This window comes from Planococcus citri, chromosome 1, assembly GCF_950023065.1.
Source record: "Planococcus citri chromosome 1, ihPlaCitr1.1, whole genome shotgun sequence".
Classification (NCBI taxonomy): Eukaryota; Metazoa; Arthropoda; class Insecta; order Hemiptera; family Pseudococcidae; genus Planococcus; species Planococcus citri.
This window is the reverse complement of record NC_088677.1, coordinates 15,445,786-15,506,440: the sequence shown is the minus strand read 5'-3', so window position 1 is coordinate 15,506,440 and position 60,655 is coordinate 15,445,786. Positions and strand designations below refer to the sequence as shown.

The following is a 60,655-nucleotide window of genomic DNA, read 5'->3' as shown; positions in this document are numbered from 1 at the left end:
GTAAAGCTAAAATGTATTCTAAAAACTAATTTCAATACGCTACGAAGTACTGCAGGTGAATTTCAAGTCGTTTTGGATCCTCCAGCGACTTTTTGAAAATTCCTGAAGCCTCCAGCAGATTTTTGAAACTTTAAATTTTCACAAGATTTCATCAAATGAAGATGGAAAGCTGAAAATTGAAATTTACTCTACACTCCAATCTTAACACCCTCTAAAGATGACTTCAGGTGGGTTCAAGTTATTTTAGATCCTCCAACGACTTTTTTTGAAAATTACTGGAGCCTCCAGTAGATTTTTGAAACTTGAAATTTCCCCAAAATTTCATCAAACCAAGATGGAGAGTCGAAATTCATTCTGCAAACTAATTTAAATACGCTACGAAGTTGACTGCTGGTGAATTTCGAGTCGTTTTGGAGCCTCCAGCAACTTTTTGAAAGGTTGTATGACGTTTTTTTGTAAAATTGAAATTTCCTAAAAGTAGCTGGAAGCTTCAAAATCATTTGAAACCACCATGTAGTCTGCGAAGTAAATTTCTGCTTGACAACTCTATTTGATAAATTAATGTTGGGGAAATTTGAATTTTCAAAAATCTATTGGAGGCTCCAGTAATTTTCGAAAAAGTCACTGGAGGCCCTAAAATGACTTGAACCCACCTGAAGTCGTCTTCAGAGGGTGTTAAAATTGGAGTGTGGAGTAAATTTCAGTTTTCCATCTCCATTTGATGAAATCTTGTGAAAATTTAAAGTTTCAAAAATCTACTGGAGGCTCCAGTAATTTTCAAAAAAGTCGCTGGATGCCCTAAAACGACTTGAACCCACCTGAAATCGCATTCAGAGGGTGTTAAAATTGGAGTGTAGAGTAAATTTCAGATTTCCATCTCCATTTGATGAAATTTTGTAAAAATTTAAAGTTTCAAAAATCTGCTGGAGGCTCCAGTAATTTTCAAAAAAAGTCGCTGGAGGCCCTAAAATTACTTGTGCCCACCTGAAGTCGTCTTCAGAGGGTGTTAAAATTGGAGTGTAGAGTAAATTTCAGCTTTCCATCTCCATTTGATGAAATTTTGTGAAAATTTAAAGTTTCAAAAATCTGCTGGAGGCTTCAGGAATTTTCAAAAAGTCGCTGGAGGATCCAATACGACTTGAAATTTACCTCCAGTACTTCGTAGCGTATTGAAATTAGTTTTTAGAATACATTTTAGCTTTACAACTCCAATTTGATGGAATTTTGTAGGAATTTCGAGTTTCAAAAATCTGCTGGAGGCTCCAGAACTGCTCAAAACGGGTTGAAACCGTTTCCAATCGATTTGGCATGTCGAAAATAGGGTATATCCCAAATTTCAGCTTTCTCGGTCAATTTGGTAAGATTTTAATTTTTTCCCCCATTTTTGGCCTAAATTCGATTTTCAAAAATTCACCAAAAATCGAAAAATGCACTTTAGCACTTGAAATTTTGACAGGTGATAAATTTTTGCCTGATCTTTCGATCTACCTTTGTAAAGTTTGAAAAAGTTCGTGCAAGTCCTATGTTAAAACGCGAAATCTGCGATTTCGGCTGACCTGTCAATCAAAATGACCGCCATTTTGTAAGTAAAGCCAACTTTTTTTTTTTTGGCAAGTTTGCTTTAAAATGTTCCTTAGGATGTCCCCTTTAAGAAAAAAGTTAGCCCGGGGGATCGGCGAGGGGGGGGGGGGGTGCAATTACTCCTATTGTCATATGCCGGACCATTAGTGTAGTTACTGCGTTTTGAAGCAAAACTGCTGGTTTTTACAGCGTTTTGATGCAAATCTCAACTTTAACTCGGATTTTCGAGGTGAAGCAAGGCAGATAGATTTACGACGATGGTTCCAATCGATTCCCCGTTGAATTTCACATAGGAAAACATTCTTATCTCATTTTTCATAAAAATGGACTTACGGCGTTTTGATTTGCAGCTCCTCAATTGTACTATATTACCTATTCGAAGAGAAAATTACAGTAAGAGCCACTAAAAAAATATGTAATAAAGTGACTAGAGCCAATAAAGTAGGGATCTTGGTAATGTTCGTATTTTATGAAAAAAGTTAAACATAAAATTGTGAGAAATGGTCAAATTGAAATTACGATCTGTAAAAATGCACGGTGAATTGCAGAAGGTTGGTCTTTGACTCTGTTTTTGGATGATTTACAACTTATGTGTATTACGTTATCTTAATCGAAAAATCATGAAAAAATATAGGTTGTCATCAGCTAAAATTTTACGAGGTAATGTAATAGTAGATCGGCGACAGTTTTCGGCATCTCCGTAATACGAGTATTGTAGAACTGTTCAATATCACTCAACTTACGTTTATCTTCGGTTGTAACGAAGTTGATTACGACACTTTTACGACCAAAACGACCACCACGTACGATTCTGTACACAAAATCAACAAAAAAAAGTGTACATAAATGATATTTTGATATTAGAATTACCTACTTTCCAAGATCATCATCATTTTCTAAATAGATCAACCCTCTCACCTGCGGATATAATTTTCGTGCTTTGGGGGAAGATCGTAGTTGATAACCAACGAAAATTGTTGCACATCCATTACTCTAGCGAACGAATCTGTACAGATTAGAACACTGGATGATCCGGTTCTTAAATTCTTCATGCGTTCTTCTTTTTCTTTTTGATTCATATGGCCATGCTGCACAAAACATAAACGTCAGCTATTAGTTATCGATACGAGAAAAAGCACACAACAGAAACGTATAAACAGGCTATTGAAGGAGTCCAAAGAGCAATACATAAATGCATTTGCATTGTATTGAGAAGAAATGAACAATGCATTTTGAAATTTAATGTCAGCGATTTGTTTCCTTCACTGAAATAATGATACTTAGGTATATTTTTTCTAGCACAAAGCTGTTATTATCAAGAATGAGAACTTCACAATCTCTTAGACAATGGAGTCTTAGATGATGAAGATTTCGGACAAAAAAAAAATATTTTGTAAGGTGATTTTATTAAAAAAAAAGGTTAATTTTTCATTTCGATCCTACAAACAACATGTTGGTTTTCAAAATCATGATGAATTTAGTCTTCGTTGTGAAACAGAAGTTTTTCTCAAAGGAAACTATACTTTTGACATTGATTGCACGTAATTGAAGGAGCCAAATTCATCAGCATCATCAAATAAAGACTAGATATAGATATCATAATAAAAGCTGTACATACTAACCATAGACAATACGTTATAGTCTTTCTTTGTCATCGTATCCGCGAGCAAATCTACGTTACGTCTATTATTACAAAATATTACAGCCTGGGTGATACTCAAGGTATCGTATAAATCACACAATGCATCTAGCTTCCCTTCATTTTTCTCGACGAACAGGTAGAATTGTTTAACACCTAAAAAATACATATTAAAATGCATAGGTTAGGTACCTACGTAGAAAAGGAATACGTATTAGTGATTGAGGCAGAATACAGAAGTGATCGATTTACTTTCGTCCAGATTTAATTCTTCTTTATTTACTAGAACTTGTACGGGATTGCGCATAAATTGTTCGCTGACTTTTAGTACAACTTGTGGCAAATTAGTGGCAAAAAAAATAAATTGTACTCGTACGTCCTGAGGTAAGCGTTGGAACACTTTGTGAACTTGTTCGTTAAATCCGTCAGCAAACATCTCGTCAGCATCGTCCACTACGAATACTTTAATGTGATCAATTTCTGGAGAAAATGAAACGTAAACGTTAGTTAGGATCGGTCAATCAGGAGGCACAGATGAATAAATGAGATGACAGTCTGGTACTCACTCAAAGATTTACGAAAAATCATATCATGGACACGTCCAGGAGTTCCTACGACTACTTGAGCGCCTTCTTCGAGACAACGCATATCTTCGCGAATATTAGTACCGCCAATACAAGCATGACATTTTAAATTTTCCAAGAAATTGCCCAAAGCTAAAACCTCCTTCTGGGTCTATGATGAAATTATGAAGATATCACGTTAAATTCGTACAAATTCAACTCGTGAATAATTTTGATCATTGAGTTAGGATACTCACTCGCAGCGCAAGTTCCCGATGATGTGCCAAGATTAAAGCTTGGCATTCGTTCGAGGATGGATCAATTCGTTGCAAAATTGAAATCAAACACGTAGCCGTTTTTCCAGTTCCTATAAGAGAAGAATTTGAGGTTAGAAAATGTGAACAAACTTAGATCATCGTACTACATAAGTATATTATTCTGATCAATGATACCTGGCTGAGATTGAGCTATTACGTCGTGTCCTTTTACACATGGAATAATCGCTCGCTGTTGAATGGCAAAAGGTTTTTCGAAAACATACGTGTGGATACCTCGAAGCAATTCTTGCTTGAGCTCCATCTCATCGAAGCAATCTACTGCCTAGAAAAACACACAACATTAAATCAAAGGTACACCAAAATACCCTAAAAATGCCGTCTTTAGACGTTTTCATTCACCTTATCTGAGTTGGAGTGGATGATACCATCTCCATCCATTTCAGGAGGGAAATCAAGTATTCACTTTTAATTGAAAAAAGCACAAAAATAACGACAAAGCCAGTAGCGGAGTATATTATTTAATATTATTTTTAGAATAGAATAACCAAACTCAAAAGTAACAAGTTGCTAAAAGTGTTTAATCAAATTTTTTTATCACTGTAAACAGGTTCCTTATCACTAGTCACTAGAAGTGCTATATAGGGGAAGTATACGCATACGCCATTTTGGATCGAACCAACGGATGTAAACATTCGCATACGCCATTCTGGATCGAACCAACACGTAGGCATACAATTTTAATGCAAAAATTAAATTTTTTTGACTGTTCGCGGGTTTAGGTGAACTTTTACGTAGTTTCAAATTGAAGACAATGAAATTCCCTATCGATTGACGTTAAATTTTCATCATTTCTCAAAAAATTGACGATTTTTTTATGAATACTTCTATTACCAATTTTTCCATATGGTGCAGGAAAAATAGCATTCCAATATTGGGAAAAGTGAGGTAGAAACTAGTAGAAACTAGAAAGCTGAATTTTGGTATACTGGTCCATTTTTTTGTGCTGACCAAGGGGGGTGGAGCAGGAACCATTCAAATGTGATGTGAGGGGTTTTCTAAAAAACACAAAAGGGCTATCGGCGCATAGGAGGAGTGAAATGGGCACCGAGAGCGTTCGGGTTGATATCAGCATTGAAAGTGGGTATACCATCGATTCGAGAAACTACTAGTCCAGGAAAAATAACATTCCATAGGGAAAATTGAGGTAGCAAGCTGAATTTTGGTATACTGGTTCATTTTTGTGTGCTGAACACGAATCCGATGAGTCCCCGCGCGTCCCTGGTGAGCGTTCTCCCCTATTGTGGATCTAAGCCCCCCAAAATCAGTTTTTTGCGATTTTCTTTTCTCCGCCGCATTGCATTTTAGCGAAAATATGTGAATAGGTAAAATAATCTACGTCAAATTCCCGATTTAGTGATATATCAACTTTCCTTCTACCCCCAAGCAGGGATCGCGGAGCGGAGCGGAGGTGAAGGCCCGGAGGCCCCCGGAGGGTACCCTGTTTTTGCCTTGCTCCGGGAGCAGGAGCCGGAGCAAGAGGTACTTGAAATTTTTTTATTGGAGCCGGAGGTGGAGGCGGAGGCACTTACAAAAAAAACCGGAGCCGGAGCTGGAGACGGAGGTATTTTTTTTCAAATAGCCGGAGGGGAAGGCTCAAAACCCCCCCTCCTTGACCTCCGGAGGCGGAGCTGGAGGGCAGGAGCCCCCCGGAGGATACCCTTTTTTGGGCCTTGCTCCGGGAGCCGGAGCCGGAGCAAGAGGTACTTGAAATTTTTCAAGTGGAGCCGGAGGTGGAGGTGGAGGTACTCATGAAAAATCTCCAGAGCTGGAGCCGGAGCCGGAGGTATTTTTTTAAAAATTTTGGGAGCCGGAGCTGGAGGTGGAGGCACTAGACCCCCCCTCCGCGATCCCTGCCCCCAAGGGGGGGTGGAGCTAGGACCGTTCAAATGAGAGGGGGTTTCTAAAATGCTGTTGACGCTGGGGAGGGGTGAAATTTCCCCCGACAGCGTTCGGGTTGATACTAGCATGGAAGGTGGGTACCATCGAGAAACTTCCACTTGAAAAATTTCAGATCCCCACCCCTTCCCCTTTTTGGGGGACCTCCCCTTTTCTGAAATTTCAATAACACTTTTCTCAGCTCCATTTCAACCGATTTTGAAAATTTTTCTGGAAGTTATGTATAACCTTAGTAGGTATCCCCAAAAAATTTTTAACCCCCTCCCCCCATATTTACCCCTCAAAATGACGTTTTTTTCATTTTTTATGCCTATTAACAGTCAAGATTACGAGGTACAATTTTGGAAACACGTTTTTGGATGTATTTTCGGCCCCCAAACATCATATACTTTTTTTAAAAAAATTTTTGCATTGGTGCGCCGTGGTGAAAAATTGGAAGAATGTGTTTTGGGGGGTAGGGGGTGAAATGGGAATTTTGAGAAAAATAACTATTAATGAGAAGGGTATCGTTTTCATATGATTCGATACCGCTGAGCACGAATATAACTTCAGATTTTCTGCTACACTCACCTACCCCTCTCCAGAGCCCCTCAGCCCCCCTCAATTTTCACGATTTTTGAAATATAGTTATTTTGATGACATTGGTGTCGTTTTCATATGATTCGATACCGCTGAGCACGAATATGACCTCAGATTTTCTGCTACACTCACCTACCCCTCTGCAGAGCCCCTCAGCCTCCCTCAATTTTCACGATTTTCGAAATAAAAGTTATTTTGATGATGTTGGTTTCATTGCTATGGGAAAATTACATAAGTTCATTGTTATTGTACATAAAATTTCTCGTAGAATAAGCTACAGCACATGGCTCCCCCTTGAGGGGGGTGGACCCTTGATTTTTTTCCACGCTGAAAACGTAACAAATCTGTATGTGTACTTGACTGTATAGGTATGCTGAGCATATGTGGCATAATAATTATTCATGATAACTGTAACTTGAGTATGTATGAGTATATGCTCCTCATACCTACACAGTATCTATACACATACAGATTTGTTACGATTTCTGCATAGAAAAAATTCAAGGGTCCACCCCCCGAAGGGGAGCCATGTGCTGTAGCTCATTCTACGAGAAATTTTATATACAATGACGATGAACTTATGTAATTGTCCCATAGCAATAAAACTGAATGAGATATGACTAAAAAATCATTCAGGGGGCAGGGATCCACCAAAGGGGGAGGATAATGGTCGAGTGTGTTAATCTGTAATAGTCATAATACAAATTTATTTCCTAACACATACGATCGCCTTTTTTTCACTCGTGTACCTAATGGAAATAATGATTTTATGAAGGGGGAGGGGGAGGAGGTGAACCCCAAATCAACTCATCACTGGAGAGGGGTAGGCGAGGGTAGCAGAAAATCTGAAGCCATATTGTAGTGGTAAACACTGACTTATGCTTACTCTTCCACAAATGGGTTGGAGTAAGCTCACGTCCAACTTACCTAGTATACACTTAGACAAGGATTCACCACTAACTAACAGTAAACAAGTGAACACAATATTCCTTTCAGAGGTTTATTGCACAATACTCGATTACAACTTTGTACAAGAACAACGATGAACTTATAACTTCTGCCTAAAGCGACCATCAGAAAACTGCGAGGCGGACCTAGCCGTCCGTGTCAGTCGTCGTCAGCTCTGGTGGAACTATCCGTCCAGGGCGCGCTGCTAAGCAGTGCTGCCTCCGACTGAGGGCATAAAGTTCCCTGCTATGGCGAGTAATTGGGGTCCTCGAATACCCTCTACAATATTCGTGCTCGGCGGTATCGAATCATATGAAAACGACACCAACATCATCAAAATAACTCTGTTTCAAAAATATTAAAAATTAGGGGGACAGGGGGGGCTGTGGAGAGGGCTAGGCGATTATAGCAGAAAATCTGAAGTCATATTCGCGCTCAGCGGTATTGAATCATATGAAAACGATACCCTACTCATTAATATGTAGTTATTTTTCTCAAAATTCCCATTTCACCCCCTACCCCCCAAAACACATTCTTCCAATTTTTCACCACGGCGCACCAAAGCAAAAATTTTAAAAAAAAAGTATATGATGTTTGGGGGCCGAAAATACATCCAAAAACGTGTTTCCAAAATTGTACCTCGTAATCTTGACTGTTAATAGGCATAAAAAATGAAAAAAACATCATTTTGAGGGGTAAATATGGGGGGAGGGGGTTAAAAATTTTTTTTGGGATACCTACTAAGGTTATACATAACTTCCAGAAAAATTTTCAAAATCGGTTGAAATGGAGCTGAGAAAAGTGTTATTGAAACTTCAGAAAAGGGGGGGGGGGGTCCCCCAAAAAGGGGAAGGGGTGGGGATCTGAAATTTTTCAAGTGGAAGTTCTCGGTGGTACCCACCTTCCATGCTAGTATCAACCCGAACGCTGTCGGGGAAATTTCATCCCTCCCCAGTGTCAATAGCATTTTAGAAACCCCCTCTCATTTGAACGGTCCTAGCTCCACCCCCCTTGGGGGTAGAAGGAAAGTTGATATATCACTAAATCGGGAATTTGACGTAGATTATTTTACCTATTCACATATTTTCGCTAAAATGCAATGCGGCGGAGAAAAGAAAATCGCAAAAAACTGATTTTGGGGGGCTTAGATCCACAATAGGGGAGAACGCTCACCAGGGACGCGCGGGGACTCATCGGATTCGTGTTCAGCACACAAAAATGAACCAGTATACCAAAATTCAGCTTGCTACCTCAATTTTCCCTATGACCCCTTTTTTTGCTCTAATTTTCCTGGACTATACCCCGTGAAAAATTTCAGACTCATACCACCTCCCCTTTTTGCGGACCCCCTTTTTTAAAATTTCAATAACACTTTTCTCAGTTTTCTTTTCTCAGCTCCATTTCAACTGATTTTGAAAATTTTTCTGGAAGGTGTGTATATCCTTGATAGGTATCCCCACAAAAGTTTTCAACCCCCTCCCCTCATATTTACCCCTCAAAATGGCGTTTTTTTCATTTTTTTATGCTTATTAACAATCAAGATTGCGAGGTACAATACTTTGGAAACACGTTTTTTGGATGTATTTTTGGCCCCCAAACATCATATACCCTAGCCCCCTTCAGAGCCCCTCAGCCCCCTCAATATTCACGATTTTCGAAAAAAGATATTTTTATGACATTGGTGTCGTTTTCATATGATTCGATACCGCAGAGCACGAATATGACCTCAGATTTTCTGCTGCACTCGCCTAGCCCCCTTCAGAGCCCCTCAGCCCCCTCAATATTCACGATTTTCGAAAAAAGATATTTTTATGACATTGGTGTCGTTTTCATATGATTCGATACCGCAGAGCACGAATATGACCTCAGATTTTCGGCTACACTCAACTACCCCTCTCCAGAGCCCCTCAGCCCCTCCCCCCATTTTCACGATTTTCGAAATAAAGTTATTTTGATGACATTGGTGTCGTTTTCATATGATTCGATACCGCTGAGCACGAATATGACTTCAGATTTTCTGCTACACTCACCTAGCTCTCTCCAGAGCCCCTCAGCCCCTCCACCCATTTTCACGATTTATTGCTAAGTGAAAATTACCTAAGTTCATTGTTATTGTACATAAAATTTCTCGTAGAATGAGCTACAGCACATGGCTTCACCCACCGGGTGGACCCTTGAATTTTTTTCTACACAGAAAACGTAACAAATGTTTGCCTAACTTTAAAATTGAAGGGGCTAGAAACATTTTAAACAAAAAATTTGAGAAAAATGTGTTTTTGACTTTGGGAATGGGTAGTAGCTAGTAGGTACTTTGAAAAATAAACAAATGTTGTTATGAATTTTAGCCTAACGTTAGAATTGAAGGCATCAGAAATATTTTAAAAGAAAGTACATATTTTACTTATTAAGGAAAACAAATTTTTCTGACGCCTTCAATTCTAATGTTAGGCAAAAATTCATAACAACAAAATTTGTTTATTTTTCAAAGTACTACCCATTCCCAAAGTCAAAAACACATTTTTCTCAAATTTTTTGTTTAAAATGTTTCTACCTAATAGCAATAGCCCCTTCAATTTCAAAGTTAGGCAAAATCTCATAATAACGAAATTTGTTTATTTTCCCAGATAGGTACTACCCATTGGTGGCAATTATCCTGTTGACTGTGTAGCTTCGGCTACACACGAGCCGATTTCGTGTGTAGCATGCTACACATGGCACAAAAATTTGGAGTGCAACTAGTCAATGAAATATGTAATTTTGGACATTCTAAAAAAAATTTCTCAATTAAAAACTGTTGGTGTTTTAATGCATTTTTGAGCGTTTTTAGATAATTTTGACTGGATTTTAATATTTTTTGAAAAAAAAAATCATTTTTGCACAACTACTTTTTTTCCCCAAGAAAACCTATCTAGATACCTACTAAACTATTCGTCAAGTACTCGTATTACATATAGTTCATCCCTGAAGTGGAACCTCAATGAATTAATTTCTGAAAATGGAAGAAGTTCAACGTATCGACTTTTTACAGGCTCAAGCCGGTGGGAGGGGGGGGGGGTGGGTTATATTACAGTAATGGATTTCGGTTTTTTAACATGTGAACTATCATGATTGTGACAAAGCCACAACAAGTAATTCGGCCGAAAAGTGTGTTAAAAGCGCATTTGAAGTTTGCATCAGTTGAATAATTGGAAAATATCAAGCGCTCAAAATTTCAATTTTTACTTTCCTTTGCAAATAAGGTATCTTGAAAACTATTAAGCCTTCTAGAAAAAAAACTAACGACAATATGTCGATTGAAAATTTAATTCTCTACAATTTTCTTCCACTTCATTTTTCCGTAGAGTGCTTCGTTCCGCCTCCAGACGGCTTTAAAAGTTTTGAGCGGTTGATATTTCCATTTTTTAAAACTATTTTTTTCTCATTTTATTTCATTTTTTTACGTTTTTATGATGTAAACGGGTTCTTATCGTAAATCTAACTCATTCCATGTTATTCTACACACTTTCAAGTACCACTTTTTCTCACATTGTCAGTTTTCTTATTTATTTTATTTAAACGCGTTTTTCAATCCTGCAAGTTCAATTACAAACACCCCCCCTCCCCCCAAAAAAAATCTTCAAGAAGCGAAAAAAGGTGGATAAAAATGTGGTATGAGGCTGGGATTGGTCTCATTCAGTCATTCGACTCGGTATGATGTCTAGTTTTCAAAATGACCATAAAATCGAAAATGAAAAATGTAACTTGTGGCCCCCCCCTCTCAGAATGGGTCATATGGTTTTTTAGTGTGCGTAGCACACTATTGGTTTCGCTTTGAGAAATGAAATTTTATTGGAACTGAATGTTCTCTTAAGCTATCCAACCGTTTTTTGTACCTATTGGACACCATTTGAGAATCATTAAGGCGGAGGGAATAGATTAATTTTCATTCAATTCGGATGGGTAATTGCTGAGTAATTGCAATTTTAGTTCATTATTTTAATGCATTAAATCCTAAAAAAGGGAAAAGGGGACTTGTAGAACACCTGCCGCTCATTGTACCCTGCTATACCCCCAGTCTATTCCATCACCAGCTGTGTTTCATTGTACCCTGTTACACCCCCAGTCTGTTAGCTATAAATTCCAAGTGGGCGTGGTTTGGTGGGGCGTTTACCAAACAAATATATTATTTTAATGCCATAACCCTCGTAGCAATGAGGTGGCTGAGTGGTTAGGGCATGTAGGTAGGAATAGGAAATTTAGGGACCCAGGTTCGAATCCCCGTGAGGTAAGTAGGTAGGTGACGGATTTTTCGTAGGAAAATTGAATAGGTAAATGCTTTGGAGTTACTATGTAGTACATGGTAATGGGGCAAAAATAATGCTAAAACTGAGTTATGAATTATGATATCATTTGCTAACTAAAAATTCATTTCATTAATTTTTTGTCTATCTATAACCATAAGTAGGTACTTGACATGAATAATTTTTAACTTTTTACTTATAATTTAAAAATTACTTCAAAATGAGAAATTAAACTAATTTTTGTACAATTGAAACATGTAATTTTTATTATCATGATTTAGTAAAAATTATTAAAACAAAATGATTTTTACTATTGGTACCTATAGCAAAATTTATTAAAATGATAAGTTTTACTATACAATTACAGTAAAAATTATTGAATGGGATCTGGTACTTAATTGTGAGTATTTAGTTAAATTTTTTTGTAAAAATTACCCATATTTTTTTCGTGTAATAGACAATGCGAATTCTTAACATAGGTATTTTACAGAGCTGTGGGAACGAAACGATTTCGGGATTGGATTTCGGTTTCGGGATTGAAATTTTTTCATTTCGGGTTTGAATTCGTTTCGGGATTTGTTATTCAAATTTTTATTTCAGTTTCGGGATTCGTTTTGGGATTGAAAAATTTGTTTCGGTTCCGGGTTGAATCGGTTTCGGTTTCGGGATCTTCATTTCAACCAATTTTAAGCCCAAATTCACTAATAGACCTTGCAGGGGTCCAAAAAATGGGAGGTTTTGACGTAAAAAATCCTATGGAGTGATTATTTTAACGTTTTAAGTGCATGTTTTGCTGAATTCGTCGAGTAATTTTTATTTTAATCTGAATGATTTACAATAAATGATGTAAAATGACCATTTTTCATAATAAAATCGCGGAAAAAAGGCGAAAATTGAAATCGCGAAACCGAAACAAAATCGTTTCGGTTTCGGGATTGTTTTGGGTTCAAAATTATATCGGTTTCGGGATTTTTTCGGTTTTGGGATCAAGAAAAATAACGGTTTCGGTTTCGGGATTGGTTTTGGGATCGGATTTGAATCGGGATTCAATCGGTTCCGGTTTCGGGATCGTTTCGGTCCCACAGCTCTGGTATTTTATAAGATTTAATTCTTAATTTAGAATAAAAAGCAAGTTCTGAAAATTGGTTTGAAAATTTATAAATTTCAAGACAATGGAAATTCTAAAAAAAATAATATGAAAATTTGTATTTAGAGACGCTGAGAATTCCAAAAATTGATTAAAAGTTCTGTAAGTTGCAGATAATGTGAACTTGAAAATTATATGAAATAAGTATTGTAATATTTATGAAGAAGATGAGAATTCTGAAAAATTGGAGGCAATGTGAATTCCAAAAATTGAGTAAACGTTTTACAATTTGTGGACAATATGAACTTGAAAATTGAATTTGAAATTTTTTAATTTAAAGACAATAAGAATTCTGAAAAATTATTCAAAATTTGACTATTTAGAGGCAATGTGAATTCTAAAAATTGATTGCAAATTTCCTAACTCAGCAGCAATGCAAAATTCTGAAAATTTATTGAAAACTTTATGAAATTGTAGCGATGGGGAATTCGGGAAATCGATTTGATATTTTGTAAATTTTAAAACAATGCAAACTATGAAAAACAACTAGAAATTTCTTAATTTAGAAGCAATACAAGCTTATAAATTATTCTGAAATACCTATTGTAATTTGGAAAATATGAAAACACTGAAAAACAATTATTATTTTGAAGCAGTGAGAGTTTCAAAAATTCTCATCACTGTGACATGGTTGATTCACTTATGCACTACCTAGATGTAATAACGGTTATAGCTGTAGAAAAGGCAGCTAGCTACACACACTTTGCAGCTAAGCTTTGCTTAGCTGTCTAGTCGTTAATTGGTTTTGATCAAATATTTTTTATTTTTGGTTTTGAGTTTTGCACACAGCCGATTTTTATTTGTTTTTTTTTCATCGTTTTTGGTTTTTTAACAGTTTCAACCCCTGATGTATATATAAAAAATCTGACACACCGGGAATCGTCTAGTTTAAGCTTTTCAAAACGTCGAGAAACATCAAAATTTTTGACCCCGCACTCTTTTATCTAGAGTTGGGTCTACCGCAATAACCATAATTTTTTTAAAAAATTTTGCTAAAAAGAATGAAATTAATTAGGAAAAATAGAATACAAACTCAGAATTTTTGAATAGTGAGCGCAAAAAAAATACCCTACTTCTTTAAAGTTTCAACTTAGATATCAAAAAACATTTTTATTCAGATCATATTCGAATACATATCACTAAAGTAATGAATAAGTAATACGTCATGAACGTTAATTTTAGATTGTTATATTGAAAAATAAAAATAAAACCTACATACAAATTGAAAACAATAATCATGACACCCTTTTTATAAATTGTATAGGATAACCAATTTTACTTCCTATACCCAAATGTGTTGTCAAATGAGCTCTAGTTAATTCTTTTATATTGGTAGACAGATGATATTTATGTATTACATACACAATTTGGGTCTTGATTGACATTATTGCATACCTTTCTCCTGTAAATGAACATGATTTCTTATTGAATTATGATGTTTATTGTTCAGGATACATTTTTTGTAAAAGAATTAGCATATTGCTTACCTATGCAGGATCGTGGCCCACATCCAAAACTCATAAAACTATTTTTGGGTCTATTTTTCACAGCTTCATCGCTAAAATGCTCCGGATCCCATTTATGCGGATTTTTGTATAATTCTGGGTCTTGGTTGGCAATGTGTATAATTGACATGACTGCAATATTTGCTGGTATAATCGTATTGTCTAGGGGGAAAAGAAACTTAAAATTTCAACAAAAAAATCTACCTGTAGTCAGTTTACTTTCTAATTAAATTAATTAATACATTGCTCGAGGCGTACCTATGGTAAAATAAATGCGTTTAGGTAGGTACCTTTTAATATGCATTCTTTATGAGTTCGTCTGGTAGTAACCACCACATGAGTATACTTTCTAGATGTTTCTTTGATGCATTGTTCGAGATATTTTAATTGATGCAATAAATGATCTACTGTAAGGGTATCATTGTCTTTAAAAATTTCTGAGATTTCTTCGTAAACTTTTTGCTGTAAAATGAGCCATTAATTTAGACATCAAACTAGGCTTACAACTGATTGATTATTCATCTTCACCAAAGTAGTCTAATCATTTGATTAAATATTTCAAGAACCATTTTAATTACTTATTCAAGAATGTACACCTACTTGAATATCCTGATGCATGGCCAACATGAGAAGAGTAAATCCTACATTTATTGATGTAGTTTCACTAGCCTGAGAGTGAAATCAAAATAAATAATTTAAAAAAATTGAAGTAGCAATGGGACGAGCGGATCGCCGGAACTTTCCGGCTACCAATCAGAGACGAGTTCGCAACACAACGTTAGTTTTCACTCGTTTTGTTTTCAATTTCTTATGAATTTTTATTTTTTACAGACATCTCACGCCATTTTTTCGATTTTAATATTTTTCTTTCAAATTTTTTTTTAAAGAAACACGCGGGGTGCGCGCTCGGCTTCGCCTCGCGCGTGTCCGTATCTCCTACTTTTGCTACGCGAGTACTCCTCGTGAATCGGGCGCTTCGCGCCCTCGCGGCCCCTCAAGGGCCGCACTCGGAGCAACAGCTCGCTTCGCTCACTCTGCACTTATTCGGTCGGGCGCTTCGCGCCCTCCCTCAATATTAACATATCGGCATTTAACCTAACCTTAACCTAACCTCTCTTTAATAATTACAAAATCATGCCGAATACGAATATGCTGCTTTCTACAGCAGTCAAAAATTCATTATTCATAGTTTAAAAGCAAAAAATAATTATTAAATTGAATTTTCTGTGAAAATTGAACTCGTAAAAATAAAAATCGTGAAAAAAAATTTTGAAAAAATTGGTGCCCTGAGCTGGGTTTGAACCCAGACCATCGGCACAGGGATCCAGCACCTACACTATGTAGCTATCAAGGCCAGCTTGCCGAGATTCGTTTTTTAGCAGTATACATGTTGACAAACTACGACAAAAGCTACCCCCCCCACGCGCACGTATGTATACGCGTACGCATGCCGCGATTTCATTGGTAGCCGGAAAGTTCCGGCGATCCGCTCCTCTAAAAAACGAATCTCGGCAAGCTGGCCTCGATAGCTACATAGTGTAGGTGCTGGATCCCTGTGCCGATGGTCTGGGTTCAAACCCAGCTCAGGGCACCAATTTTTTCAAAATTTTTTTTCACGATTTTTATTTTTACGAGTTCAATTTTCACAGAAAATTCAATTTAATAATTATTTTTTGCTTTTAAACTATGAATAATGAATTTTTGACTGCTGTAGAAAGCAGCATATTCGTATTCGGCATGATTTTGTAATTATTAAAGAGAGGTTAGGTTAAGGTTAGGTTAAATGCCGATATGTTAATATTGAGGGAGGGCGCGAAGCGCCCGACCGAATAAGTGCAGAGTGAGCGAAGCGAGCTGTTGCTCCGAGTGCGGCCCTTGAGGGGCCGCGAGGGCGCGAAGCGCCCGATTCACGAGGAGTACTCGCGTAGCAAAAGTAGGAGATACGGACACGCGCGAGGCGAAGCCGAGCGCGCACCCCGCGTGTTTCTTTAAAAAAAAATTTGAAAGAAAAATATTAAAATCGAAAAAATGGCGTGAGATGTCTGTAAAAAATAAAAATTCATAAGAAATTGAAAACAAAACGAGTGAAAACTAACGTTGTGTTGCGAACTCGTCTCTGATTGGTAGCCGGAAAGTTCCGGCGATCCGCTCGTGTTTTTTAGCAGTATACATGTTGACAAACTACGACAAAAGCTACCCCCCCCCCCACGCGCACGTATGTATACGCGTACGCATGCCGCGATTTCATTGGTAGCCGGAAAGTTCCGGCGATCCGCTCCTAGCAATGGGGTACCTATAGTACATACATATATCTACATACTCGGTTTACACTCGCAGATCCAAATCATGATCAAACGAAACGAAATGGAAATTTTCACAAGATTATATCCTCTGGAATGCGGATAAGCAAAATCTTGGCCTAAACCAGCACTCAAATTGGGTGATCAAGTGTGTACTACAAAAAAAAAAACTGAGTATATTTTCCAACAAGTACTATCTGGAAGTGCGATTACTCCAGATCACTTTAGGCGAAATAATTACACTCAAATAAATCGGCGAATATAATTATTACTTTATTCTTTCGTTAATTACATCGTATATTTAGCGGCTAACGAGATGCTTCTTACGTTTTATTGGCTTTGGGGTCAGAACGCATCGCCGCAGTTGAGCCGATGTCGTTCTGGCGCGTTGTCCTCTCTCGTGTCCACGACACTCCCGAGGGAAAAAAGAAAAAAAGCGAAAAAAGAAGTATCTAGGAATACATCTTAATTTTACAGGGCTGTCGGCGCTTCGGCGACGATGTTGACGGCGAATTCCTCGAATTGGATGGCGGCATCGATGTTCGTTGCGGCGACGTTGCTGCGTTTTCTCAATGCTGGATTCAGTCACAATTTGACGCGACGGATAGCGAATTTGGATCGCGCTACGGACAGGCGAAAAGTTTGTGCCTGTGTACTGGCGGTGGTGTTGACTGCGGATTCCTGGAATCGATGGGCGGCGTCGTCGGCGGTACATAGAGTACATGATTGAGCGTGTATGTTGGATCATCAGCGTTTGATGTCGATTGGATTTGCGTCTCTTTCGGCGGATCGGCGCTCCACTGGGTTCAGACGTTCGTGTCCGTTGACGGCGTTGTATCTGGCAGATCGGCATCCGACGTGATTCTAACTTTCGAATCTGTTGTCGATGTGGTATCTGGCGGAGCAGCATTTGTTTTGTGCAACAGCGTTGCATGCGGCGGACCAGCGGTGTTTGGCACAACTTGAAGGGTGGTTTCACAGGTGGCGTGTTGAAATTGTTGCTCAATTTGCGTCTTCGTTTTTTCGGCGTTGTTCGCGGAGTTCTGCGAACATTTTTCAGGTGGTATCGTTGCGTCGTGATGCTTTCTGGCAAATTCGGCGTGATTTTGAACTCAGAGGCCGGTTTCAACAAATGCGGCTTCATGAGTACGGAGATTGATTTTAACACATTCGGTGGCTGCACAATGAGCGTTTTGAAAGCGTTTGGCGTAATTTTCGGCGCTTGTTTGGTTGGCGGATCAGTGGGCTTACTCATTTCCTGCGGAATACTAGGAATTGGTGTAAGCGTTTGCATTTTCAAATTCGTAATAGTAACTTCAATTGAAGTATTCGGCATTGTTTCGGTTACGGTTGTGCTGGACACGTTTTCCATTTTCATTTGATTGATTATATGTACAGCTAGCATTGCCTCTTGTATCACATCATCAGCGGATGAAAGAGTTGGATTTGCTGCTGTGTGGTAATCGTAATCTTCAATATTACAATTTATGAGCTTTTCTACTTTGGTGTAGTCTAGCTCCACATCGTCGATCGTCTCTTCAATGAGTGCAATGTTGATGTTGTCCGTATAAATCGCTGCTTCAAGCATCTTGGTGTTAGCTTGAAGACTTTCGAGGTAAAAATAGAATTTTACCTTTTCGTAACTATCTTTCGTTGGCGTTTGGCGGTTTGACATCTTGCTGTCGTTTGCGTATTCGTTTTCGGCACGTTTGTTTGACTTTGGCGTACCTGTTTTTGTTTTTGTTGTATTCTCTTCGTTGGTCAACTTTGGAGAATTTGGCGGCGTGTTTGTTGAGTTGAGAAGAAACGTTGGCGAATCAGTAGCGTTTAACATCTTCACTTCTGTTACATTCTCGGCGATGGTTGGTGAATTCGAACTCGTTGACGGTGGGTTTTGTGTCTCAGAGCTTGAATTCGGCGATTTGGTGAAATTCTTTGACTCTCGTTTTTGAGCTTCCAAATTTCTGGCGATTTTTGTCACCATAACACTGGGGTTTTGCGTGCATGATGGCAGAAAAGATTTGGTTGGTGGTGAGTTTTTACTCTCGGTTTGTTGGTGAATATTATGAACGCACATTTTCGCGACCTACACAATATTCGGCGGATTTGTCGATTGATTTTCGTTTTACTTTTGAGAGTAAACACGCGGCATTCGAAGCGGTTATCGAATATCACGCACTTAGCACTCGCGGAAGTGTATTTAGGATCGTAATAATGTCTCTGCTACCATATCTGGAAGTGCGATTACTCCAGATCACTTTAGGCGAAATAATTACACTCAAATAAATCGGCGAATATAATTATTACTTTATTCTTTCGTTAATTACATCGTATATTTAGCGGCTAACGAGATGCTTCTTACGTTTTATTGGCTTTGGGGTCAGAACGCATCGCCGCAGTTGAGCCGATGTCGTTCTGGCGCGTTGTCCTCTCTCGTGTCAACGACAAGTACTCTGGTAAATGGTAAATGGACTACTACAATATTTATTGTTAACCACATTTGTTACAAATGAGGAAATGAGTTCTAGAGGTATCTGCATCTGCTCAAATGCCATCGAAACCTAACAGGTACATTAATTAGAAGGGTTTGAGGACAAAAGTCACACTTGGCCCAATTTGCATTTTTCAGTAAATTGCAAAAAACTGTGACAGATATTTTTGAATAAATAAAAGTAGTACCCAGCATGTTAATTCGTAGTTGGGATGATAACTAAAATTTTCCAGGTGATTTTGGCCGACCACCTCATTCAAGAGGCTTGTACACACAAGTTGAATTTGGAAAGTGTGAGTTTTGATTCCAACCTATAGCTCCAACATGTACTTTTTTTATACCTACAAAAAATTTCGCAGAACAAAATTGTAGAACTTGACGAAATGAGCAATTTTTGTCTCTCGACATTTTTGATTTTGTGCAATTTTGTTTTCGATATAGGAACGATTCAATTTAGTAATGTTGAAAATTGAATCGTTCCTACATCGAAAACAATTGCACTAAATCGAAAATGTCGTTTATTTTTCTAAGTTCTACAAATTTTGTTCTACAAAATTATTTGTAGGTATAAAAAAAGTACCTACATTTTGGAGCTAGGTTAGAGTCAAAACTATAACATTTGCCAAAAGTGATAATGTAAGGTTATGAAGGACGCTACCTACTATCCGAAACCGGAACTAACTCATTCTACCTATTTTTGACAAGTGTGACATCTGGCTGAAACTCCTTTGTAGCACAATATAAAAAAACATTTTCTTCGCATCTGTCTCTCTCACACCTTCATACACTACGTCACCTCACTGACAATAGTGAAAAAACAAAAGTTAACCTGACACTTAAATTTTTAATAAACTGCCAATACCTATAAAAACTCCACATCTATATTTCTTAAGAGGTAGGTACTAGGTACCTATATTGAAGATTTATCAATGAGACCCATATCTTCATTATAAAAATAAATCACACATGTGCATTTTTGATAAACTGTCATTTGCTGCATAAAATTATCCACTCGAATGCATCTAAAATCATCCGCACGAATGAAATAAGTACATACATTGTCTGTACCAACGATGTATGACATTGTCTGTGCCAACAATGTACCTACAGGGTGCCCAGAAATATCGAGTACCCCTAAGAAAGTTATTCATTAAAAATGTAGGTTGGCAACGTGAAATAGATGCATATGATTGGTGTATAGACAGTCTAGGGGAAGACGAAAATCTTCAACGGGAGAAAATTCAAATACCGTCCTCCAATGTGTAGCTCGCTTGAACTAATCCGACAGAGCGCGTCAGATCGAAATGGGTGCTAAGAAAACGTAAACATGCGAGTAAAACAGCCGTAGACGCATAGGATAAATGCGTTTTCTCCCACTTTTCATGAAAATGAAGTGGTTTGGAAAAAATTTTTTTGGACTTGAACTAAAGAAGATGAAATTTCCTATCGATTGGTATAAATTTTTTTCAATTTCACACGAAAATGGTGATTTTTAATATTCATTTTTATGAACAAATTTTTATGCATGTCAATTTTGAATTAAAATTACGCGAAATTTTCATCAACTACATCGTATTTTAATAAACCAAAATTTGCAGAATTTTATCCTCTTCAAAATGAGTTTTCATTTAAAACGCTAGCACTAACAGTTCGAAACTTATTGAAGCTCAAAGTCGTAAAAAATTGTTGCGAGCGGTAAAAATTCAACTTCAATTAAACTGCTATTTTTTTTATAGCGCTTTGGATAATAAACAAATTTTGAAGAGGATAAAATTCTGCACGTTTTGAGTTTGGCTTATTAAAATACCTATGTGTTTTCTGAAAAATGAAAATTAAAGTGAAAATTTTGCATAGGTAATTCTAATTCTAATTCAGAGTTGACAATTGTATATTTGTATAATTTGTTCATAAAAAATAATATAATGTTAAAATTAAAAATCACAATTTTTGTACAAAATTGACTATTGAGAAAAAATATGTATGTCAGTAATCAATATTACCAATCAGGCAATCAATAGGAAATTTAATTTTTTTTAGTTCATGTCCAAACAAATGAGGGAAAAATGGGAAAGTGCATTTATCATACAATTCTATGGCTGTATTCATATTTCATATTCATACCTACGAAAAATTTTTTTTACTCAAAAAAAAAAGAAAAGTCAGCAAAGCTCCAAAAAAATTTACATCTTGTCATTTACTATCGAATTGTAATTTTTTCCGTTGGAAAAAATGATTGATGATTCTAGGACAATTTCAATTCGAGATTTTTTTTTCAACATTTTTTTATTGAGTTGATGAACTTTTTGATTTTTTTATTTTAAAAGTTTTTTAGGAGAATTTTTTCTTGAAATTTTATTTATTTTACATAAATATTATGAGCCATGATGCCATGAATGATGAAATTGAAATCGGAAAATTGAAACATCGGAGCTAGCATTCGTAGGTAAGTATTTTCATTATATAAAAAAACTTACGTCCGAATGCTAGCTCCGATGTTTTTTTACAATATTATAGAAATATAACAATAAATAAAATAAAAATATAGGTAATTTGTTTGATCAAATTATTATTTTTCAAATTTTCATTTCTGTTGTAAAGTAAATGAATTAAAAATTTAAATGAAAATAAAAATTAAAAAATGCAAAAACTATGAGAAATTGTTATTTTTATTTCAAGTATTAGGTATAGGTAGGTAGGTACATATTTAATCATGTACTGAAATATCACTAGGAAAAAAAGGTAAGAAATGAGAAACTGAATTTATTTATTTCTCTATTACGATGAAAAAAATCAAAAAAATATAAAATAATAATTTGATCGATCATTTTACACTTATTATTATTTATTCTTACGAGCATATATTTCTATATTACTATATTGTAAAAATAATTACCTCTGATGTTTCAATTTTCCGATTTCATGGCTCATATTTATGTAAAAGGAATTTAAAAAACATTAAAAATCATTCATTTCAAAAAAAAATTGTCCTAAAAAATTTTTTAGCATAAAAAAATGAAAAAATTGATCGTGTACAATGTGTGTTTCATATAAAACTCCCTATAATGTTGCGAGAGAGTAGCCCTCATTTCGCCGCGAGCGCTCTCTATAAGGCGGCGACGTCGTTACTGACGTTTCTGAAAGTGCTAGCTTTTCGTCTTCCTCTACACTGTCTATAGATTGGTGGAATGTTATCTCTCCAGTCCAACAACCAATCATGTGTTATCATTATTATCATTCACTGTCCCCCGTGTAGGGACGGGTCAAGAATATCCTTATGGTACCCTCTGCCTGTCGTAAAATGCGACTAAAAGAGGACCAGGCAAGCGCGGAGGCCTAGATAGCAGCCCTATCACCGTGATATATCTGGCATGGCTGGTAACCAAGTCAGACGAAAATCAACCTTACTCAAAACTCACAAACAACAGGAAACAGATGGAACTATGGGATCCCAGGCGGAGGTGAACCCCTGGTTAAAATAAAAACGCACGCTAACGAAAGGAAATACAAATTCGGAAACTGGAATGTAAGAGGATATGCAGCCAAGGAAGCAGAAATAAACGGAATTCTAAGCAGCAGAAATATAGACTTTGCCGTGATGTCTGAAACAAAGAAGAAAGGAAGTGGAACAATCGAATCTGGAAATTACATCGTTATCTACAGTGGAGTCGACAAGAAAACCAGAGCTGCAGGGGGAGTGATGTTACACATACATAATAAACACCGCGAAAACATCGACTCATACAACATATGGCATGAAAGAATTGTATCAGCAAGGATGAGATTGAAAAAAGACTTTCTTAAATAATTGGAGTATATGCACCAGAAGAGGGAAGAGAGGAACAAAGCGAAGAGTTCTACGAGCAACTACAGAGGGCAGTACAAGCAGTAAATCCAGAAGATAAATTGGTAATAGCAGGAGACTTGAATGCTCAGGTAGGAGATACGCGTGTAAAGACAGTAACTGGTATGTATGGAACAGAAGGAATGAATACAAATGGGAAAAGATTGATAGATTTTTGCACTTTCAACGGATTAAGAATCATGAACACATTCTACCAACACAAGAAAGATCACAAGATGACATGGAGCAATACAAGAGGACAAAGCTCAATGATCGACCATTTCATAGCCAATGAAAATGCCGCAAAGAAATTCTTGGATGTAAGAACATACAGAGGCCTAGAAATAGGCACTGACCATCATTTTGTTCAAGGAGTAATGAGAATGGAAACAACAAGAATACCAGCAAGGAAAAATGAAAAGAAGATCAACACAAGAGCCCTGGATGACCCAACCAACCAATGGCTGTACCAAAGACGGATGAACATCATTAGTCAAGAGATACCAGCAAGCCAGGACATAGAAGAAGAATGGAAAAATATCAAATCCATTGTGACAAAAGCGGCAAAAGAAAGCTTAGGAATGGTTCCTTGCAGAATTGGGGCAAAGCGAATAAAGAATTGGGACAACGAAATCCAAGAACTCATACAAAAGAAAAGACAGGCATTCAGAAAATTCATGAGCACAAAAAGCAAGGTTGATGGTGAAGAATATCGAAAACAGTCGGCAAAAGTCAAGAGAAAGTCTAGGAAATTACAGAGAGAGAGCTGGGAAAATTTCATCACATTCCTGGAGCATGACACATACAAGTTACGGCCAAAGGTGTACAAGATCATAAGAAGAATTGACACAAATTTTAACGAAAGAGTGGGTTTGCCAAAGATTAAAATCAATGATGCAAAGGAATATTTTGAAGAACTCTGGAGTGATGAAAATGCACAAGATACAAAGATAGAAGATGAAATTGGAGAAACAGAAGACAGAATTTCAATTAAAGAGCTTCAAGAAGCTTTGAGAACAGCAAAAAATGCAAAAGCTCCAGGAGAAGATGGCATACCAACAGAATTGTACAAATATGCAAGTGGCGAATTTAAAAGAAGACTTCTGGAATTCCTAAATAGGATGTACCAAGAAGAAAAAGGGTACCTGAAGATTTCAAAACAGCAATTGTAATACCACTGTTCAAGAAAGGCGATATGTCAAACCTGAAAAACTACCGAGGAATAAGTCTACTCAACACCTGCTACAAGATATATGCAAATATACTGGCAAACGACTGGCAGAGCATGCAGAAGAAAAGCTGTCAGAAAGTCAAAACGGATTTAGAAAAGGAAGATCATGCACTGATGCAAGTTATACAGTAAAACTACTGATGGAAAAACGGATCGAATACAACCTAGAAACACACATGTGCTTTATAGACCTGGAAAAAGCATATGATAGGGTTAATAGAAAAAAACTGTTTGAAGTCCTAAAAGATGAAGAGATAACATATAAAATGCGAAAGGTGATAAACAGCATATACAAGAACACTAGAATAAGAGTACGAATTGGAAATAAACTGTCAGAACAAGCAGAAATAAACAGAGGAGTTCGCCAGGGATGCCCACTGTCTTGTGTTTTATTCAACATGTACATGGATCACATGGTAAAAGAATGGCAGAAAATGAAGCCAAAAGGAATCAAGACAGACAGAAGGCAAAAAATATCAACAGTATTATTCGCAGATGATCAAGCAGTACTAGTCGAAACAGAAGGTGACCTACAGAGATCAATGTATAATTTAACAAAGACATCAAGGAAGTATGATAATATGAGAGTGTCATCAGAGAAGACGAAAACAATGGCCTTCACAGGAAAGGAGCCAGTAAGAAGCAAGATTGTAATAAATGGAAAAATCATTGAACAGGTCAATAATTTCAAATACCTGGGAAACACGATATCATACCAGGGAGAAGTAGATTTTGGTGGAAAGATTGCAAAGTTCCTGAGAGTCACAGGACTGATAAATAGGACCCTGAGAAGCAGTAAGGTGCGAAAAGAAACAAGATTAAAGGTGTACAATACCCTAGCAATACCAATGATGACGTATGGAAGCGAGGTATGGGCACTGAAGAAATCTGATAAAAGAAGAATAACGGCAGCAGAGATGAAGTTCATGAGGAGAACAGCAGGGGTGACTCTCAGAGACAGAGTCCCATCCGAGAAAATAACAGCAGATCTCGGAGTGAAGCCAGTCATGAAGAAGATAAAACAGTATAGGAAAGATTGGAGAAATCATGTCAAAAGGATGGAGGAAACAAGATCACCAAAACAGGTCCTCCAATATGCACCAACGGGGAAGAGAAGCAGGGGGAGACCAAGGAGGAAACTCACGGATACCTCAGGCTCATCCTCAACAGGTTCCACACCGCAGCAGACAGGCCAATAGGCCTACCGCTTATAAGGAAACGACGACGACGATCATTCACTGTGACCATCAAAGTAAGTATTTTAGTAGAAAACTTTTTTAGGGGTACTCGATATTTCTGGGCACCCTGTATGTGTAGCACAATGCAACTCACACTTATATGTAGGTAGTTCCTATATGCAAGTGACTGTACCTGCTAGTGTGTCTGTCTTGTTAGCTTGTGTGTGTATTATAGGCCTATTTTGCGGCACATCTTAATAGATACTGGGAACATAGTTTTTTTTTTCTTCGAATTACATGTGCAAGTGTATCATGGAGACGCAGACGCTCTAGATTCCTGTTAATTAATGTGACAAGTTGAATACCTATTATAGAGAACACACGCCTGTCTCCCTCACTGTTTTACACTTCAGATCTGAGAGTGTGTAAATCGTGTATGTACAGGTATATGTACTATAGGCGCCATAGAATTTTATTCAAGTACGATCACTGGGTATGCAATTTTAAAATCTAATACGCATGTTCAGCTAGCTGGCTGATTTTCTATTTTTTTAATAAATAAATAGGTAGGTGGAATTTCACTCACCGCAACCATTTTTTGCAGCAGTTCATCTCGCATACGTGCTTCAGTGAAATGTTGCTCTTCTTCATGGCTTCCTCTCACAAGTAAACTAACTATTGTTTTTGAAGAATCTGAAATGATACAGACATGACTTGAATCAATGTTAATGTTTATACAGCAAAACTTCAACAAGTGCAAATTCGCATTAAGTGCAACAAAAAGAATCTAACATTTTTGAAAGCTCACTGAATCAATGTTCTGAACAAATGAACAAAACCAGAACAGAACAATAATGTCTCTTGAACATAAACAAAATACCAGAACGAATCATTCCTTCTTGAAAAGTATGATAGTACGAGTAATTACTTGCAACTTGTGCAAAATATGCATTTAAAACATTAAACTAATTATACCTATGTACTATCTGATTTCCAATGTCAAAAACTCCCATTTTTTGGTCTCCTTGCGGAGTCAATTAGTCAATTTGGGCTGAAAATTGTTTTTTTATTTTTATTTCTACATACTTATGTTTCTTCAAAGTTTAACTTTCAGCCTGCAACTGAAATGATTTTTTCAATCCCAAAACCAAAATGAAAATTTAGAAGAACAAAATTAAAATGCATCCAATCCTGAAATAAATAAATTTTGATCCCAAAACCAAAACCCAATCCCAAAATCGTTTTGTAGTGTATGAAATTAAAATTTTCATTTTGTTTTTTGGGATTGAACAAATCATTTCAGCTGCAGGCTGAAAGTTGGACTTTTTTTCAAAAAATTTCACTGAACCTTTATTTTTGTAAAATCATCGGATATCACATAGGTTTTTAGAAAATTACCCCGAATTTCAATTTTTTTTATGTCTAAAAATCTAGTTTTGACCCTCCTTGAGAAAATTCTGGCTATGCCACTGGTTGAATTCAACATACCTACCTATAGTTGCGAAATCGTAATTGCATACGAATTTTCCACGAGGAGAGTATGAAAAAATGTAGGATTCATCAATTTGTTGGTATTTTCAAGATTTTTGCCCCCCTCCCTAGTAAAATCAGTTTGCTTCGCCCCGGTTGCTTAGTAGTAGATACATACTTACCATCTTCAAATGAACCCTTTTTCAGTTCTTCTCTTAATATCTGAAATTAATAAAAAAAATAAAATGATTTTCTTACGCAATAGATATGACATAGTGTGCTTGGATGACTTTTATAAAATGACCATTACCTTTTCAGGAAAATTCCAAAACTGTTTAATTAAATTTCCTTTTCGTGATATTAGCAAGTACATTTTATACGTAAAACTTGGATATATCCAAAATGATCTCGCACGTTTCATTATGCTTTGAAATGCTCTGAAAAAATTGATAAACAGTGTTTTTAAACCTGGGAAACCTAAACAGTCTCTGGGGAGTCTAGGGGTTAGAGCTTCTAAAGCTTTCAAGTGCGAAATGTTGTACTTGATTTTTTGGCAGTAGGTATCAAAGTTACCCCAATTTTTTGTTAAAAGGGGTATCAATGTTGTACCTACTTGATTTTTTGGTGGTATCAAAGTTACCCCAATTTTTGTTTAAAAATTAAAAATAAAAAAAAACAAGTAATTTTTGAAAATTTGTCAAAAAAAAAAAACTAAGAGAGATGCGCAAATGCGATTTGTTTTATTCGAAAGTGAAAAGATTGAACTGTCAGAAACAATTTTAACTTTAAAGAAATCTTCACTTTCCTTCCTTTGGCGGTAGTCCAAACACAAAAAATAGGCTATTTTCTATCAACGCTATCCCAATTTATTGGTATCTTTATGGTACCTATGGTGAGTAATTCAAATTTTAAGAAATGTTCATTTTTAAAATAACACTTTTCACCTGCTATATTGACAATTTCAAGTGGCAGAATGCCAGCAACAGTGCTAGCATGGTCATGCTAGCATATTTCTAGCATATGCTGGCATACAATTGGCATAATTCTAGCAGGGGGACTAGCATTATGCTAGCGTCAGTTTGCTAGCAGATATGCTAGTGCAGGTGTTCAAAATGGTGCTACCGGTGCTAGCATATTGTGTATGATAAGTACATATAACGCTAGAAGTGTATTAATTTCCTTATAAAAGAATAGGGTATTTTTAATTATGGTAAGTACTGTTATAGACAGGCTAGGAATTATTAGATGAAGAAGATTTGGTTTTAATAAACTCTACGTGTACGTGGCTAAGAAATATTCCTTTAGTGGGGAATATTTGCCTCGTGTCCCAGACTAGCTCAAATGGGAGAGTTTCAATAATTCTAACTCGCTATAAGCATATTTCCTGATACCATTTTAAATAAAAACACATCTCAACGCCTTTCAATGATATTTTTATTACAAACAGCTAGTCCAGGTACTAGAGACATTTCTGTAACCTATTCTTACATAGGAGTATATGCTTGTAAGTACAGACAATAGATGGATACGAAAACATTATTAAATGTGAGGTGCGCATTTCTTTAGGGGTGTAAAAATATTTAACACTAGTAAAAATGTGATAAAGTTACAATTTTCACCAATAAAATATTATTTACGTTAAAAGCATAATTAATCTGGATGGGCGAAGGCTGCCCAGGGGAAAATGATTAAACTACTTACTGGCACTGCAACTTTGTTGTCTCTCCCTGATCACCCTAATACTAGTGATCGCAACAGAATCGATTAGAAAACCTTATTCGAAAGCATTATTTACGAAAGAGTAATTTGAATGAATTATTTGATCGAAATATTTTTAAAGTGTTATTTAGAAAGTATCATTCAAAAGAGATATTTTTAAAGAGTTATTCGCATTATTCAATTTAGCAATCTTCGAGTTATTTAGTCGGATTATTCTCGATGTCCGGAATATTGAGAAATAATCCCAAAAGGGTCAACAAGACATGATTTAATCAGTTACATTAAATGATATTTCCACACAGAGAATGGTACAAACAAAAAAGGGATGACATGAACAAGATGTTCATGCGAATGCGATCATACATATTCTGTATTTATAATTTAAGGGTTGTAGACAGGGTGTACTGAGGTACAGATACCACCCTATTCGGCGCAATGCGCAACCTATCAAAATAAACATAACAGATTCTATATCTGGTTCATGTTACCCCTACAAAATACATACAATGATTGTCTGCAGGGATCGCGGAGGGGGGGGTCTGGTGCCTCCACCTCCAGCTCCGGCTCCCAAAATTTTTAAAAAAATACCTCCGGCTCCGGCTCCACTTGAAAAATTTCAAGTACCTCTTGCTCCGGCACCGGCTTCCGGAGCAAGGCCCAAAAAAGGGTACCCTCCGGGGGGCTCCTGCCCTCCAGCTCCGCCTCCGGAGGTCAAGGAGGGGGGGGGGTTTTGAGCCTTCCCCTCCGGCTATTTGAAAAAAATACCTCCGGCTCCGGTTTTTTTTTGTAAGTGCCTCCGCCTCCACCTCCGGCTCCAGTAAAAAAATTTCAAGTACCTCTTGCTCCGGCTCCTGCTCCTGGAGCAAGCCAAAAAAAGGGTACCCTCCGGGGGCCTCCGGGCCTCCACCTCCACTCTGCTCCGCGATCCCTGATTGCGTGTGTGTATGTGTGTGCGTGTATATAGATGATCATATACCTAGCATAGCAGTTAACACATTACCATAGCTTCCAGTATAGAGGAGTAAAAGGTGTACTACATAAAAGGTATACATGGCTAGTGTACGTATTTGAAGGCTTTTTCCTAAGAAAGACTTATACGAATCACTAGTCAGAGCATGTAGGGCAATCCTTCCCATAACAGTACGTTTCCCAAAAATATCTGTAAATGGGTGATTGCCCAGCATTGCACTAGCATCTTGTGCTGATATAAACTGAGTGATTACTTTGCCAACTTCACTCTTCTTAATTTAAACAGGAAACTGTATTGAGCTTATATTCGACTTGACTACATACTTCATCTAAGAGAAGTTAAGTGTATCGTGATGAAGAACAACGCTAGCAAGTTGCTAGCATTGTGCTAGCACTTGTCTGCCAGCACCTGGATAAGAAGTCTTTTAACAAAAATCCAGCACTATGCTAGTACTTTGACTGCTAGCTTTACCAAGGTTAGAATAGCGCTAGCAGTAGACTAGTGCAAGTTTACCTGTGATTGTATTTCTAGCATGTAACTAGCAGATTGCTAGCATGCCTTTTGCTAGGGTGCTAGCAATGCACTAGCAATAGCAATATGCTAGTAGTGACTGCTAGCTTTACTCAGTGGTTATGCTGCTAGCATGTAACCAGCAAATTGCTGGCCTGTCTTTTGCTAGTTCACCTCATTCTAGCACCATACCAGTTCTATGCTAGGATGAATTTTCCAATAAAATGTCTGCTGGCAAAGTGCTAACACCATTCTAACTGGCAGGGATGGAAAGCTAGCCGAAAGCTAAAAGCTGAAAGCTGAAAGCCGAAGGAAGTTTGGGTTTTTTGAAAGCTAAAAGCTAAAACCAAAAGCTTCATTTTTTCAGCTTTCTTTCAGCTTTTTTTGGATGTTTATCTGGTTTCGTTTCAGTTTCAGTTTTTTGTAACCATAGCCATTTTCCCGTTTTTGTTTTCATTTTTTTCATCGTTTTGTTTGATTCTAATTTTTACTCTCACTAAAGTACACGTTTCCCAGGAATGAGGCCCCAAACGATTTTTCTTCGGGTTCCGGGTTTCGGGGCTTGGGCTTTCAATCAACAATTTATCAGGTCTTGGGCTTCGATTGGGGCCCAGGAAACTTTGGGTTTGGGTTTCAGGGCTCTGTGTACAGGGCTTGAATGAAGTGTTCAGGGCTTTCTGGGGCTTTTCAGGGCTCGAAAGTTGAAATTGAGGGGTTCTATGGAAAAGGGGCCTTAGTGAGTGATTTTTTTTTTCATTTACGATTTTGAATCTATTACTTAACAATTTTTTTTATTATTAATTTCACCATATTCACTATTCAGTGATGTTGAACTGTTCTATGTACCATGAAAAAAAAACGAATTGGAAAATGTTAGCTTGTAGAAAGTTCATTTGAACTTATAAAAATCAGTGATAAAAAATTGACGAAGGCCACTTTTCAATGAAGCCTCTCAATTCCAATTTTAATGAAGAATAAAGTAATATCTTATTTGATTTTCTGTTTAAAAAAAGTAAAAAACATTTCAAGGAGCACAGAAAGATTTTGATTACTTTTTTCAAAATTATTGGAATGGAACAGTTTTTTTTTTTTTTTTTTTTTTTTTTCTAAAATCAGAATTAAATTTTTTAGGAATTTTCAATCAACGTATTGCCCAAATTTTTTATGTATCATTTTTCAAAGAACAATGAACTTGAACTACCTACAGAATATTATAAATAATGTACCAAAAACCCCTTAAAATATTAAACTTTTTGCTGAACATGTAATTTTTTTTTGAAAATCATCTTTTTTGAATTTTGAAGTTTTGAAATGCACAGAATGGTAATTACAATAGTAATTTACAAAATTCACACAAGCCCTGAAAAGCCCCGAAAAGCCCTGATCACAGTTTGAGTTTCGGGGCTCACGTTCGGGGCTTGGTTTTCAGAGGAAAAGGTTTCTGGCTTTGGGCCAGGGCTTTGTAGGTTGCAGACTTGCAGTTTTTAAGGTTTTGGGGCTTGGACATTCGGGCTTCAAGGAAATAATAGGGGGCTTTTTCGGGTTTCGGGTCCTGGTCCTGGGCTGGGCCTCATCCCTGACGTTTCCTATTATGACTTATACTAATATTTCATTTCAACTATCCATGGTGTACTTTTCTGTATTGTAGTGTAGCAATGTGTGAAAATATTAAAAGCCAAAAGCTGAAAGCCAAAAGCTAAATTAAAGCTGAAAGCCAATGGTTTTTGGAAGCTAAAAGCTAGCCATTAGAAAGTTTCATTAATTTGAAGAGCCAAAAGCTAAAGCTAAAGTTTCATATTTTAGCTTTCCATCCCTGCTAACTGGTAATCTGCTAGTTGATTCCATGCTAGCATTCTGCTAGTAAAATTGTCAATAAGATAATTATTCTGCTAGGATTAACTAGTGTATGGCTAGTGTACTTTTGTCTAGCTCATATCATGCTAGCAACATGGTAGCTTTATGCTAGGAGAAACTGCCAGCATCGCTCGGTAATTATGACGCTAGGATATAACTAGCATGTTGCTAGCATACATTGTGCTAGCTCATCTCAGGCTAGCATTACGGTAGAATTTTGCTAGCAGGAACTGCTGGGATCACTCGATAATTATGGTGCTGGGTTTTAACTAGCATATCCCTAGCATACATTTTGCTAGATAATCTCACACTAGCAATATGATAGCATCATGCTAGCAGGGACAACTGGCATTACTAGGTAATATTTTTCACACTTACTTTACTATAGCATTAGCAAATTGTTTTTCTTCTTCTCCACCACTATTTTTCAGAACACCAGCTGTATTTTCTAAAAGAATAACCACGAAAATATTTATTCTTCTTCAGCGAAGCACTTTAAACAATATCTAGTGTACCTAAAATAGGCGAAGGTACTTTTTCTCACCTGCGATTGTTTCAATGTTGATTTTCATCAAAATATCTTGACAGTTGAATATTTCACCGGAGTCTGCTGCTGGCTCCAGGATGTCCACCAGTGTTGCAGCTTTTTTTTGGAAAACATCTACGTATCGCGAAAGCATTACAGAATTGAACGCTGGTGCGAGAATTCTTTTCGATTTTTTCCATTCTTCGTCTACAAAAATACGTAAATTCGTCAAGTACTTAGGTAGGTGCAGATAACGTAATTTAAATTCCATAAAGTGATGAGCAAAATTGACTTGGATTATCTTACAATTAGCATTGAGTAGTCCAGTGCCCAGCCATTCTTTTGAAAAATGCAGTGTGTGATCACGATTCTGACTTAGAGTTGACACAGCCTATGAGAAGTAAGAAAAGGTGTCTTCTTTATAGCCAGGTAGGTTAAGTGTTTGCAAAAAAAAAAAAAAAAAGACTCACCATAATATCATCATATTTTTTCAAAAATATGACTGGTATAGGACCCAACCAGAAAAGTAAACGCTTATGTGATTCCATGAGATTCTCCAGTACTCCCAATATCTCTAAAAATTGACAAAATTTTCAAGTTCTGTGAGAACCTCGATATTTTACGTTGAATTTTTTTTTCAATTTAGGTAATTGTATTCGCGAATTCACGCAAAGTGGCCGACATCATACAGCGATCCAAGCGAATGTGAATTCACGAATTGCTCATGTCTATTTATAGTACTTATTACAAAAGAAAGCGATTACCCTGGCCTGTCTTACCCCCAAAGTACTATGAAACAAGACAATTGACAATCTCAAGTTAAAAAAAAAAAAAAAAAAAGTCGTAGCAGTCTGCCGCTACGTAAGAGCCAAATTTTTGTGCCAGAAACATTGAGGGCTCTTGAACTACTCGCACCCTCGCTTTGCTCCTGTGCTTCGCCTGTTTTTGGGGGGGACTTTGTCCCCCCTGCACCCCCCTTGGGCTTTGCCCACCTACCTCCTGTGCATGCTTTTTTCATGTTCTGCGCATCTCTGGGACTACTCACACCCTCGCTTCGCTCCCGTGCTTCGCCTGCATGTGGGGGGACGTTGTCCTCCCCTAAAACCCCCTTGGGCTTCGCCCAACTCTCTCTTTCCGCTATTTCCTTCTTATGGTCGCGGGGGATCGTTGTCCCCCCTACACCCCCCCTCGGGATTCGCCCAACTCTCTTTTTCCTCCTTCAGAAAATGTAGTAACAAACCGGTCTTGACCCTGATGTAGTTAAAATGGGGTTGGAAGGCTGAAACCGGCAAAAGGCACTTCGGGTACATCCTCCCAATGTACTGTGAAAATTTGGACCCCCCCCAAGTCAATTTGGAGGGCCTGTAAGCTTGGCTAAACGTCAAAAAACACATTTGACCCTGGAAAGGGGTCAAATAGGGTTGGAAGGTTGAAACCTGCAAAAGGCACTTTGGGTACATCCTCCCAATGTACTGTGAAAATTTGGACCCTCTAGGTCAATTTGGAAGGGCTGTAGGCTTGGCTAAATGTCAAAATTTTCAAAAAAACACGTAAAATTGATGAAAAAATCCGCTTTTTTGACTCTGGAGAGGGGTCAAATGGGGTTGGAAGGTTGAAACCTGCAAAAGGCACTTTGGGTACATCCTCCCAATGTACTGTGAAAATTTTAGCCTTCTAGGTCAATTTGGAGGGGCTGCAGGTGTGGCTAAACGTCAAAAAACACGCAAAAATCCACTTTTTTGACCATGGAGAGGGGTCAAATGGGGTTGGAAGGTTGAAACCTGCACAAAGCACTCAAGGGGCACCCTCTCATTGTATGCTGAAAATTTGGACTCCTAAGGTCAATTTTAGGGGTGAGGATGTCAAAAATTGAGGTCAAATGTAGTTTTTCCCACCTTAATCAGAGTGGGGATGACCTAGGAAACTGAAATTTGGATATGTTGATCACAATAAGAGTACTGACCAATGGTATAATTTTGGACTCTTTTCATCTTTTTGGGGTCATATTATGCCCCTCCAAAAAGATGACCTTTCTGTAAAAATGGGGTTGCAAGGTTGAAACCTGCAAAAGGCACTTCGGGTACATCCTCCCAATGTACTGTGAAAATTTGGACCCTCTAGGTCAATTTGGAGGGGCTGTTTGTTTTTTGATGAGTACCTACTCAAAGACCTACCATAACCGTACCTGAAACGTTAAAAACCTCAGAAAAGAAAAAAATTGGCATATCACCCTTGTATTGTAAACCGACGATTTGTACCAATTTTGAAAATTTAATTTGTATTTTCACATACCTAGGTAGGTAAGTTGTACATACCTAATTAAAGGCACCTACATAAAAAATAAATAAAAAAAAAAAAAACAAGAGAATCTAATATGTACATAAAATGATTGTTTGTCAGGTGTTTACAAGCAGTTCCTTATTGCAAACGAAAATTCTGCAATCTGGCGAATGTTTTTGTAAACATTTATAAATTTCATAAATTTCCATGGAAATTTAGGGAGTTGAAAGTTTCGGAAACTTTCCTGCAAAAATTCCCGGAAACTTTCAGTTGAAAATTTCCTATCATCTGTACAATTCTTACCTTTAATAATGTTTTTAAAAATTATTTTCAACTGTGAAATTAGGTACCTATCAACAATCAAAGTTCTGGTAATCATGTGTTTGTTTTACTCAGATCTCGTTATAATGCCCAACTTTGAAACTGTTTGAAGGTAGATCGACAGAGCAGACAAAAATTTATCACCTGTCAAAATTTCAAGTGTTAAAATGCTTTTTTCGATTTTTGGTGAATTTTTAAAAATCAAATTTAGACCAAAAATGAACAAAAAAAATATCAAAATTTTACCAAATTGACCAAGAAAGCTGAAATTTGGAACATAGGTACCCTCCATTTTGAGTAGTTCTGGTGCCTTCAGCAGATTTTTGAAACTTGAAATTCCCACAAAATTCAATCAAACGGAGTTGGAAAGCTGAAATTCATTCTGCAAACTAATTTCAATACTCTACGAAGTCGACTGCAAGTGGATTTCAAGTCGTTTTGCCTCCAGCGACTTTTGAAAATTACTGTAGCCTCCAGCAGATTTTTGAAATTCGAAATTCCCTCAAATTTCACTATTCGTAATTAAAAATTTCATCTGTTTACCTTTCGGTGGAACTCGCAGCATAAGGAAGTTTCCGATCAGAGGATATGTTGGTTTTGACGGAAATTGCTCCAGTAATTCATATAATCTCTTGTTTCTCAATTTAATCGCATATTTTATTAAAAAAATACTAATTAAAAGCAAAGTGACAAATAATATTATCGGCATTTTTGCAGTAGTTGGAACAAAATACCTATTCGATCTAAATAATGAACATTCACTACTGAAGAAAATTTATCACGTACGACGAATGACGGATAAGAGTTATGGTGCGGCGTACATAAAATGCATCGACGTTAACACTTGACAACTACTTAGATAGATACCTACATATAAACTGAAACAGAAGCGTGGCCAGTGCTTATAGTTTTGTGAAAGGCTGGGTCGCGCAGGGAAAATCCGGACTCGAGGAGTGGGCAAGAAATGACAATGCTATTTGTGAGGGGTTACGTGGTCATTTTGCCGACAATACATAAAATTAATTTTAATGAAAGAATTTGGTTATTCTCATTTAAAATTTTTCTAATTCAATTATATCGTAGGTTTCTAGAATAAACTGTAATTCTGCAGAAGAAAACCAAATTGTCCCGAGCAATTATTTTAACCATTGTAAAACCATTTTGACGATATTTGCGATGTTATATGAATTGCATAGGTATCTATTCGAAATAAGACGTATGAATGATTTTCATCAATTTTTCCCATATTTATTCAATTATTATTTTCGAAACTGGGCGATGTGACTTGTGAGGTATCAAAATATATGTTTTCGAACCTCCTGAGCACGAATTTGACATTATTTCAGCGCTAAAATCAAAAGGAACCTCAGAAGGAGGGGTGCAAAGTTTGAAAATAAACTAATCTAGACACCCGATGAAGAGATAACATATAAAATGCGAAAGGTGATAAACAGCATATATAAGAACACTAAAATAAGAGTACGAATTGGAATCAAACTCTCAGAACAAGCAGAAATAAACAGAGGAGTTCGCCAGGGATGCCCACTGTCTTGTGTTTTATTCAACATGTACATGGATCACATGGTGAAAGAATGGCAGAAAATGAAGCCAAAAGGAATCAAGACGGACAGAGGGCAAAAAATATCAACAGTATTATTCGCAGATGATCAAGCAGTACTAGTCGAAACAGAAGGTGACCTACAGAGATCAATGTATAATTTAACAAAGACATCAAGGAAGTATGATATGAGAGTGTCATCAGAGAAGACGAAAACAATGGCCTTCAAAGGAAAGGAGCTAGTAAGAAGCAAGATATGGAAAAATCATTGAACAGGTCAATAATTTCAAATACCTGGGAAACACGATATCATACCAGGGAGAAGTAGATTTTGGTGGAAAGATTGCAAAGTTCCTGAGAGTCACAGGACTGATAAATAGGACCCTGAGAAGCAGTAAGGTGTGAAAAGAAACAAGATTAAAGGTGTACAATACCCTAGCAATACCAATGATAACTTATGGAAGTGAGGTATGGGCACTGAAGAAATCTGATAAAAGAAGAATAACGGCAGCAGAGATGAAGTTCATGAGGAGAACGGCGGGGGTGACTCTCAGAGACAGAGTCCCATCTGAGAAAATAACAGCAGATCTCGGAGTGAAGCCGGTCATGAAGAAGATAAAACAGTATAGGAAAGATTGGAGAAATCATGTCAAAAGGATGGAGGAAACAAGATCACCAAAACAGGTTCTCCAAAATACACCAATGGGGAAGAGAAACAGAGGGAGACCAAGGAGGAATCTCTCGGCAGGTTCCACACCGCAGCAGACAGGCCAACATAAACAGGCCTACCGCTTATAAGGATACGACGACGACGAAATGTGATATTTGCGTTAGTTAAGGCAAAAACATCAATATTTTCAAAATTTTAATTCTAAATAAGGGGAAAAAATTGACAATTTCGGAAATTTAATGTTTTTAAAATATTTTTGGGGCGTATCGCATAGGCAATTTAAGACATACTTTGAAATAAACAGTGGGTCATCATTAGGTACCGGAGAATTCTAATTTTTTATATCATATCTGAAGCTTTTGGAACTTTTTTTAGCTTTAAGGTTTCTTCAAAACTTTACGAATATGGTCAAAAAGTATTTTTTGGCAAGCTCCTTGTAAGTAGACAATACGAGTACATAGGTACTTTAGAATATTCAGTGGGTACTGGAGAATTCTAATTTTATAAGTCATATCTAAATCTTTTTGAACTTTTTTAAGCTTTCAGCAGTCTTCAAAACTTTATGAATATGGTCGTTGAAAAAAGGTTATTTATCAGAATGATTGAGGTAGACAAATATCAATCTATGGTGATAGGTATGTATGTACGTACTACTTTGTATACCTACATCGAATGCATTGAGTATAAGTTAAATTCGATTACAAAATCTTTTTTGAGCTGGGAAATTGATAAATAATGAACTTTCAAATCGATCTATGGTGATAGGTATAATATACGTACTACTTTGTATACCTACATTGAATGCGTTGAGTATAAGTTAGATTCGATTATAAAGCTTTTTTGAAATGGGAAATCGATAAATGAACTTTCAAACTATTCCTGAACTTTTTTTGTAAACTTTTTTCAATGTATAATCAAACTATTCCTAAACTTTTTTGTAAACTTTCTTCAAGATATAATATAATTATGTCGAATGCGCTGAGTATAGATTAAAATCGATTATTCAGCTTTTTTGAAAAATTGATAACATGGCCTGAAACTTCCTTTACTTAGCTTTGACTGCAAGGAGTGTTATTTCAAGGTATAATATACGTACCTACTCCTTTGTATGTACTATACGTCGAATGCGCCGAATTGATTATTAAGCTTTTTTGAGCTGACAAAATCGAAAAATGAACTTTCAAATTATTGAGCTTTTTTGACCTTATGGCACCACTTTTTTTGTTAACTTTTTTCTTCAACATTTGACTTCATCTTGTTTTGATGCTCTCAAGGTAAAATATACATGCTTCTTTATTTATACATGTCAAATTCGCTGTGTATAGGTTGAAATTGAATATTGAGCTTTTTCGAGCTTTACAGCGCAACAGTTTTTGTGAACTTTTTTCTTAAACATTCCAATTATTTTGATGCTCTTCAAGATAAAATTGGTTACTAAGCTTGATATAGGGAGGGGGGGGATACGACTGAATATAGGTGATCTAGATGATAATTCCCTCCTATAGTGGTGAGAAATATCCTATACTTTGAAATAACCCACTTAGTAGAAGTGTTGCCTGGATAACTCAGTAGGAACTACATATTTAGACAGCCGAACTGCGTCTCCTTTACACATTAGAATTTCTGTGGAATCGATAATATCAAATTAGATACCTATCTTCGATACCTATTTGAAAATGAGAAGAAATGAACAATTCGTTCCACAAGTTAAAAACTTTATTATGTCGTCTATATAAAAGATAGGCAATTTATGTACATTCTTGTGTAAGAGGGTAAAAAGACGAAAGACCTTAAGCACTGAGTGAAATGGTGCCTATAGATTTGTGTTGTTTCCTGGAAATATCCCTAGGAGTACTTCTAATAAGTATTCTTCGGAATATTACCCCTGCTATGGGCGTGAGTAGGAAAGTATTGATTAAAGGATGGGCTATACTGAATTTAAGGGGATACTTATTCCCTTAACTTATATTTTAGCTTGGTTTATACTGAATTTAACGTCCGTTAACCTAAAATTTGCCTTTGTTCAACTTCTAGGGTTAAGTTTAAGTTTACGGTTAAATTCAGTATAGCCCCTCCTTTAGGCTCTTAACAGATGTTCACACACACCATATAAATAATAACACAGACGAATGTGCAATGATATATAATGTGTGTAATATTTTACAACACTATTAGCATGTACAATTCACATGTGGTTAATTCTAATCTAGTACACTCGATCGGTGTATTGTGAAAAGGTTCTCCTCATCGGAAGTACCCGATTGCATTCAGTGATGCAGTCTTAATCGGATTTGTGGTGGAAATGGGACACTGTCTGCATTTCCGTTGAGCGTAAGTAAGATCTAATGTAACACTGTTACCCATCCATACTTACTGTACCAGGTCCTTAATAATAAAATAACACTAACTAGAACTAAATGAGAAACTAAATATAAACACTTAACACACGTGAGTAAAACTTATAAATATACTAAATGAGCAATTAACCGATTAGCAGATGAATAACATGCCGGCGTGCACTCGAACACATTACTGGCGTTCTGTACTCTTGTCGCTTGGCTTGTATGGCTAGCGGACGAGAATACAACGCAGTGTTGCCTTAGTGCAACACAGTGTTACCATGTGGGCACGCCCTAAACATACCACGTACGGCATAGTAGTATATCACACTTGTAATTGATTTAGCCTAATATTCGACATAAGAGGAGTTAAAATTAATAAATACTAGCCAACCCGTTAATCGCGCATACTGCGCGATTCTTCAAAACCTAAATCTACATTTTAAAAATTCATTAGCTAATATGTAGAATGATCACGATTTTTTCACTGTTAGTTATTGGAAAATTCAAAAAAATGAGCTTCGCTTTTTTAAAAAGAATTGCAAAAAGGTATAATTTTTTTGACAATTATCGTCAAAAAGCCTTGTTTTTTTCCTATTAAGGGGATATTCTCAATACATAGTAGTAGTATAACCAAAATGCCTTATTTTACATTGGTATTATGGGACAAAGTTTAATGTTATAATTTAGAGCCGCAGATGCATGGAATGGGCTCAAATTTGAAATACATGTTTTTCAAGACATTTTGAACAATCTTGTGCATGCATTTGTCAATACGTTGAATAGTTTTTCAATAAATACAGTTTTAAGAAACGTTGGATTTTTTCTCAAAAAGTCCAACATTTCATTAAATCGTATTTTTTCGAAAACTACTCAACGTATGTTCAAAATGTTTTGAAAAACGTATTATACCCAATTTGAAGCTATTCCATGCACAAATGGCTCTGAATTATGTGTTTGAAGTTTGGTAGGCGGACAGATATACTACCATGTATTGAGAATATCCCCTTAAGTACAGATCAAAATTTTGCTTTTTGGCAAAAATTGATAAAAAGTTTTGCTTTTAATGAAATTTGTAAAAAATCTGCGGCCTACCTTTTTTCCAAAAAATTGTTCAAAAATCCACCTGTTTTGCCAGAAACTGTTAATTGATAATTACTAAAAAGTTCTACTTTTTTCGCAATACATAATTATTGAAAAGTTTTGAAAGGGTCTTTCTTTGTTTATATCTTATTCTCAAAAAGTTCCGCTCTTGGCTAACATTGTAATTCTTGATGAGGCCTTTTTAAAAATTAAAAGAAAAAAATATTTTTTATCGCAAAAAATTCCAATATGTACTTAATTTCAACTTTTATCACCAAAAGTCCAAAATTTGCTCCAAAGCGTCGTTTTCTCCCCAAATGTATTCTAAAAACACTCAATCACTCTCATCAAAAACCAAAACAATGTCCAGTTTTTCAATAAAAGTTGTGAAAAAGTATTATCACTCTTTCCAGCAATTGGCGAAAAGTCCTGGTTTCATTTCTTAAAAAGTCTAAAAAAATGATAACTTTTTGGCAACATTGCAAACTCTTACCAAAAATATCAAAAAAAAACTTGTTTTTTACCCTATAGTTTTACCTAATAAAAGCAACAAAAATAATTGCAAAAAATGTAAACTACATAATTTTTTTTGTCAATAACTACCAAACTTGCTACTTTTTGCTAAAATTGAGAGTTTCTTTCTTTTTTTTTTACCAAATCAACAATCTTGTTTCTTTTAAATTTACAAAAATGTTTTGTTTTTTAGTTTTAAAAAAATCATTTTTTATCAGAAATTACCAAAAATTTCAGTAGTTTTTTTTCTGTTTGCTAAGATTATCAAAGTCTCGACTCAAATGACTCAATCTGCTGCACCCTCTGCATAAATTGGTGAAAACTTTCAACCTTGCATATATGTATATGACTTGATCTGGTCAGTATCTCATGTCAAGAAATTTTGAGGTTTCGCTCAACTTTTACTATCAACTTTTGAAAATTTCTGAAAAAAAGCTAAGCGAAAGCTCAAAACTTCTTGACATGTGGTATTTGACCAAAAATAACAACCTCTCAGTAAAACGGCTTTGAAGTGTAGATGTGCAAGCTTATGTTGAAAGTACAAAAAATTGTGTAGTAAGCTGAAAAAACATTTGATGGGCAGACAAAAATACTTATGTTGTACCCTGAAAGATCTAAGTTGAAGAACAATTTTTAACAGAAAAAAACTCTCAAAAGTTTATGGTAAAAGTTCAGTGAAAGCTTTATAGTTCTTGACATGAGGTAATGTTGACGATGCACCCTGAATGTTTTTTTATTATAAAATCAACTTTTTGTTGTAACTTCGTTTCACATTTCAAAATTTAGTAAATGGTTTTCAAGCTTTTTTTAGTTCATGGTGAAAATTGTTGAACTTTCAACATAAACCTGCATATCTATGTACTATTCAAAACCTTTCTATCAAGCAGCTGCTTATCAAAATCGGTTCAGCTGTTGCAGAGATCTTGCTGTGACAAAAAAACCGACTCATAATGAACTTTTAAACTTTCGCTGAACTTTTGCCGACAATTTTTAAAAGCTTTTTACAGTCCAGAATGGTTTTTTCACTGTGCTCTTTCAAGGTACAATCTGTATATTCTTTTACACATCAAATAAGATCAAATACTGCATGACCACAACTTTCAACTTTTGAAAGTTTTTTTTTGTCATAAATTTTTTTCCGCGAGACTTTTTGAGGTACAATGTAGGTACTTTGTGTACCCACCAAATATGGCATAATCGATTACTAAGCTTTTTTGAGCTTATAGTGTAACTGTTTGAACTTTCAACATGAACCTGCACATCTGGGTACACTTCAAAGCCTTTCTCGATATGTCATTTATCAAAATTGGTTCAGCAGTTGCTAAAATCTCACAAAGAAAAGAATCAGGTCATAATTCAAAACTTTCAAGCATTCACTTAGCTTTGACCTGGAACATTTTGAAACTTTTTTTCTTCAAGATTTGTCTTTTTGTAATGCTCTTTCAAAGTATATATAATGTAGTACGTACTTCTTTATATACGTTGAAGGCTTTGAGTATAGAGTTAACATCAATTATTGAGCTTTTTTGAGCTTAAGGCGCAACTTTTTTGTGAACTTTTTTCTTAAACATGTGACTTCTTTTAATGCTCTTTCAAGGTATAATATACGTACTACTGTGTATACAATACATTGAATGTACTACATATAGGCTAAAATCAATTATTGAGCTTTTTTGAGCTTTACGGTGCAACTTTTCGAACTTTCAATGAAAACCTGCACATCTACGGGTCAAGAGCTTTTTTTTGAGACATCGTCGAGCAAAATCGGTTCAGCTGTTGCTGAGATCTTAGAGTCAAAAGAATCCAGTCATAATTGAGCTTTTTTTGAGCTTTTTACAGCGCAGCTTTTTTTGTAAACATTTTTCTTCAACATTTGACTTCTTTCGATGCTCTTTCAAGGTATAATATACATACTTCTCTACATAAGTCAAATACACTAAATATAGGCTAAAATCAATTATTGAGCTTTTTTGAGCTTTAAGGCGCAACTTTTTTGTAAACTTTTTTCTTCGACATTAGACTTCTTTCGATGCTGAGCAAAATCGGTTCAGCCGTTGCTGAGATCTTAGAGTCAAAAGAATCCAGTCATAATTGAGCTTTTTTTGAGCTTTTTACAGCGCAGCTTTTTTTGTAAACATTTTCCTTCAACATTTGACTTCTTTCGATGCTCTTTCAAGGTATAATATACATACTTCTCTACATAAGTCAAATACACTAAATATAGGCTAAAATCAATTATTGAGCTTTTTTGAGCTTTAAGGCGCAACTTTTTTGTAAACTTTTTTCTTCGACATTAGACTTCTTTCGATGCTCTTTCAAGGTATAATATACGTACTTCTCTGTGTACATACATTAACTGCGCTACGTATAGGCTAAAATCAATTATTGAGCTTTTTAGAGCTTTATGGCGCAACTTTTTGAACTTTTGATATAAACCTGCACATCTACGGGTCAAAAGCTTTTTTTTGAGACTTTGTCGATCAAAATCGGTTCAGTCGTTCCTGAGATCTTAGAGTCAAAAGAATTATTGAGCTTTTTTGAGCTTTAAGGCGCAACTTTCTTGTAAACTTTTTTCTTCGACATTAGACATCTTTCGATGCTCTTTCAAGGTATAATATACGTACTACTATGTATACGTCAAATGCGCTACGTAAAGGCTAAAATCAATTATTGAGCTTTTTTGAGCTTTTCGGCGAAACTTTTCGAACTTTCAATGAAAACCTGCACATCTACGGGTCAAAAGCTTTTTTTTGAGACATCACCCAGCAAAATCGGTTCAGGCGTTCCTGAGATCTCAGAGTCAAAAGAATCCGGTCATAATTTTAATATATAGATTATATTGATTATGACTAGCTAACAACTATGCAGCATACATATACTCTTAAGTAATTACTTAAGGTGAATTACATACGAGGCAAATCAGGTACATTTAAACAAAAATACCTTAATAAATAAAATACACCATAGATTAATTTATAACTTGGTGATGTACAGATAGGTACAATAACCCCATTTAGAATACCCATCTAGTCCCCTAATTAATCGATTAAGCTGATTAATTAACTAAGATACATGTACTTACTCAGAACTGTACACTTTCTCCACTTATCAATTCATGTATCAATAATATCGAATATTGAGAAGTCCCCACCAAAGATACGCACTCTGGTGGAGTTGTCGTGAATTGTCCCATCCTAGGATAGCCACTCGATTGTCTTATGGGATCTTGCCCAATTTCTTAGTTTTTCTTGAATAATTTTTGAATGGTTAATGCTACAGATTTGAATTAAAAACCAGCTTGTAGAGGAAAGAAAGTAGATCATTTTTCATTCTTCAAACACCTATGTGCTCGATCAAAATTTTGATTTATTTCAATTTAAATGTAAAAAAATTTCAACCTTGAAACTTTGAACTTTAATAAATCAAAAATTTGATCGAGCACATAGATGTTTGAAACATGAAAAATGATCTACTCTTTCTCCTCTACAACCTCGTTTTTTCCCCAGAGCTCTAGCGCTTTTCGATCAAAAGATGTGAAAGTTCAAAGCTTTGAACTTTGGAAACTTTTGAACGGTAACTGCTAGCGCTTTCGGTAAAAAACCATTTGAAAGGGGATGAAATTCTGAACATTTTGGTATATTAAAGTACGAGGGGCATTTCATAAGTAAGGTCACACCTGTTCGTTCTCCGGAACTGGTAACACTGGTGAGCTGAAACTTGGAGAGAATGTTTGGGAGGTTTCGATGAACACACAGTCAAATTTTGAATGCATTTGGTGGAGTAGTTCGCGAGCTAACATGGTTTTAACGTGAAAGTGAGTAGTGACGTGCCGTCCGATTTTTGAAGTTTGTGATGTATGTGAATTTTTATGGAAAGAAAAGGTTTCCCGGGCCAAAATTGATCCCAGATTATGTAAAGTGTATGGTAAAGACAATGCGATGTCGATCATAAGTGGATAACACGTTTTGAAGAGGGTCTGACGAACACACACGACGAGGAGCGATCTGAGCAGCCTCCTGATCCTGAATCTTTCAAAAACGAAACAATTGCGTGTGTGCGACTCTCTTGGATGAAGATCGTGATCGTCGATGCACTTTTTCAGATATTTACCATGAGATGATGCTATTTTGACATCATATTGTCTTTACTATACACTTTACATAGTCTGGGATCAATTTTGGCCCGGGAAGCCCTTTCTTTCCATAAAAATTCACATACATCACAAACTTCAAAAATCGGACGGCACGTCACTACTCACTTTCACGTTAAAACCATGTTAGCTCGCGAACTACTCCACCAAATGCATTCAAAATTTGACTGTGTGTTCATCGAAACCTTCCAAACATTCTCTCCAAGTTTCAGCTCACCAGTGTTACCAGTTCTGGAGAACGAACAGGTGTGACCTTACTTATGAAATGCCCCTCGTACCTATGTGTCCACTGAAAATTTTCCGTAATTTCAATTTAAAGTTGACATTTTAAAAAATCTGTCCATAAAAATGTTTAAAAAATCGCCATTTCTGTACAAAACTCGAAGAAAAATATACCAATCGATAGGAAATTTCATCCTCTTCAATTTATGTTCTGACAAAAATTTTCCTAAACCCCTTCAGTTCCGAGAAAAACGAATTTCAACGTTACGCATTAATTTGCTTCCATTCAATATTAATACAGATCTCATCATAGGATACCTGCACAATCCTAGAATGGTCTCATCACCAAAGACCACACTAGCGCACTCTGACGGATCAGGGACTTGCGAATTGACCATGGGTGGAATCCTTAACTAAAACGAGGCTCGCGTATTACTTTGCCTAACCCTATCATGTCCGGATACATGCAGAAGTTATCAAATTAAATATTCTTAAGGACCTATGGATCCAAATAAACTTAATAAAAATATAATCACACGCGAATATAGTGCTTAGGATTTAAAGGGGGACACCATGGGGGAGCCATGGTGTCTTGCAAATACAGTTTTGACGAGGAACCGCACCTTCGAAGCTTACGAGACCAAGTGAAGATCCAGCTCGATCGTAGTAGGTATCGTGTAGGTACCGTAAATCACCAGGCTCCTCCCTCAACGTATACTTTTGGCGCAATTGCTAAGTACACGTATGGTCATAAAAGGGTTTACAAACTATTTTCCTAGCTCAGGCTATGAAAGTTCAAACAGATACAGTAGTGTACCTTTTATATTCGGCTACATATACCTATCCTATGAGAAATTAGTAAGTACACTACTTTCCTATCTTTGAACGTTGGTATAATATGTACAAGTATAAACTGGGAACCTTAAGCTGCTTGCAAGAGTATATTTCATTCATGAAGATAATATACTCAAAAAAACGTAGGCAAGTAGCTTGGATCGCGAGTATGCGAGGTACACAACGCTGTGCTACTTTTAGATAGGTACAAGTTACCAATACTTTCAGTATGAGGCCAAATATGTGATGCAATCTGGGATAGGGTAGGTACCCAAAGTCGGAAAATTTTTTTTCGTTTTTATTGTGTCATTTGAAAGCTTAAAATGTCAGCTTTTTTTTAAAAAAAAAGATATTAAGTCTAGCCCTTTTTGAGGCTGAGCAATGAACAGTTGAAGTTTCTGCTTAAAAAAAGAAAATTTTGAGAAAATCAAAGTTTAAAGTTTTTCCTTCAAAATTTCGAAAAAAATTATTTTCTCGACTTCTACTGCACTAAATTGGCTGAAATTTTGATATGATACTTCAAAATTATAGACAATCAAATTTTAAAAATTGTGTCAACATTTGTTGACTATTTGTTGAATCATGTTGAGGGAAACACATTTTTTGTACAGAAAATTTGAAAAAAAACATTAAAATGCGTAAAAAATGAAAATTTTACAGAAACTCACGACTTTAAAAAGAAATAAGTGAAAAAAATTATAAAAAAATTTTAGCCCAGAGGAGGTCTTGAACCCACGACCTCCAGCGTGATGGTCCGCTCTCTAGGCATCTAGCCACCAAGGAAGATATGCAACAAGTGTTTTCTAATGGTATACAACTAATTTTATTGTGAATTTGACATAACTAACAGGAAAGAACAGAAGAACATCGATTGGGTAGTAGCAAGTGGAATGGTAGTGGAAGCGCAAGCGGGGGGAAACAACTCAGCGACTTTGGGTACCTTTTCTTTTTTAACTTCGTTCGGGTATTTAATAGGGAAAAATATTTCTTTCAGAGGTAATTTTTATGCTAGATGATAGCCAACAGTGTCTAAAACAAGTTTTCAGTGTAACCTGAGTGTTTTTTGCTGTAGCATGAAATTTACTTTTCCGACTTTGGGTACCCTATCCCAGATCGCATCACATATGTATGTAGAAATTATTATACGCATCCCTATAGGCGACGGAGGGCAACCACACTGTATCAAGCTTTTTTGAGCTGGCAAAATTGATAAATGAACTTTCGAATTATTGAGCTTTTTCGACCTTATGGCACCACTTTTTTTGTAAACTTTTTTCTTCGACTTTCAAGAAATTGAAGCATGTGAAGAGTGATATTCCAAAACTCGCTTTGTCCATTTTCACAACTTTTCAGGAGAGAGGAAAAACAGTTTCCCTTTAAACGGGTAAATTGGCTTTTTAGGCGAGTTTAGCACTTTATTTGGGTGGATTTATGATGTAGGAGTGTATGTATACACTTCATCCACTAAATACTGCTGAAAAAAATTTCAATAAAAATGGATAAAGCGCGTTTTGGAAGATTATTTTTTTAACATTTTTTAGTGAATTGGCTATTTAGGTGAGTTTAACACCTCATTTTGGTAGGTTGATGATGTAGGAATGTGAGTTACTACTTCATCTACCAGGTACCGCTGAAAACTCCACTTCGATGAAAATGGACAAAGCGAGTTTTGGAATATCACTCTTCATGTGTTTCCAAAACGCACTAAGTCCAAAAAAATATTGATAAGAAATTCAGGGTACTTAGTACAATTTGGAAACGTAGAAGTGGACCAAATTGGCTGATTTTTTTGATATGTTCTAGCCAAGACCATTAGACACAACATATCAAAAAATCAGCCATTTTGGGCCGCAACTTTATGCTAGATGGCCTTGCAACCTCAGAATCTTTGAAAATGGACTTAGTGCGTTTTGGAAACACATGCTTCAATTGTTTTTGTTTGTGAATCTAACTCCACCTAAGGGTTGATTTTAATTGTTATTGATATTGTTTTGAATGGTAGGAAAATTTGAAAAATTTGTTTCAGTTTGAGATTGTTACTCATCTTCTAAATGGTTAATTTTTCTCAGTTTAATTCTCATAGAATTAAGTATTTATCTGTTTTGTTATTCAATTGTTATAAAGATGAAATGGTCGAAGTTCCTCCTTACTTGAATTTATTATCACGGTTTTTCTGTAAATATCAATTTATACTGATTAGGTGTTGATTTTGTTCAATTGTTATAAAAGGATTGCAAGTAAATGACATATTGGATAGGTTGGTACATAACAAAAATCGAACGATTTCCAAAAAATGTCGTTTTCAACTAAGTAATTCGAGGGGTGCAATGAATGGTGATTAGGTGTGCATTTTACTGATTTGAATTTATTAGTGCGGTTTTGCTGTAAATATTGAACTGTACTGATTAGGTGTTGATTTTATTCAAGAATTACTTTAATCATACCTACCTTATTTTTACCCCCCCCCCCAAAGTTCCATGTTGAATGAAACTAAAATCGATCGATTTCAAAGGTTGAAAAAGTGTACCAACGTCAGCTTTTTACAATGGAGATTGACCACCCGCTCCCCCCTCCAAAAAGTTCCATGACGAATATTGAAAATACATAGTCTACATACATATAATTGATTGATTTCAAACTTTAACCATACCCTCCTTATTTTTCATCCCCCCCCCCAAAAAAAAAAGAAAGTTCCTAACTACAATTGTAAATTACATACTTTTTAGAATTACTTTAATCATACCTACCTTATTTCTAACCCCCCCCCCCCACAAAAAAAGTTCCGTGTCAAATAAAACTACAATCAATCGATTTCAAAGGTTGAAGAAGTGTAGGTACAAATGTTTAGGCTCAATGCTTTCTTCTAAACATAGGTGAAAACCAATTATTGAGCTTTTTGACGAATATTGAGTTTTTTTGACCTTTACAGCACAACTATTTTTGTTAACTTTTTTCTTCAACATTCCACTTCCTTCGATGCTCTTTCACGATGTAATATATGTACTTCTTTGTACATGTCGAATGCGCGGTGTACAAAATATATAATATATGCCCAGATTTCCTGACATGTGGACCACTCGAGATTCTTAAAATGAATTTTTTTGACAAAAAAATTGGAAAATTTTAAATTTTCCGAACAGATTTAAATTTTGAGTAAATATTTATACACTTATCATATAATAGTCTGACTCTCATCAAAATTTTTGATTATAATAATTCTGCCATGGAGCAATAAAATACGGAGAAATCACAAGTAAAATTTTTTGTCTTATACATACAATTTTGGTATGATTACAGTACCTCAAGCAGTGTTTCCTATACTACAGGCTACACATTAATTGTAGACAGGTAGACTCGACGTTCATCTCCCCGACTCCAGTTTTACACGGTGCTCCACCTAGTGGAAGTTGATGAAACGGGGTGGGCCACTTTGTATGTAGCCTATACGTTTGACAATCTGGCCCTGGTCCAGTTTGTCGACTGGGTCGCATTTGTCTGAGGCAAAACTGATTGCATTAAGCGGGTGATTGCATAAAACGAACTTTTGAAAAAACACAATTTTCACATTACACAACTACCTACATATCGCACCTCGGGAGTAATAAGGTCACATCTCAAAAAAATGAAATTTTACAGGAGAGCGATTTTCTTTTTTTTTTTCAACTTGATACATTATTTTCATCAACTTATAATTAATTGTGAGGAATGAATAGCATCTCATTTTAAAGATTGGGTATCTTACCTTCATTTAGCATAAGAATACTTTGAGAAATAAAATCCTAAAGAGGAAATATTTCAATGTTTGGAAAACATTTTGAGTTAGAACCTTTCATTAAAGTTGATGTGGAGGCGAAAGGAAGCGTCCAAAAAAATTTCATGACAACAAAGTTGTAGAGAATTAAATTTCCAATCGACTTAAAATGGTTAGTTTTTTTCTAGAGTGCTTAGTTTTTGAGTTTTTCTCAAAAAACTAAAATTTCATTATGTGTGCAAATTCATTTTTCTGAAAAGTGATCAATTTAAAAATTTTTTTCCATTTGGTACAAACCAATAAAAAATGCACTCCTTGTGACTATTTCTAACTGACAAACATTCAAAACAATCAAAACTGTTTGTTAACACTTTGTATGTACAAAATTTGCTCAAAAAAGGTGGAGTTTTTTGAGATGTACCCTTATAACTCCAAACAACTTGCAATGTTGTTGGGATTTTGAGTTAAGCCATTTGCGTTTTTTACAAGATCCACATAATGTACCCAACTCAAAGTGTTATTTTTGGTTGAGGGGGGTCATACAAACCCCAAAAATGCAAAAATGTCAAAATCAATTTTTTTTGAGATGTGACCTTATTACCTACTCCCGAGGTGCGATATCATGAAAAATTGGTAAAGCAAAGCTACGAAAAGTTGGTAAAATTTAGTAAAACTTCCCAAAAAATGGAATAAAACTTTTTTAAATGGCATGAAAATACGTTAAAATTAATGTTTTGTGAATATTAAATAAAATATTGTAAAAATTACAGAAAGTATCGGAAAAAACTCTTAAAAGTATGGGAAAAATTGCTAAAAAATGATAAACTTTAGCAAAATTTGGCGAAATTTGTTTAAATGTCTCACAAAATGATTCTACTAAGCGGGGAGTTTGATTGCATTAAACGAGTGATTTTCTGTGTAATTAGGTACAAAAAAATCGGGCCGAGTCATTTTGATTGTATTAATCGGGTGATTGCATGAAACGAGTCCGCAATAAGCGGGGCCGACTGTATCTCGAAAACGACTTGACCGATGTCGACCAAAATTAAAATTTCTCTTAGTTCAGTGTCATACTAATATTTTACCATAATCACCTTCGACTAAAAGTTCGGAGCTTTCGAGTTCAGCCTGACACAAATTTATACACAACTGTAAATATAATATAATAAATACATAAACTTATCTCGTTTCGCGCCATAGGTCAAATCGTGATCAGCACACTCCAAAACGTTGAGAAAACCCACCCCCACCCAAACCCTCAACCATCATGACAATAATACAATACCCGACTTTTCGTGGTAAAACTGTTCTGAGTGAATTCCAGTTACCTACTTATCCCTATCTACAGCCGATGGTTATACCTATTCATTTATCTCGAAAAAAACTAAAACCCGTCCTTTGTCTGAGATTTTTGCAAACTTTTAAATTTAAAAAAAAAAACTGCAATTTTACTGAATTGAATAAAACAGCTTCGTGTAAAGGCAGGATCTGCTTCTGGTTATGACGTCACTGTCTTACGCTCGTTCGCGATTCGAATGTTACAGTTTTATTAGGTAATAGTCCAGTCATTTTAGATGAAATGAGAGGATTTATTCGGACTAATTCCTACAAAAGGTTTTTTTGCGGGATACTGTAGTGGAAGGGGTCCTATTTAACATACTAAAAGTCCCACCTCGTACCCCGCGTGCGTCGCGTGCTAGAGCGTGAAAAGTGTCCCGCCGCGGCGTTTTTTGCGATTTTCTCGCGAGGGTTTGATTTTACGTCGAAAATGGCTTTATTTTTGTGTTCTACGTCAAATTTCCGATCTATTGATGTATCAACTGCCCTTCTACCCCCAAGGGGGGTGGAGCCAGATCCATTCAAATGAGAGGGGTTTTCTAAAAAAAACAAAAAAGCTATCGGCGCATATGGGGGATGAAATGGTCCCGGAGAGTGTTCGAGTTGATACCAGCATGGAAGGTGGGTACCATCGAGAAACTTCCGCGTGAAAAATTTCAGATCCACGCCCCCTCCCCCTTTTGGGGAGCCCCCCTTTTCTGAAATTTCCATAACACTTTTCTCAGCCCCATTTCAACCGATTTTGAAAATTTTTCAGTATGTTATGTATATCCTTAGTAAGTATCCCCACAAAAATTTTCAACCCCCTCCCCTCATATTTACCCCTCAAAATGGCGTTTTTTTATATTTTTTATGCCTATTAACAATCAATATTGCGAGGTAAAATTTTGGAAACACGTTTTTTGGATGTATTTTCGGCCCCCAAACATCATATACTGTTTTAGAAATTTTTGCTTTGGTGCGCCGTGGTGAAAAATTGGATGAATGTGTTTTAGGGGGGTAGGGGGTGAAATGGGAATTTTGAAAAAAATAACTATTAACGAGTAGGGTATCGTTTTCATATGATTCGATACCGCTGAGAACGAATATGACTTCAGATTTTCTGCTACACTCACCTAGACCCCTCCAGAGGCCTCGCCCCCCCTCAATTTTCACTATTTTGGAAATAAAGTTATTTTGATGTCGTTTTCATATGATTCGATGTATCTGAGCACGAATATGGCTTCACATTTTCTGCTGCACTCACCTAGCTCTCTCCACAGCCCTCAGCCCGACCTCAATTTTCACTATCTTTAAAATAGTTACATCAGAGTGAAGTTTTTCAAGGTCACACTCACTAGAAGGATGTTACAATTAAATGAAACATGTAGAATAAGGTAAAGTACCAGTCGTGGATAGGGTTTTTTCAAAAATTTTTTGTGGGCCCAATTTTGAACTTTTTTCTAATCTGATGGTTTGTACATGTAAACTGAACCTTTCTGCACAAAATATATGAAAAACAAATTTTTTCATTGAAACCTCTATCATACAGAGCCATTCTACGAACCCTCCAAATTATCCGCAACTGGTATTGGGGCCCGGTTCCGGATAATTCAACCATTTCTCACGAAAAAAAATACACACGTTAAATACACCCTGTACTATCATACTACCGTGTCAGAACATAAAAAAATTTTTTGGTTCCAAGTATTTCGAAGAAAAAAAAAGTACCAATTGTGGATAGAAAATTTGATTTTCCGCAACCGGGCCCCATCTGAAATAAGTTCAAATTTGATGCTATTTTGCTAAGAAACGTATTTTGTTGTTATTAAGAACAATCCAGGCTGTGAAAATTTAAAAAAAAAAAAAAAATTCAAGGGAAAATTGTTTTTACAACACCAAAATAAGTGAGTAAATCAGCATTCTCCATGATGAACATCAAATTTCAACTGGCCATATCACTCAAATGCGTTTATTTTCTCTAAATTAATCGAGAAAATAAAAGCCCGGTTGAGGATAGGTCCGAACTAAAAAATTTGGGGCCCGGTTGTGGATAGGTCCCGGTTGTGGATAGAAATTTTTTTTCAAAATTTAGAAAAAAATTTACCGAAAATACATTCTACACTATAAATAAGTAATGTTTAAGCCACACTGGTATTCCAAATGTGAAAACATGCTCAATTATCACACATTTTATACCTCATCAGATAAGCATGTACCAATGTGACTAAAGATTCGCGAAAAATTTTGAAACCATCAAAAACGGATTCTTTGACTTATTTACTATCGGAATAGTCCATCAACCGCAAAAAATAACGAATTTATTTACCTTTTTTCATTTTTTCAAAATTTCACAAAATGAAAAACTTGAAAAATCACTGAAAAAAACGTACTTTTATTTCAGAATTTTTTTTTTTAGGACTTCCTAATTGAGAATCACGATGTAAAGTTGTACACATGTTAACCTGATGACAAAGAAAAAGATACCATTTTTTTTTTTTTTTCGGTCACATAGAGCGTCACAAAATAATTATCCATAACTGGTGTCATTATCCACGACTGGTACTTTACCTTAAGTGTGTATAATAACGAAATCAAAAAAATTCCAAGTTACATTAATCTCAATATTTTTTCAAAAACATGATAAGAACCATTCTTATAGGAAATTATATGAGAACATTTTTTGTATAACAACTTTGTCGAAAAACGCGTTATTTCGCGAGATAATCAAAATATGAAAATGACTTTTATTTCCAAAATAATGAAAATTGAGGGGGCTGAGGGGCTCTGGAGTGGGCTAGGAGAGTGTAGCAGAAAATTCGAAGTCATATTCGTGCTCGGTGGTATCGAATCATATGAAAACGACACCAATTTCATCAAAATAACTTTATTTCCAAAATAGTGAAAATTGAGGGGGGGGCGAGGGCTCTGGAGGGGCCCAGGTGAGTGTAGCAGAAAATCTGAAGTCATATTCGTTCTCAGCGGTATCGAATCATATGAAAACGATACCCTACTCGTTAATAGTTATTTTTTTCAAAATTCCCATTTCACCCCCTACCCCCCTAAAACACATTCATCCAATTTTTCACCACGGCGCACCAAAGCAAAAATTTCTAAAACAGTATATGATGTTTGGGGGCCGAAAATACATCCAAAAAACGTGTTTCCAAAATTTTACCTCGCAATATTGATTGTTAATAGGCATAAAAAATATAAAAAAACGCCATTTTGAGGGGTAAATATGAGGGGAGGGGGTTGAAAATTTTTGTGGGGATACTTACTAAAGATATACATAACATACTGAAAAATTTTCAAAATCGGTTGAAATGGGGCTGAGAAAAGTGTTATGGAAATTTCAGAAAAGGGGGGCTCCCCAAAAAGGGGAGGGGGCGTGGATCTGAAATTTTTCACGCGGAAGTTTCTCGATGGTACCCACCTTCCATGCTGGTATCAACTCGAACACTCTCCGGGACCATTTCATCCCCCATATGCGCCGATAGCTTTTTTGTTTTTTTTAGAAAACCCCTCTCATTTGAATGGATCTGGCTCCACCCCCCTTGGGGGTAGAAGGGCAGTTGATATATCAATAGATCGAAAATTTGACGTAGAACACAAAAATAAAGCCATTTTCGACGTAAAATCAAACCCTCGCGAGAAAATCGCAAAAAACGCCGCGGCGGGACACTTTTCACGCTCTAGCACGCGACGCACGCGGGGTACGAGGTGGGACTTTTAGTATGTTAAATAGGACCCCTTCCACTACAGTATCCCGCAAAAAAACCTTTTGTAGGATTTAGTCCGAATAAAAAATTTAAAATGACTGGACTATAATTCATTTTCGCTTCAATTATGCCGTTTTGTTACCTACACCTACACTATTAAACGGGGAAATAATTAGGTGACGGTATTTTGTTTAAAATGAAATAATTAACTCGCGCACTATGGTAATTGGTGATTAATTGTTCTGACGCAGGTAGGCGTATGAATAATACACAGAATAAAATAAATGTAAGTAAGTAAGTATGTAGTTTGTAGGTAGGTACTCGAAACACTTTTTTAAGACGATTCTCTCGGGGCAACGTTAATAAATGCATTAGCATAGTCTCAAAGCATAAAGTGAAAGTAACGAGTAGGTATGTTTTAGTGTTCGGAGAATTTTTTTTTTGGTTTACTTACGGAGAATTTTATCCGCGCTCAAGTGGCTATTTTGTCATAAGTATGGAAAATGGCGGTTATTATTTATTTTTTTTTTCAAGAATCGGGCTATTAAAAGAACGTAATAGTACATTACACACTTTATTAATCGCGTAGTGCAAGGTGCTTTACATAATAAACACTCGTAACCTCACCATTTTACACTTCGGTTGTTTAGATGCAAAAAATGTGCGTCTATGAGTGACCAAACTTCACCGGTTAAATTTGTTAAAATTATGTCCAAACGTAACACGTACGTAATGGCGAGTTTCGCGGCGTTGCCACATAACACTAGGGATATAATACGCTCATTATGTACTTACGTGTTTGACCCGACATTAGGTCGCTCATAATGACGTACATTTTGCATCTAGTAGTCCAAGAGCTATACCACTGTCATTGGGCTGAAATAACTGAAAGCTGGGGATGGTCTCAAAAGTTAGTATACATACCCCTATTTTGAAAACACTTGGTCTGCCGATCCGTAGCTGCTGCTTTAAAGCTCAGTGAAAGCTCGAAAGTTCAAAATTTTTCTGAACTTTCAGCTGAGAAAACTGATGGCTAAAATTGGTGCCTACTCGTAGCATTTTTCGCGCTGAATCCGAATATATCGGTCTGCCGACCCATAAGTGCCGCCAAAGCCCCGCCAGACTGGTTCAAAAGGGGAGCAATTTTGACAAATTTCATGTTTTTGGGCTAAATTCTCAAAAAAAACTACTAAATTGGGTTAAAAATTATTTTCAAGCAGCTTAATGGAATGCTCTATGGCTAAAATGATTTTTAGGCACCAAAATTTTTCAAAATTTTCATTTTTTGGGGGGTGGGGCGTGAGGGGAGTACTGATGAATTCAGCAAATGTGGTCTTATGATATATCAAAATATATGTTTTTTGGGCCTTAGAATTCAATTGTGGCAATATTTTTCACATTGGAGGACAATACGGTCAAAAAACATACATTTTGATGTATCACAAAGCCATATTTGCTGAATTCATTAATACTCCCCTCACACCCCACCCCCCAAAAAATGAAAATTTTGAAAAATTTCGGTGCCTAAAAATCATTTTAGCAATAGAGCATTCTGTTAAACTGCTTGAAAATAATTTTTAACTTGATTTTGCAGCTTTTTTTGAGAATTTAGCCAAAAACATGACATTTTTCAAAATTGCTCCCCTTTTGAACCAGTCTGGCGGGGCTTTGGCAGCACTTATGGGTCGGCAGACCGATATATTCGGATTCAGCGCGAAAAATGCTATAAGTAGGCACCAATTTTAGCCATCAGTTTTCTCAGCTGAAAGTTCAGAAAAATTTTGAACTTTCGAGCTTTCACTGAGCTTTAAAGCAGCAGCTGCGGATCGGCAGACCAAGTGTTTTCAAAATAGGGGTATGTATACTAACTTTTGAGACCATCCCCAGCTTTCAGTTATTTCGGCCCAATCGCAGTGGTATAGCTCTTGGACTATAGCGACAGAGGTGTAATGATGAGATTACGAGTGTGTATTACGTAAAACTATTTGCAAATTTGCGGCGAGGAATGAATAAGTACCTATGTTTAAGGCGAATTTTTATAATTATGCATTAATCACTTTGGGCAATGACGTAAAAAGTACAGGTAGCTCAAGGATTCACGTGATTTACGTGATTCACGGTTAATGTTTATTGCATAACGCAAAATACGAAAAATTAAACTCGAAATAATATTCGAACAACGATCAAAAATAGTTTAATTAACGAAACAACATAATGCACAAAAGTACACACAAATTACCTCTAATTGCGATTTTTCATAACTAAAAATCTGGTTTTGCCCTATCTTTGAGAAAATTCTGGCTACACTGTACTGAACCCTTCCCGATCGTTTCACTTCAACTTTTTTACAAACAATGTTCCACTAAACATTTAAATTTGTGCTGTTGAAATAAAATCCTAACCCAAAAATGATCTCAAGTGTTGAACCTCCTCTCCTTATTATTCTAATAGACACCACATTCCAGTTTTGAAAAAATAAAATACTGTAGCAATGAATGTAACTCGCAACACAACAACATCATTCCCTCCTCAACATCCCTACACTGTAAACACGCCCACATAGCAACGTTCTGAGTGTATTGTTGTCGGTGTGCAAGTGCATTGTAATACGTGCATTTATACACAATAGAAAAAGTGTTTTTTCAATTTTTTCGGCCCTTAATTTGAAAATTTTTGATTTTTTTTCCTTGATGACATATCTACACGTCAAAAGGAATGTTTGAAAAAAAAAATTGTAGAAATCGGTTCGATAGAAAAGGCTGGCGAACTCTATCAAGATTTCTGCTCGAAATTCTATTGTTTAAACACAATAGAAAACGTGTTTTTCAATTTTTTCGGCCCTTAATTTCAAAATTTTCAATTTTTTTTTCTTGATGACATATCTACACGTCAAAAGGAACGTTTTAAAAAAAATTCGTCGAAATCGGTTCAGTAGAAAAGGCTGGCGGACTCTATCAAGGTTTTCCTTCAAACATCTTTTAATAAGAAGGATGAGGATATGAGGAAAAGGTGTTTATTGCCAAGAATCATTTTTTACATTTTTTACGTTCTTTTTGGCGATTTTGGTGGTTGAAGATGTCCTCTTTCACATGGCATGGTTTAAAATCATCTAAAATAAATTTTTGACTGCTCAATTTTAATTTAGAGTTGATTATACAGGTCCGAATTTTCGTGTTTTTCAGTCTAAACATTGATTTTATGGGAAAAGTATGCATCCTAGGAAAAAAATGCCATAAAGGAAATTGTAGGGAATAAAATTTTCTTTCTGCTTAGAGCTGGTTATTTTTCTGTGGGATGCTTTGTTAAAAAGGTATTTGCGAAAAACAGAGACGTATGGGACTTTAAAAAAAAAAGCTTTTCTGAAAAATTGATGTTTTGGCAATCGGAAGCCGTCCGGTATTGTCGGAGGTACTTCGTGCAACTTGTATTTATCATTTCATCGTCATCTTTTGGTTCTTTCCTTCTTTCCAGTTCCCAAAGGCCAAATCCCAATGTTTTGTCGTTGCGATGATTTTATTATTATTATTTGACGATGATCTTCCCTGACACTGGTTTTTCAAATTCAAATTTTTGATGTCAAGTATTTTTCGGTTTCTTTTTCCATAACTAAAGCCTATTCACTTGATAGTTGAGTTGATGTTGATTGAAAAACCACTGTCATACTCTCACTGTAGAGACAATTTGGTAAAGTACATTGGTGGACCTTTGGCGAAGGAAGTGGCTTGCCGATCGGAAGGTACATGGTTCAAATCGTACCCCTGGCACAAATTTTTTAAAAATTTTTTAAACGATTTTTGACCAAAAATGTTGGAATTTATCGATTTTCTCATTTCGAATGTACGCGGATCAATTTTGGACTCGATAACTACTCGAATTACCTATTCGCGAATAATTAACCAAAAATTAATTAAACGGATTTTTGACAGAAAATGTTGAAATTTATCGATTTTCTTATTTCAAATGATTTTTAATTTTTGAAAGTTGATTTTTGACAGAAAATATTGGAATTTATCGATTTTCTTATTTCGAATGTATGCAGATCAATTTTGGACTCGATAATTACTCGATGTATTCGTGAATAATTAACCAAAAATTAATTAAATGAATCGAGTCGTTTGCGAATGATTCACGAAAAATGATTAAATGAAAAGTTCAATTCGTTCGCGAATGGGCCACCTACTTATACGAATCGATTCGCTCGCGAATGATTCATTAATACGAATCAATTCGTTCGCGAATGTTTTTACCGTAAACTGGGGTAACATTGAAGGATTTTTCAGAATTTTTCATGTTTAAAGGTATGAATGGCGGAAGTAAGGGAAATGTGTGTGGTGCTTTTGATAAAGCTATGTCAGCACTACGTTTTGGCGTTTACAGAAGTTGTCTACCTTTTTCCTGTCAGGCGCAAAAGCCAAAAGAAGTGCCCTTCAAAGTTACCCAGCGTTTGGGGTAACTTTGAAGGCCCCTTGAAATGTGCTTCACTCAAGGTCAAAAATTATCGAAAACATGAATATTCACTTCTTGGTCACTTTATACGCGTCAAGCACCTACAAAATTATCCATATTCACAATTGAATTTATGAAAGAGTGCTCCAAAATGATAATTTGAAATTTTTCTAGTTTTCAGGCGTTTTTCATGCATTTTGGCCAATTTGACCGAATTTCATGATTTTTCAATGATTTTAGAACTGTTTTTCAAGTTTTCACATCATTTTTAACAAGTTTTCACATCATTTTTAACAAGTTTTCAAGCATTTTCATGCATTTTTGGTTAATTTTACTGAAATTTCATGATTTTTTTATAGCCTTCAAAGTTACCCCAGTTCGAATATCAGTTTTTTACACCTCAGGGAAGAACTTTGGCACATGAACAAATGCGCTAATTTGTAGTCAGGAGGTGTACCAACACATCTATAATGTCACTTGACTCATTATTTGAAAATTCAAAATTCCAGACACCAAGCTTTTCACATTAATTAAAATTAATTAAAACACCACTTTTTTTCACTTGCTTTTTTATTGGTGTTGGTACCACTAGTTGAAAATGATAAAATAGGAAAAATAACTGCCAAAGTGTACTCTATCCATTCCCGGTGTCAGAATTGCTCCATTCTTCATAGTTCCACCGCCATGGAGCATAACGTGATGAAAAACCACACCCTTCAATGTTACCCCGCGATTTCAATGTTACCCCAGTTTACGGTATCAAAAATTGAGTAAATGAATCGATTCGTTCGCGAACAAGTCACTCATACCAATCGATTCGTTCGCGAACGAATCACTTACACGAACCGATTCGTTCGCGAACGATTTACTTACACGAATCGAT

General features: G+C 36.1%; 2 protein-coding genes across 2 annotated transcripts; both read right to left on the bottom strand.

Moving 5' to 3' along the window:
- Positions 1-1,980: 1,980 nt before the first annotated feature.
- LOC135848183 (uncharacterized) lies at positions 1,981-4,741 on the bottom strand. Its single transcript, XM_065368004.1, has 8 exons — positions 4,461-4,741; positions 4,236-4,383; positions 4,041-4,150; positions 3,787-3,955; positions 3,473-3,700; positions 3,204-3,376; positions 2,500-2,669; positions 1,981-2,392 (listed from the first exon to the last, which is right to left on the bottom strand). The coding sequence occupies exons 1-8, from the start codon at positions 4,497-4,499 to the stop codon at positions 2,227-2,229; spliced, it is 1,203 nt and encodes a 400-aa protein (XP_065224076.1). The 5' UTR covers positions 4,500-4,741; the 3' UTR covers positions 1,981-2,226.
- Positions 4,742-14,143: 9,402 nt separating this feature from the next.
- LOC135848175 (cytochrome P450 4C1-like) lies at positions 14,144-36,073 on the bottom strand. The gene is made up of 12 exons (XM_065367990.1): positions 35,711-36,073; positions 33,037-33,140; positions 32,873-32,957; positions 32,585-32,773; positions 32,419-32,488; positions 27,298-27,424; positions 27,170-27,209; positions 26,104-26,210; positions 15,077-15,145; positions 14,767-14,938; positions 14,459-14,638; positions 14,144-14,373 (listed from the first exon to the last, which is right to left on the bottom strand). The coding sequence occupies exons 1-12, from the start codon at positions 35,874-35,876 to the stop codon at positions 14,207-14,209; spliced, it is 1,476 nt and encodes a 491-aa protein (XP_065224062.1). The 5' UTR covers positions 35,877-36,073; the 3' UTR covers positions 14,144-14,206.
- Positions 36,074-60,655: the final 24,582 nt, after the last annotated feature.

Bases quoted from the DNA above. Each gene is read 5' to 3' on its own strand.
- LOC135848183 (XM_065368004.1), bottom strand. From the start codon at position 4,499: ATGGATGGAGATGGTATCATCCACTCCAACTCAGATAAG. The intron at 4,384-4,460 runs GTGAATGAAAAC...GTGTTTTTCTAG, and splicing joins TCCACTCCAACTCAGATAAG to GCAGTAGATTGCTTCGATGA. The intron at 2,670-3,203 runs GTTAGTATGTAC...TGTTTTGTGCAG, and splicing joins ACTATAACGTATTGTCTATG to CATGGCCATATGAATCAAAA.
- LOC135848175 (XM_065367990.1), bottom strand. From the start codon at position 35,876: ATGCCGATAATATTATTTGTCACTTTGCTTTTAATTAGTATTTTTTTA. The intron at 32,774-32,872 runs GTAAGATAATCC...GTATTTTTGTAG, and splicing joins TGGACTACTCAATGCTAATT to ACGAAGAATGGAAAAAATCG. The intron at 14,639-14,766 runs GTACCTACCTAA...TTTTCCCCCTAG, and splicing joins TAAAGAATGCATATTAAAAG to ACAATACGATTATACCAGCA.